The sequence below is a fragment of the Panthera leo genome, chromosome D1, assembly GCF_018350215.1.
Source record: "Panthera leo isolate Ple1 chromosome D1, P.leo_Ple1_pat1.1, whole genome shotgun sequence".
Lineage (NCBI taxonomy): Eukaryota > Metazoa > Chordata > Mammalia > Carnivora > Felidae > Panthera > Panthera leo.
The window spans coordinates 113960434-114031220 of NC_056688.1; the positions used below are offsets into that span (position 1 = coordinate 113960434).

The 70787-nt window shown below is 54.3% G+C and overlaps 1 protein-coding gene and 1 long non-coding RNA gene across 3 annotated transcripts in view; one reads left to right on the forward strand and one right to left on the reverse strand.

Annotated features, from left to right (window-relative positions):
* The first annotated feature begins 38624 nt into the window (after positions 1 to 38624).
* LOC122201374 (keratin, ultra high-sulfur matrix protein-like) lies at positions 38625 to 39613 on the forward strand. Its single transcript, XM_042907234.1, has one exon. It carries the CDS (start codon positions 38777 to 38779, stop codon positions 39611 to 39613), a length of 837 nt encoding a protein of 278 aa, XP_042763168.1. The 5' UTR covers positions 38625 to 38776.
* Positions 39614 to 58275: 18662 nt separating this feature from the next.
* LOC122199560 overlaps positions 58276 to 70787 on the reverse strand; it is a 118280-nt gene continuing 105768 nt past the window's right edge. The window contains exons 3-5 of one of the 2 annotated variants that reach the window (XR_006193562.1): positions 61387 to 61556; positions 59154 to 59232; positions 58276 to 59055 (exon numbers count right to left, since the gene is read on the reverse strand). This is a non-coding gene — a long non-coding RNA (uncharacterized LOC122199560). Of the gene's footprint in view, positions 59233 to 61386; positions 61557 to 70787 lie in introns of both variants that reach the window. The other variant, XR_006193561.1, reaches the window with a different exon arrangement.

Genomic DNA, 70787 nt, shown 5'->3' on the forward strand with positions numbered 1-70787 from the left:
CTGGACGTGGCGAGCCTGGCGCGATGGCGCAGACGGTCCCGGGGGACCCGAGAGACCTGCAGAACGTTACCGCCGCTGAAAGGGGGGCAGAGGGAGACACAGACGCGGCGTGCTGTAAACAGTCTGATTCCTCGATGTAAACCAGATTCTGCCCCGGGACGTCAGGTAAACATCTGTGCCGGAGCCCGGGCCCCCCACCTCCGGGGAGGCCCAGGGGTCTGCATCGCCTACTCTGGGACGCGTCAGAGGGACCGCCCAGACGTTCCGTAATTAGGCAAAATTGGCCTCGCGTTCCTTCGCTAAGTCCCCGAGATCTCTGCAATTTTAGGTCTTCTCAAAAACGAAAACACTTGGTAATTCAATGACACAGGCGAAAAAAGCCCGGGATGTTCTCTCAACTGGAAAATACCAATTAAGGCAGCGATTCTGGGTTTCCAGCCCGCTCGGGCTGAGCCGGGGGCTTATCTCCGGGGAGAGGAATCCGCCGGGACCGGGGCCCCGCGAGGGCCGAGGCCCGGGCTGCTTCCCGCAGCCTCGCCCGACGGCGCTGCCCCGGGGCCCGGCTCCGAGGGCCGGGGGCTGCCGCGGGGGTCCCGGGGCTGGGCGACCCTTGGGGACGGAGCCCCGGTCCTGCATCCAGCTGTGTGCCAGCACCAAGGACAGTGCCTGGACAGCTGGTGTCCCTGATGGGTTTCCCTGCAGGCGGCTGAGTCCCCCCACCTGGTGGTCGCTCCCGCCTGAACCTCGGGCCACGTTGTGTGTGTATGGGTGGGGTCGGGGGGGGGGGGGGTACGTGCAGGCTGCGGTCACAAGTATTCCAGGAAAATGACTGCAGACCTCTCACCTTGTTCCATCTCAGTTGCCTCCTTCCTGAGCATTTCTACGGATTTCATTTTTGGACGATAGAGAACGTGGGAAAAACCTCCCGGAGTTGACATCCTGTCATCACCTCCTCCCCTTGTTTGCTGTTCACCTTTCCTGAAGTTTTCTTGCAGGAAGAAGCACTCAATGCCTGTGTCCCTACTTCCCCTCTTTCTCACACAAAAGGAAGGCACTATAGGCTCTTTTTCACACTCATCATTAAAAAAAACTTACAAAATTTTTTTTTAACGTTTATTTTTTCGAGAGAAAGAGAGCATGAGCAGGGGAAGGGCAGAGAGAGAGGAGACACAGAATCCGAAGCAGGTTCTAGGCTCTGAGCTGTCAGCACAGAGCCCGACAGGGGGCTTGAACCCACGAGCTGTGAGATCATGACCTGAGCCGAAGTCGGACGCTTAACCCATTGAGCCCCCCAGGCGCCCCTAAGAAAATACTTTTAATTTTGAAATAGTTATAGATTCGCAGGGCATTTCAAAAATTGTCCAGGGAGGGGTGCTTGGGTGGCTCAGTCGGTTAAGCGTCCAACTGTGGCTCAGGTCACGATCTCACGGTTCATGAGTTCAAACCCTGAGTCAGGCTCTGTGCTAACAGCTCAGAGCATGGAGCCTGCTTCTGATTCTGTGACTCTCTCTCTGCCCCTCCCCTGCTCTCACTCTGTCTCTCAAAAAATAAATAAATGTTAAAAAATATTGTCCAGGGAGATCTCATGCACCCTTCAACCTGTGCACTCCAGTGGTTACATCCCCATGAGCTGCCAGCCATATGAGTAGGAGCTGACCTTGCCACAGCATCTGGCACATGCTACTTTGGTGAGAGAACTGTCCATCCCGTCACCACGTCCCCACTGCGCCTTCTCAGTCACAGGTGGTCACCTTGCCTTCCCTGTGTTGACCTGCCTCGTACGTCTGAAAAATGAGGGGTAAAAGGAATCACACACTACGTGACCATTCAAGATCGGGGTGACGTCACTCAGCAGAACGCCCTGGGCATCCTCGCCCGTCGTGGTGTGTGTCCTACTCTGTTCCCTTTATGGACTTTATGGACTCAGTGTTCCCTGAGTGTGTAGCCATCTGTTCCGAAGGACAGTCAGGTTGGTTCCCGCTTGCGGCTGTAACAAATAGAACCCCGACCAACAATCCGTGTAGTTTTTTGTGTGCGTACATGAGTGCTCACTTCTCTGGATTGACGCCCAGCAGTGGGAGCGCTGGGCCGTGTGGTAAGAGGGAGCTTCGTCTTTTAAGAACCTGTCAAACTGCTTCACGGAGTGGCTGTCACATCGCGCTTTCCGCAGCTGTGTCCGAGATCGCGCCTTTCCAAACATTGCGGGCGTTGGGCACTGTCGTTATTTCCTTTCAGCGGCTAATGGGCGCCCGGTGGCATCTCCACTGGAGAGCCACGTCAGGCATCTTGGGTGCGTATTCTGCACTCACACCCCTTTCGGTGTCCCTCGTGCCTTTCCCGGTTTTGTCCGCCTCGTGACCACTGAGGCCCCACAGTCCTCCCTACGTTCTGGGTTCCAGTCCGTTGTCACCTGTGTGGTTGGCACACCTTTCCTCCCAGCCCGGAGCTTCTTTTTTTCCGGTTCCCAGCAGCGGCTTGTGTGGGACAAGTTCGCTATTTATTTTCATTCCAGGATGGTGAAAAACAGCGTTATTTTTGTAGGGCAAAAGTTTTTAATTCTGACGAAGTCTAATTCATTGATTAAAAAAATGTGAATGGATCATGCTTTCGATACTGTGTTTAAAAGCTCTGCCGAGCGCCAAGTGCTGAAGATTGTATATGTGTATTACACACACACACACACACACACACACACAACCCGTTACAACAGTAAGACAAAGACCCAATTAGAAATGGGCAAAAGATTTGAGCAGACAGTTCACCGATCTCATGATTTGTGACACATTTATTTCTTTCCTACCGTACATTTCTCAGCAAGGACAGCCTCTGTATTCTGTGTTCCAGTCACTCCAACAAGTGCTGTTTTTATTAACATTACCATTAAGTATTTCATATTTTCTCTTGTGATTACTTCTTTAGTCCCCAATTTACAAACATACAGTATTTCAACTACTGCCTTTGTGACTTAATTTCTAATATTTTTGCCTTGGGATAGGAGAACACGTGCTCCACGTGCTGGCCCTTTCAGCATCAGAAGGCTGCACTATGGCTCACCATCGCCATTGCTGTCCCTGTCCTCAGGTGCACACGTCCCAGTGCGGACATTCCCGTCTTTCTATCGTCAGCTACGCTGAGTCCTGTAGGTCACAGACTGTTGGGTCTTTTATTTTTAATTTAATCCCTAGCCTCTGTTGGGAGATGGAATCCACCCCTCTCGCGATGTCCTTGCCAGACCAGGACCTGTTTCTGCCATCGAAGTCATGTCTGTCACCGGGCTGTCTTCTCTTGTTCTGTGGTTACCACACGCCATCGTATACATCAGGTTTCTTCTCCTGGTTTAAAAATTATCCATTATATATTTATTATTTGTCTGTTTTGAGAGAGAAAGAGCGAGCTCCAGGGGGGAGGGGCAGAGAGAGGGAGAGAGAATCCCAAGCAGGCTCCGTGCTGTCAGTGCAGAATCTGATGTGAGGCTCAAACCCACAAACCGTGAGATCGTGACCTGAGCCCAAACCGAGAGTCAGACGCTTAACCGACTGAGCCACCTAGGCTCCCCTAAACATTCTGCTTTTATTCTTCTGGTGATTACACTTAATTTTTAATTGAAACTGAACAATGTCTATATTTCCTTGTTAACGAAACATGTGCCTTTGCAAACTCTCATGTTTATCCCCACACATGACTATTGTACAGAAAATGCAGTAATACAATTTTTCTTATTTGGCTCTTGCCTTTTTTTAACAGATAATGAATTTATCAAAAAATATCTTATCATTCTGTTTTATTATACCTTTTCCGGTGCCTACTGGATATTTTTCCTTTATCATTTGGTGTTTTTTGCTGCAGGTTTTGTGGGACAATTCTCTCAACTCCTTGTTTATCTGAGAACCTTTCTTGACAACCTCACACCATCCTTTCCAATTTCCAACTACTTTTGTCTGGATATGCCCTTTTCTGTTGAGTGTGCCTTTTTTAAAATAATTTTTTTAAGTTTCACTATTTATTTTGAGCGAGAGAGCAAGTGCATGGGCAGGAGAGGGGTAGAGAGAGAGAATCCCAAGAAGGCTCCAAGGTGTCAGCATGGAGCCCGATGTGGGGCTCGAAGTCACGGGCCCATGCGCGACCACGACCTGAGAGAAAATCAAGAGCGGGACGCTAGACTGACTGAGGCCCCCAGGTGCCCCTTGAAGTATATTCTTAAGTATTTGTTCTTTTTGAGGACATTGTTTTCTGAATTTCAATGATGATTCTTCATTGCTCGTGTCTAGAAATACAGCTGATTGTTGTATATTGCGGATGGATCCTGCAACCTGCTGAGTTGATTTATTATTGTGGTGTGTGTGTGTGTGTGTGTGTGCGTGCATGTCTTTGGTTCTTTTGTTTGTGCAAGATTATGTGTTCTGTGAAGAGACATACTTTTCCTTCTTCGTTTCCCACATGGATGCCTTTTACTTCCTTGTCTTGCCTCATTGCCCTGGGTAGACCTTGCGTGCGATGTTGAGTAGATGTGGTGAATGTGGACATCCTTTCCTGTCCCTGACCTTCAAAGGAAATCCCAGGCTTTCAGTGGGACGTGTGGTGGCAGCTGTGGCTGTTTGGTAGATCCTTTGATCGGGTCGAGGACATCGCCTTCTGTTCCTTCCTGTGTGGAACCAACGGTGTGATGTCTGTGAGCCCAGAGATGGAAAGAGTGCTCGTCAGTCTGTGCCGAGACACACTGCCTCTGGCCTCTGAAAACGACACCATTTCTCCTTTTGTCATCCGGAACACCTGAGGAACACAGCCCATTTTGAAGTCACTGCCCTCTCTCTAGGCTTGGCTCCTGCTCTGCGGCCTGGATGGGCGCAGACACCACTCATGGGATGCCTTGCGAAGCAGATCATGGCATGGGGAAGGAGCAGCCTCCACGATTCCAACAAAGTCTGAATCCCATGGAGGCTCAGCCGTCTGGGCTCCCTTCAGCCTGATAAGAACGACTCTTTTAGATTCAGTCGTCTCTTCCTTACTTATGGACTCATTCCTCCATGCGTGTCGTGAGTCGTTCCTGATTGAATTCCACAAACGTATGTGCAGTGAGCAGTGAGCCCACAGTGGAGTGACAGCAGTGAAGATCTGGGGAGCAGTGGTCCCTTAAGAAGTGAGATGAGGGACACACGGTGTGTTTTGCAAGTGAGACCGCGGATGGAAGGAAACCGCCACAGGAAGACCAAGACTTATGGGGGGAGAGTTTATTTACCACTTATGGGGGTGGTGCACCAAGACCCATTGGATCTTCACACACCTGTGTTAGTGAGGCAGCTTCCGGGAGACATTGCGATGCCAATGCAATGCCATCAAGCTCCTAGCAAGCAGAGGAGAGCAAGGATGTGGTGCTTTGACACAGAGAATGATGAGAGAGGGGGATCTGGGCCACGTCCTGGCGCTGTGGGCCTTTTCCAGGTAGTGTGGCTCAGGCATGAAGGCATGGCAGTAGGAGAGGCCAAAGGGCCTGCAGGATGGGATCGCCTTTGTAGGGAATGTGTATGGGAGTAGTCCATTGCTTTGCCACAAGGGCTGGGGGCAAAGTCTAAGCCAAGACACTGGAGGGATCCGGCAAGCGGAGAGGAAGTGTTTGGGGGGCGGGCTTTGTGTGTTTTTTTTGGGGGGGTGTAACCAGGATGTACCTATAGTCACTTGAGGGGAAGCACAGGTCTTTCGGAGTTCCCTGAGGCCATAAGCCAGAGCCTCAGACCTTGCACTGGCAGCAAACGGGGACACAGCAGCTGGATTGGCTGCAGGAGGACCCACAGCCGGAAGAGCAGCAGCAGGGCTTGCAGCAGCAGGACTGGCAGCAGCAGGGCTTGCAGCAGCAGGACTGGCAGCAGCAGGGCTTGCAGCAGCTGGACTGGCAGCAGCAGGGCTTGCAGCAGCTGGACTGGCAGCAGCTGGACTGGCAGCAGCAGGGCTTGCAGCAGCTGGACTGGCAGCAGCCACAGGAGCCACAGGAGCCACAGCCCCCCTTGGAGCCCCCGCAGGAGCCACAGCCCCCCTTGGAGCCCCCACAGGAGCCACAGCCCCCCTTGGAGCCCCCACAGGAGCCACAGCCCCCCTTGGAGCCCCCACAGGAGCCACAGCCTCCCTTGGAGCCCCCACACGAGCCGCCGCTGGAACAGGCACAGGCTGGCACACAGCAGCACACGGGCTTGCAGCAGCACACGGGCTTGCAGCAGCACACGGGCACACAGCAGCCGGAGCCGCAGCCCCCACAGCCGGAGCCACAGCCTCCAGAACAGCCACAGCAGCCCATGGTTCTGGTGGGTTTTGGGCGGAGTCGGTCAGAGATGCAGGTGCAGAGGGGAGGTGTTCAGGTGTGGAGCCTCCTGGGCCGGGGGCTTTACGTACCGGCCAGGGTGTCCCTAGCCCCTGTCACTTTCTTTGTCTATTTATACCATTACCCAGAGAAATTTGTTTTGTTTATTTTAGTCTTAAAATAATGACATAGTCACTACAATTAGGTCACACTGTATCTGTTTACTGTTTTGTATTTTAGTCAAGTAAACCTAGGAAGTAATGGAGCTCAAGTCACACACGCTTCACAGCAGAGGGCACAGGTCCAGGGACCTCCTCGCTTTCCCTCCACCTGTGTCCCTCCTGGGCCTCAGCTCTCCCTGGGAGATCTGCAGAGAAGGGGGATCCTGACTCCAGACACGGTCGTGTGGAGGTGAATTGCACCACACGGTTCTGTCCTTGGGTGAATGTGGCCTGAGAAGCCCCGTGGGGCCGTGTCGTCAGATCAAGACTCGGGTCAACAGCGGCATCCATCAGAGGCCACAGCCCGGGCCGGACAGCTGGCCACGCAGACGCCTTGTGAGAGCAGCTGCTGTCACTGTGGAGGTGGGAGCCTAACAACAGGATGCCCTTCCCTGGACGGCATCCACCCTCCGTCGCTGCCGGTTCCGAGCCCCGTCTCGTTCAGCGTCCAGAGCCGGAGAGGCGGAGATGCGTTGGTCCCTCCTGTTGTAAGGCGTAATGTGAGGAAGCCTCTGACACTGAGGCATCTCTACCCAGTTTGATCGATAAAGGCAAGAGAGACAGAGTGAATCAGGACCGAGTGATGACAGCACAGACCCTACAGACACTGGAGGGGATGAGAAAGGGGATCTTAGGAACAACTTTGTGTCGGTAAATTTGATAACTTGGATGTAATGGACACATTTCTCAAAAGACACAAACCACCAGAGAAATAGATACACCTGTTAAGGAAATTAAGTTTGTAGCAACAAGCTTCTGACCAAGAAAACTACCGGCCACCAGGCTTCTTGGGTGGATCCAGGAAGCATTTAGCAGAGAACCAGTGTGGCCTCTCTACAATGTAGCCCAGGAAAATCCAGAGCAGGGATGTTTCCCCACTCGTTCTTGGAGCCAGAGCCACCCTCATCCCAAGACCACTGAAGACACCACGGGAAAACCACGGGCCGGCCTTCCTCATAAACACAGACACCAAAGTTTCAGCAGATGGGAGTCCAGTAAGTGCCTCCAGGTATGTGGCAAACCTGGACTCCTCGGATGTTGTTGGCGGGAACGTAGTGTTACGGGCCCTTTGGAAATCATCCTGGCAGTTACGCCAGATGCTACACATGGCCCGTCAGGCACAGCCCAGAGACACGGACACACACACATAGCATTCACCGCGGCATTGTTCGTAACAGCCCCCAAACCGAAACACCCCAGATGTCCACCCGTGGAATGTCCCTCAGCCATCAAGGGAGCAAAGCACTGATCCTGGTGTGGCAACGTGAGGGACCCTGAAGTCCTCACGCTCAGGGACAGATGCCGGGCACAGAAGTCCACACGGTGCAAGGTTCCCATCACGCTCAGTGTCCGCAGTGGGCGGGGATGGGAGGTTTGTGGTCGCGTGAGCCCGAGGCGTCGTGGGGTGGGAGGAATGAGTAGTGATGACTGAGGGGTATGGGGCTTGTTTCTGGGGTGATGGGAATGTTCTAGAATCGCATCGCGTGTGGTTAGATGGTGGGGATAGTTGCACCACCTGTGAACACACGAGAAACAATTGGATTGCACGCGGCCAGTGGCCGAATTGTGTGGTGTGTGAATCGTATGTCACAGAGCTGTTTCTATATCCCAGCCATTAACAACTGAGATAGTGGAGAAAACATTTAAAGTTAGGAGTAAATCAGACAAAAGTGTGCAAGACCCATAGAGTTAGAAGTACAATGTGCTGCTGATAGAAAGCAAAGTCGAATCAAATAAACTGAGGTGCGTATCTTTTTTTAAATTTTGTTTTACATTTATTTGTTTTTGAGAGACCGAGGGAGACAGAGCACTAGTCAGGGACGGGCAGAGAGAGGGAGACAGAGAATCCGAAGCAGGCTCCAGGCTCTGAGCCATCAGCACAGAGCCCGACGCGGGGCTCGAACTCACAGACTGCAAGATTGTGACCTGAGCCGAAGTCGGATGCTCAACTGACTGAGCCACCCAGGTGCCCCTTTTTAATTTTTTTTAATATTTATTTTTAAGAGAGAGACAGAGAGACAGAGAGAGAGAGACAGAGCATAAGTGGGGGAGGGGCAGAGAGAGAGGGAGACACAGAATCTGAAGCAGGCTCCAGGCTCCGAGCTGTCAGCACAGAGCCTGACACGGGGCTCGAACTCACGAACCATGAGATCATGACCTGAGCTGAAGTCGGATGCTCAACTGACTGAGCCACCCAGGCACCCCTGAGGTGTGTATCTTGTTTTTTTTTTTAATTTTGTTTTACATTTATTTATTTTTGACAGACCGAGAGAGACAGAGCACTAGTCAGGGAGGGGCAGAGAGAGGGAGACAGAGAATCCAAATCAGGCTCCAGGTTCTGAGCTGTCAGCACAGAGACCGACGCGGGGCTTGAACTCACGAACCTTGAGATCATGACCTGAGCCGAAGTCAGACGCTCAACCGACTGAGCCACTCAGGCGCCCTGAGGTGCATATCTTGTCAAGGGGTCGAGATCCCGACGCCGGTCAGCGGACGGCTCTTCCTAAGTTGGCCTCTGGACGCAGTGCCCAGCAGATCTAAACCTCAGGAACTCCTTCTCTTAATAGAACTCACTGCGGTGATTACAAAATTCATGCTGATTGTGGCAACGAGAGGATGTGGGAAAAACCAAAAGAACTCTGAGGAGAAGGAGAAAGAAGACGGAGGGGCCAGTCCACGTGAGCTCTAGACTCGTTACCGACTGCGGGAACCCGGACCGTGCGGTGCTGACAACGGGAGAGGAAAGCAGATCGGAAGGCCGAGTGCGGGGCGCAGAAGAGACCCCACTATGGACAACTGGGCTCAGCAAAGCTGCACGTCAGCCCGGTGGGGGGAGGACAGCGCGTTCGATGCCGGCTGGCACCCAGCGGCCGAACAACTCGATATTCATTTGCCACAGAGACGAACGCGTGTCACGGATCGAGAGTGGGGTGAGAGCATAAAGCCTCCAGAAGCTCCTGCAGGGGCCTCCGTGCACGTGCTGGTCAAAGACCGCTAGGTGCAGCACCAGAGGCACGGTCTGTAAGAGAACAAGCTGCTCCATCAGACTTCGCCAAGATTAAAACTGCTGCTTCAGCTCTTTGAGGGACGAGTCGGGGGAAGGACACGGCACGCACAGATGGGGGGCTGTGTGCAAACCACCTGAGAGGGGGCGCGCGTCCCCAATACAAAAATAACTCCCACATCTCCAGTGAGGGGAAAACAAGCATCCCAATTTACAAACGGGCAGAAATGGAACGGTCCCTTCCCCGAAATACACAGACGGGAAGCGAACGCGTGGAGAGATGGTGACTCACTGGGAGTCAGAGCCGCGGTGCCCTCATCACTCGGCTACAGAAGGCTGCAATTACACCGCGGGCTCCAGCGAGGGGCGAGCAGGTGGGGCCCCGCTTTGGAGGACGGGTTGGCGGTTTCGTCACCAGGCGAGCAGCCTCCTTCCGTGGGACGGAGACTTCCGGCCCTCGGTGCCCACGGGGGACAACGGAGGGTACGACCACACAGAGGCTCACGTGCGTGCTCTGTGCCCGGAGGCCCAAACCCGACACAGCGCCGGGGCCCCCGACAGGTGCAGGGACACACGCCCGGTGCCGTTTCCCCGAGACGGTCCGCGGGGCAACCGAGGAGTGGTCCGGGGGTACAGCAACGACCTGGACGAGTCTCGAGGTGACCGTGCTGAGTGCAAAGGCCAGACATTCTCTGGAACATTCAGAAAACATATGACGACAGCAGGTCCCCGGCGGCGCGGGGCGGGCGGGCGCAGCGGTGCAGGGAGGGGGCCCCGAGCGTGTGGCAGACCTTCGGGGTGAAGGCGCTTCCTTTCCTGGTTGTGCTGACGGTGTCATGGGCGGGTACGTGTCAGCATTTATAAAATTACACACTTGCGATGTGTGCAGTTTATCACACCCGTGCAGACTCAGGAAAGCTTCCCCTGATACGCTTTCTTATTGTGTTGAAATACACGTAGCAGCGCGTACTCTCCCAGCCTCTTCCGAGTGTGTGCGCAGCGCAGCGGCTGGAAGCTCGGCCTCCTGCCGCCGCACCCCTGTCCCGCTCCAGTCGAATCGCGGGAGAGGCCTCGTCTGCCTCCCGCACCCTGATGCGCCCGGTCCTACCGCCAGGCACACGGGGAGGCTCTTCCCTTCCGTCTTCGGACCTGTATTCTCCTCCTTCCCAAACATGCTCAGGGCCCGTCTGTGCCAGAACCGATGAATGTGATCCAAGCCTCCCAGGCCTGGTTCTCGATAGGCTGATACTCGTTCTCTCTCTCACGCAGCCTGACTTTCAAGCCGAGGGTCTTGTTGAAAAATCTTTACTCTGAACATCACGAGATACATGTTAACTGCTCTGCAACGGCTAATTGTGTGTGTCGGCTTGGAGGGCGGGTGGGGGTGAGATTAACACTCGAGGGGGTGGACGGGGGTGGGCCTCATCCAATCAGTCGAAGGCGTGGATAGAACCAGAGGCTGACCTCCCCAAGCAAGAGGAAACCCCAGCAGGCGGCCTTCTGACTCCTGCCGCGCCCTCAGTGGTCCCGGGTCTTCAGCCTGCACCGCAGATTCTGGACTCACAGCCCTCGTATAAGGCAACTCCTTATAACCCGTAACTTCAGGTATATATTTGCGTAGGTGTTTCTCGACTCTGTGTCTCTGGAGAAGCGTGCCTAACCCAAGTCCCGGGGAAAGCAGGACTCGGAGGACCACGTTCCCAGGGAAAAGGGAGCCCACACACGTGACATTCCTCGAGGGATTTCTGACAATGAACCGTGTATGCGTGGCGTGAGAAACCAGGCAGGAAACAGATTTCCAAGGAGAGATTTCAGCAAGTGACGGCCGGGAAGGCCAGCCAACGTGAGGGGCCCCGGCTGTCAGCTGAGACCTGGGAAGGGGCTACACGGGGAGTGAGCGAGCAGCACACTGGCCTTGACCGAACCGCCGTGACCCGTTGTTCTCTTCCTGCTGCCAGAAGAAAATGTACTTGGCTCTGAGGGGATATGACATCATTCCGCTCTGTTACTGATGTTCGGACACAGTCTGATGCTATCAGAGCTGTGCTGTTGGAGGTGCTGGGCCTCGGCCCCTCAATGTGTGTGACCCAGGGCTGGTGAACCGATTTCTGGGAGCTCCGATGCGAAACGGGGAAGGGGGTGCGGACGCGGGCCTCAGGCTCGTCGCGAAGGCTGCCGGGCACACGGAGGTCGCGGGCAGCGATGACGCCTGTGTCGGGAGGCCGCTCGGGCAGCCAGGGTTACATGGGACAGTACAGATGAGCACACAGGCTGCGGCCCTCTGCCCGTGCAAGGGACCCCGCCCCAAATTAGATCCCCCGCCGGCTCCCTTCCCAGAGCCGCCCTGCCCTCCCCAGAAGCCCCGTGACACAAGTGCCAGTCCTCTCCTACCTTCTTGTGACGTCTGGGGCGTCAGCAGTGTAGACCTGGGGGTTCCCGAGAGCGACCACAGCACACCCCCACTTCTGGCCCAGCCATATGGTCACACAAAAGCACGCCATTGCTCACCACGCAGCGGTGTTTCCCTGCCCAGACCCGTGTGTGTGTGTGTGTGTGTGTGTGTGTGTGTGTGTGGTTGTCACACGGTGCTAGCCACTACACTGAACCCAGCAATTACCTCTTAAAAAAAAAAAAAAGCAGCAGATCCGTCGCATCTGCCCATTGGTTTGTAATCAGATCATTTGAAAGATGGGACCCGGCGCTCAGAGAGGTTAGAAAACGTGTTCGCGGTCATTCCTCTGAGGGGCCTGGAGCTCTAGACCCTTCCGGGCATCCCAGCCTAGTGTCCAGCTCAGACCAGCCTCCGTGTGACCTGACTTCCGTATCTCTCTGGGTTGATCAGGATGCCCTTGAACACCAGGACCACATGACAGTCACCTGGGCTGCCCACCTGATAACCCGTCGTGAGTGGGTGTTCTGGAAACATGTGACGGAGGCTTTCGGGAGGTGGACACAAGGGCTGTTCAGAACCAGGGAAGCTTCTGCGTGTGGACCTAGCTCAGCCCTCTGCAGTGCCGGGAAGGAGATATTTTAGGCTCTGCAGGCCACATGGTCTCTGGAGCGAGGAAGGGAATTTTCAGCTTCGAATGTGAGTGGGCCCTGCTCCCAGGCCCCCAGGGATGCCATACGTTAACTTGGACCAAGGTCACAGTGACCTCACCAGACCCCAGAGCAGGGGCTCTATTTCTGCCCCGATCACACAACGTGACATCTGCTTCATCAGCAAATAGCCTGAAAGAAACATTTCAAACTAAAGATAAGAGTAAAAATATCCCTGAGTTCCGTTCCCACCCCTCCGGAGCCGGGGGCCTTGCACACGAGAAGCATAAGGTAAAGTCTGTGATTTTCCGGGCTGCCCTCGCCACGACTCCTAAGTGCTCCCGTAACAAAGAACACACAGACCCCGAGTGACGCTCTCCTTCCCCAGTCCTCTCGCTTCTTGGTGCAGATTGTGTAAACCGGCCGGTGGTCCTCACTGGGGCTCGAATAAAACTCTCTCCCTTTTTAAAAAAAAGAAATTCTGAAAGGTTTTTTCGTCTCGCATGAACAGGGACAATTCAGCTCGGACTTCATAGCAGGAAAGTGGCCGCGAACAGTCTGGACGCGGTGGGGGCTCTGCTCCAGTAAAGCGTTATTTATGGGCACAGAAATCGCAACTTCTACCATTTTCACGTGTCACAAAGTACTATTCTTCTTTTGGTTTTCACTCAGTGATTTCAAATATAAAAATGATCCTGAGCTTGTGGGCTGTTCAGGGGCAAGGGGAAACAGGATGTGGCCTCAAACCCAGTCCTGGAGGTCAGAGGCACATGGGACACAGAGGGACGCCTTCCCTGCAGACGAGTCCCTGTACAGTGGGGGGAGGTTCTCCAGCAGACAGAATGACAAGGACCACTGGCTTCTCAGCAGTGTGAGATTCGGAAACCCTGAGTTAGCAGTGCTGACCCAGACAGGCTCCATGCAAACCTGAGACATGGGAGGAGACTGGACAGGACCCACCGTGAGCTGAGCTGGGTGACCAGAGGGAGGAAGATCCTGAGGCCAGAAGGTGGGGGCGTCACTGATGGCACAAACCCCACCACCCCACAATGTGGCCTGAGGTTCAGGCGGGAGCGACCACCAGGTGGGGGGACTCAGCCGCCTGCAGGGAAACCCATCAGGGACACCAGCTGTCCAGGCACTGTCCTTGGTGCTGGCACACAGCTGGATGCAGGACCGGGGCTCCGTCCCCAAGGGTCGCCCAGCCCCGGGACCCCGCGGCAGCCCCCGGCCCTCGGAGCCGGGCCCCGGGGCAGCGCCGTCGGGCGAGGCTGCGGGAAGCAGCCCGGGCCTCGGCCCTCGCGGGGCCCCGGTCCCGGCGGATTCCTCTCCCCGGAGATAAGCCCCCGGCTCAGCCCGAGCGGGCTGGAAACCCAGAATCGCTGCCTTAATTGGTATTTTCCAGTTGAGAGAACATCCCGGGCTTTTTCGCCTGTGTCATTGAATTACCAAGTGTTTTCGTTTTTGAGAAGACCTAAAATTGCAGAGATCTCGGGGACTTAGCGAAGGAACGCGAGGCCAATTTTGCCTAATTACGGAACGTCTGGGCGGTCCCTCTGACGCGTCCCAGAGTAGGCGATGCAGACCCCTGGGCCTCCCCGGAGGTGGGGGGCCCGGGCTCCGGCACAGATGTTTACCTGACGTCCCGGGGCAGAATCTGGTTTACATCGAGGAATCAGACTGTTTACAGCACGCCGCGTCTGTGTCTCCCTCTGCCCCCCTTTCAGCGGCGGTAACGTTCTGCAGGTCTCTCGGGTCCCCCGGGACCGTCTGCGCCATCGCGCCAGGCTCGCCACGTCCAGGCGGCCCCACCCGGGGGACGCGTCGGCCCGTGGCCCGGCCACCCGCGTGGTCAGCCGGAGCCCGGGCAGGCAGCGCAGGCGGGGAGCGGGCCGAGCCACGTCAGCCTGGGCAGCGGCGCCCCACGTGCAGGACGGGGGGCCTCCGCCACACCCCCGGTCGCCGCAGGCCAGTGCACGGGATGGCCGGCGCCCCCCCGAGGCTGTGAGTGGGCAGCGGGACCTGGGGCGCTCCACAGCCCAAGAGACGCCCCGCTGCCCGGGGGACCCGGCGTCCGCACCCGTTCGAGGGGCCGCAGGGGTGTGGGGGGGTCAGGACGGCACGGGAGGAGCTGCCGGGGGTCCCACACGGGGCCCTGGAACAGCCCAACCACAGCAGGGACGAGGGGCCCCTGGACCCGTCTCCGGCCTCAAGCCGCAGGAGCCACGGTTACGGGGCTGCTCTGGGGCCACGGCCCCGCCCGTGCGGTGACAGAACCCCTGCCGGCGTCCCCAGGGCCCCGTTGCCCACTGCGGGCCGGCCATCGCCTGGCTGCACCCCCTTCCCAGAGGCCGGCCTCGGTCCTCCTTCTCCACAGGGCTTGACTGAGCCTCTGGCTCCAGTCCCGCGTCCTGCCACTGTCCCTTCCCCTTGTGGCAATTGCCCATGTCCTCCCATCATTCCAGAGAGCTGCCCCTCCCGGGTTTGCTGGTCCTGTTGTCCTCAGGACCTTCTCGCCCTTCCTGACCAGGGACCCTCGGCTGTGCCGTGTCCCCCGGGCCTCCTTCTCCCCCTTCCTGGCTGGGGACCCTCGGCTGTGCCGTGTCCCCCGGGCCTCCTTCTCCCCCTTCCTGGCCAGGGACCCTCGGCTGTGTCATGTCCCCTGGGCCTCCTTCTCCCCCCTCCTGTCCAGGGACCCTCGGCTGTGCCGTGTCCCCTGGGCCTCCGGTCCCTCCCGCCCTCGGACCCCAGGAAGCACGAGTGCGCGGGCCTGGACCCCGGGGCTCATGGAGGCCGGCACCCTCCTCAAACTCCCGGGAGCCCGTGCAGCCCCCGCCAACACCCACTCCGGGGCGAGTGAGCCCTCCAACCCCACACGCTGCCCAGCATGACATCCCGGGGTCTCCATCCTGGACCGCTGGCCACCCGACGGTCCCATGCACCCAGGAGTGACCCCCAACTTGGCTGCAGACCCACGGTCCTCCTGAGCGCCGGCTGTGGCACCCAGATGTGGCCGGACCGAGTCAGCACCCCCCCCGCCCCCGAGCCTGTCTGAGCTGCAGCCCCCTGCCGTGTGATCATCCTTGAAGGACCCCTTGCCCCGCAGGGACGTCCTCTGTCGGGCGCCCCCACGAGCCATGTCGGGCAGCACGTCGGGCCGGCCGCACGGTCCACACTGACACCCCCACCCGCAGTGGGGTCACTGCTCACTGCGGGTCACTGTCACCGTGGGGTCACTGCTCACCCCAGGGTCCCTGCTCACTGCAGGGTCACTGCTGACTCCTGGGTCACTGCTCACTGTGGGGTCACTCTCACTGTGGGGTCCCTGCTCACCTCAGGGTCACTCTCACTGAGGGGTCACTGCTCACCCCAGGGTCACTTTCCCTGCAGGGTCCCTACTCAAACCAGGATCCCTGCTCACCGCACCCTGGCGTCCCCCTGCAGGTCTGGACACATGGCACGACGTGGGCTCAGCCCCAGTTTTGGCTACCTGCTACCCTACTGCTGGCTGTGCACTCATCATCCGGGCCATTGTCGTCGTGTCCCCATCCCCGCTGGGCACCCGGGGGCAGGGGTGCCAGTGTGCCAGGCCCTTCGACCTGGCAGTGCCCGGAGCCCCACCCGGAGCGGAGCCCTTCGGGGGGACGCCGCAGGACACAGTTTCACTGGCAGCGGGAGGTTGTGGGCGCTGGCAGGTGTGGTTACTTGTCAGCCTCTGAGTGTGTGTGTCAGGGGCGGGAGGGGTATCCGGGCGCAGGTGTGAGCCGTCAGCATCCCCAAACCACTGAAGATCCTTTTCAGCCCCTCTCCGTCAGCATCCACAGCCGACGCTCCCCCCCACCCCCAGCTCTGCTGGTCGTCTCTCAGCACCTTCTGGTCTGTTAGGTGCTGAGTTCCTCATGGCCTCTCCTCTGCCCTCTTCCTCCTCGTTGTCTTCCTCCCCCCATGGCCTCTCCTCTGCCCTCTTCCTCCTCATCGTCTTCCTCCCCCCATGGCCTCTCCTCTGCCCTCTTCCTCCTCCTCGTCTTCCTCCCCCCATGGCCTCTCCTCTCCCCTCTTCCTCCTCCTTGTCTTCTTCCCCCCATCCCTCTTCTCCCCCCCCCCCGCCCCCACCGCAGCCCTCGCCCTGTTCCTCTGTCTTTGTCCATTGGATGCAGGAGACCCCAGCCCCCTGCCCAGCCCCCAGCCTGCTCACAGCGTACTCTGTGCCTGGCACTCAGGGCACGCTCAGACACCTGCATCCCCACACGCACTCCAGCCACCCCCCCATGTGGGAGCTGGTGCCACCAGCCCCTGGTGAGAAGCCTGCCCGCTGTCCCGCTGGGGACTGGCTCTGCCTGCTCCTAACTCATTCGTCATCAGGCCCTGTCATTCCCCCTCCGAACTGCGCATCTCAGAGCCGTGGCTGGCAGGCCCTCCGGCCGTCACAGCCACCATCACCTGTAGGATGCCCGGGGACTCGGCCCGTGGCCCCCATTCTTCCTCCTCTGACAGCCCGTCTATGCAGGGCAGCCACAGGGGCCTCTACAAACACAAGCCAGCGCCCAGCCCTCCCCTCTTCAAAGCCTCAGTGGCTTCCCGCTACCTAGAGTAAAAGCTAGAAGCATCTGCAGAGTCAGAACCACTGCTGTGACGTGGGTCTTCTCCGGGGCCTGGGATTACGTGCAGGGGGCGGGGGTGACGGCCTCAAGATGTCACGTCTCCCAGGACGATTCGTAGCGGGCTGTGTGTTCCTCCCGATATTATGGTAGCAAGTAAAGTTAGTTAATTCAGTGATCAGCTTACAGCCTGAGGATCGACATGTTTTTTGGGTAGCACATTTCTGATCCGTCCATCCTCTGCCCACCTGTGTCATTGGCGATGTCAGGTGCAACCATGGGGTCTGTGTATTTTCCTTGTCCCGGCTGCCACGGCGCGTGTCAACCACACGCTGGTCCAGGTGGAAAAGGGCCGTGTCCAGGCAGGGGCCGCGACCTTGAGGAGCAAACACCAGCTTTCAGTTCGGTCAGGTCTGCTGGGCTTTTCTCTTTCTTTTCTTTTCCTTTCATGTACGCCTCACTCCGTCTCCCTTCTTTTTCCTTTTTCATTTTATGAAGTCAGAAACTTTGTCTCTAGTTCCTCCGTGGATGGCGTGTAACTAAACGAGACGGAGCCTGACAAGATGCCCTTACAGTGTTCACTGTGCTCCTTAGAGAGGGACTCCCCAGTCGCGGTCCAAGGCCACCAATATGGTGGTGAATGGATTTGAAGTGAGGTCTTCTCCCAGCTTCCCCGAAGCCCAACCTTGCACAGCGCTATTAGTGCATCTTTGGTACGAACCCTCACCCAGCTCTGTGCACAAACGTGGACATTATGCATGTACCTTGTTTTTCTCCCAAATGGGAGTATTTTGGGGTCACGGGTGTAGACGTGGTTCATTCTGCCCCCCAGATGCACATCATGTAGGTGTATTACCGTGCGTTAAACAGTTACCCCGTCGGTGGAAAATCACATTATTTCCAGATCATCTGTTTTGTATTGTTTTGCTGTTTCCATGACACATAATGCAGCGAGAGACACCCTTGTTTGTGAATATCTTCATGCTGACACGCTTCAGTTACGACTGAGATCCAGAATGAGCCGGAGAGCCCCAGGATATCTGCAATTCAAATTAAAAAGATGAAAACAAAAAGACTAGTAGAAATATGGACAAATAATGTAAATGGGAAATTCACGTGTAAGGAGAAATATTGATGGCCGGTGCGCATAGGACGAAATCGCGAGGGTCGTACAGATGCAAAGGGAGACCGCGAATGAGCTCATTCATCCCGGGTTGACAGGGACGCAGGCAGGGACCCATCAGTCACGGCCAGGAGGGCGACCAGTGCGTCCCAGGTGGCCGGGTGCTCCTCTGGCGTTTGCACACAGAGTCCTGCATCCAGAAACCCGCCAGACTGTAGCAGACCAGGCAACCCAAATGGCTGGAGTGAGTTCCAACCTCCATCCGGTGATTTGTCATCGACAGACAAGAAGTTAGCACCATATGCACTCTACGTCGTCATACCAACGTGGGCAGACTGCATTCTCCTTTCACACCATCACCACCACCAGCATCCGCACCATGATGAATAGAGGTGGTGACAGGGGAATCTCTAACTTAATCCTCAACTTAGTGACAATGGCTTGGAGTTTCATATTTTTAAGTTATGTCCCCATTGGCTTTTGAAAAATATTTTCCACATGTAAGCAGTTTCTTTCCACCCTTGTTTGACACTGGGGTTTGTTGTAGGTGGCTGCTGAGTTTTATCAAGTGCCTCTGGGGTGTGTGTAGAGAGTATTTGTTACTTCATTTGACTTTCCAGCAACGAGCCGTCTTTCCCTCGTTCCTCTGGGGGGAAGTCCCCCGGGCGTGTACTGTTTGTGAAGGGCAATAGTTTCTGCCCACCACTAAAGGCAAAGGAGCCAGATCCTTCCTGTGGGCAGCTGGGGACACGGGGACAAAGCACACCAGGGCCACGCACTGGTCAGAGCCAACCCATACCCGGCTCAGGGCAGGCCCAGCTTGGGTCCCACAGTCCCTTCCTCAGTTGCAGGGCCACCAGCAAGAGGAGGGGCCGGTGTAGCCCTCTGTCCTACTGAGAAGCGTGTGGGCACGATGCCCCCTTTCCAGGCAATTGCAGGAGCCAGCTCATCCCCAGGGACTGAGGCCATTCCATTCAGCCCTCTGGCCCTGACAGCAGTGTCCCAGCTCTGGTGCCAAGAGTGACAGTGCAGTCAGGTCGGCCTCTGCCACCAGCCACTGTCCCAGGGCCATGTCCCTCCTGGAGCCGGTCACTGTGGCTCTGGCACCCGCGGCAGAGCTGAGGGCTGGCCGGTGCTTGTGTCTATCACACAGACCAGTCGTCAGAAGCAGGCTGTCTTTCCATGACACCGGGGATCCTGGCTGTGCCACCGGTCTGCACCTTGGGACGGGGCACGGGCTGGGTCGGCTGTGTGGGCAGGGGCTGCGAGCACATGCTCACGTCTTGGCTGGGAGGGTCTCCTCCAGGCAGGGACTCAAGGAGCTCAGCGCCTGCCTCCACGTGCCCTGGCCATCAGGAGTCCATCACTTCCATTCGTATACGAGAGACAGAGAGACAGAGACGGAGGGAGACAGAGCACGGACCAAAGGGCGGGAGGGGTTCACAACGGGCAACAGCTGCGAGGGGAGGTTTCCCAGAGCGCGTAAAGCTATGCAAAGCAGGCTGGCTCTAAAAGAGCGAAGAATCTGCTTGTTTGGGCTGTTTCGCAAAATCACAAAGGTATAAAAATTTGAGTTTGGCGCTGGTGGGCTTTGAGCTAAGGGATCTCAGCCTGGAGTGAAGAAGTAAACAGCCAAGGGCCGTGACCGGAGGCCGGCCGTGGGTGCTTGTCCCGACACGGCTCACTCCCTCCCCTGGGGTTTGGTCCACGTGGGGCTCAAGGTTCGGTGCCAAGGAAAGGTCCACCAGAGACCGGCTGGACGTGCCGGATCCGAAGCTAGAGCCCCACCTGGCCGCCCGGGCTCGTAGGTCACTGGACACACAGCAGGACAGGAGTCCCGGAGCTGTCCTGGGGCGGGGGGGGGGGGGGGGGGGGGGGGAGGGCCTGGCTGTCAGAGTCCTGTTGTGTGACAGAGACACAGAAGAAGAGCCCCTGCATTTGATTTTCACGCATTTGCCTCCTTTTCGGCGTCACAAGAGCCAACGGAAGACCGAATCTGGTTCCACCCTCTTGCCAGAGCTGGGGACCAGATTCGAGCTGTGTCACGCGGGGTCCCAGGCCACCTGACTCAAGACAGGCAAGCGGATGAGCAGATAAGGGCTATCACAGCCCCTAGGGACCTCTGGCCCAGATGCCTGCACATCGGCCCTCCGGACGGGGCAGGTGGGGGTGTGCGGGCCCAGGCGTCCACACTTAGGCTTATCTTGCCAAAGTGCTCAGTGGTCACGTGCTCAGAGGTCAGCGTTCAGGACAATGGCTCCCTGCTGACAGCTGAGGGCAGACAGAGCAGGTGGAAAGGAACAGTGCAGGGGGAGCAGGGGAAGGGAGCGGGGACACCCTGGCACAGCCCACAGCTCGGCATTCGGGGGCAGGGAGGGTCTGGGCGGTCGGGCTAGAGACAGAATGCAAATGATGAACCTCCAGGAGACCCCTGGCCCCTTTGGTTGTTTATGTTTTATTTATTTTTAATTTTAAAACCTGTATAAACCCCAGTTAGTTAACATATAGTGTAATAATGGTTTCAGCAGTGGAATCCTGTGATTCACCCCCGACATATAACACCCAGGGCTCGTCCCAGCAAGCGCCCTCCTTGGTGCCCCTCCCCCATCCAGCCCACCCCCCCCCCAACCCACCTCCTCCATCAGCCCTCAGTTTGTTCTTTGTAAGAGTCTCCTATGGTTTGCTCCCTCTCTGTTATCTTACTTTTCCTTCCCTCCCCCCCCCCCCCGCCCCGTGTTTATCTGTTGTGTTTCTCAAATTCCACGGATCACTGAAAGCCCAAGCATTCCTCTGGTCTGCTGGCTTCAAAAGGGACATCTGGGACCTGGGGTCTTACAGGAAAACCAAAGAGTTCACGATGCCCGGTCTCCCGCAACCCTGACCCCCACCCCCACCCCTGACTGCCCTCCCCCTCCCCGGACTCTGACCAGACCCTCCCCACTACACGGGGGCTGGGCGGGCCTCTCCAGGCGGTCACTCCCCTGCGGCCACCGCCGGCCCTGCGCCTGTTTCTTTTGCTGGACAACAGTGCCATCTGGTGGCCGGCTCTGCACCGACGCCATTCGTTTCCCCGTCTGAAAAGAGAATTTCGGAACGCAGGACCCTGTACAAAGTGGTTTTGTTTTTTTCCGTCTCCGAGCCAAATTCAGGTGCCCACGTCGAGTCCAACAGTAAGAGGTCAAAGCCCCTCAGAGGACTCCGCAAACGTGGCTGGGGTGCACCTGTGCTCATACGAAGTTTCTTACGTGTGCACAAGTGTCTCAACAGCCAACAGAGTCTGTGCTTCAAGCCACCACCCTCCGAGGTTCTGCTAAAAGGCCAGTCATGGTGACGCTGTTGACCCACGGCGTCCCACTCTCCAGGTCAAGGGAACCACGTCCCAGGCAAGCAGGGAATTCAGAAACACCCCGATGGCTTCTCAGGAGGCAGTTCTGTCCTCGGCCGCCGGAGAGGGTGTCTGGCGAGGAGAGAGGGGGTCCTGGGTGCCTTGTGTCCACTGTTGCCCGGACGGTGCCAGAGTCTCTTCCTCCAGCTGCCGGTGCGGCTTGGGTCCGGGATCAAGAAATCCAATGTCCCCTTTGGGTTTCGGGTTTACTCCCTCAATCCCACACGACCGTGGGAGCTAAAGCCTTGAAGTAGACAGAAGGAGAGAGAGAGAGTGCACGGGCCAGTGGGACACCCACACCCTGTTGGCCCCGTGTCTCTGCAGAACCCGGATCAACACTCACACACACTCAGAAACAACAATGAAAAAGTCCACCTGGGACGAGAGCAGAGAGTGACAGGGGCCTGGAGCTCCTGAGGGTAAGGAAGCAGGACGTGTTTGGTCGGGAGAAGTGTAGGTGCCACAGCAGCCTGGGACTTGAAAACACTCCCGAATGCACACACTCCTTCAGTGGGTTACCTGTCAGTGAGCCTGGCAACACACATTTATTGAGTGCCACTGGATGCCTCCCCCTGACCCCGCAGCAGGCAAGCCCAGCGGGCGGCAGGACACATGCCCGTCTGTGAACCCACGCGTCTGACTCTACAAGGGTCTCCCGCGGATTCTATTTCCTCTTTCCATCACCTCCCAGGGTCCCGCTGAGTATTTACATGTCAGAACCGGCTTGAGGTCTTGTACTTGTTACTAACAAAATGTACCACCGGGCATGCTGTCTCCTCGGCTCTCTGGCTTGATAATCCTGAAGGCAGAAGGAGTATGAGGCCCACGCCTTGCCCAGAGCAGCCGGTAGCTTCTGTCCCCAGAGAGACGCGTCTCCAGTCTTTCCTCCCTCCTGGGCTTGCAGGTCCTGGCAGGTTGGCAAGGGGAGGACAGAGCTCAGGATGCGGGTCCCTCCCTAGAGTGAGGAGAGCAGCCAGGGAGGCCCCACAGCCGGCCACACCGTCCCTGGGGACAGGAAACAGGCATCAATGGGTTTGGCCACGACAGTAAATAAACCTCGGGCATCGGCTGATGGGCAGAAAATCGCACCCCTTTCTCCCCACCCACTCCTGTCCAGGTCCTTCGCTACAGCTGTAAACCAAGGCAGCTGCTGTTTTCCCCCAAAAGGAACTTTCTCCAAGCCAGGGCCGGTGCTCCATGAGATTCAGAGGCTGGGCGGCCACACTGGGCTTCTCGTCCACCAGAGGGCGCAGCGCCCCAGTCCCAGCCCGCAAGGTGGGCTCCCAGGGGACTTAGGGCAGGCGGGCACCCAAACCAGCGCAGCTCGTCTGCAACCGGTCGGAGTTGTTGGCCCAGCGTGGGTTTCCCTCCACCTCCCTGTCTGTGTCTGCCCTCATCGCCCATGTCTGTGCGTTAAATGGGACTGGAAAATTCAAACGATTGTTTATGTCACTTCCAAAACCAGGGAAACCTCGAGCTAAAACATGATCATTTGTGGTGCTTTTAATGTTCAAAAATCAGGAATCTGAAACAGTTACCACTCCTCGCGAGAAAGGACACGTCCTTCCGCTGCCGTGACTGTCCTCTGTGCACCCGGGACAGCCTGTCCACGTGCACCAGGCCCGGGACAGCAGGTCCGGTCCGCAAGAAGGCAGCAGGGCTGTGACTGGGGGGTTTGGGGCATGAGCTGGATTTGACAGATTTCCAAGCAGGACAGACATGTCTGAAGACACGGAGTGTCAAAGATAAAGTCCTGTAAAACTCCCAAGGCCACTTTGGCCAGAGGGCTTTTGGCCTTTGTGGCTCCGTGCAGATGGCACTTGAAAAGTTAGGCCGACGCTCCCCGGAAGCAGCTGTCAGATCCTAGGCACAGGGGCCACTGCGGGGGGCTCGAAGAAGGATCCCACAGCAGAACATGGCGGGGAGGAACGCATTAAAGCAACGTATCGTGAAGTGTGTTGAGAATGCACCAGGGAGACGTTGCCACTGACATGGCATCGAAGGGCACTCCATGCACAGACATGACACCTCCACTCTGGGTTTTCGTTTGCCGATACTGGAATATGGCCTCAAAGTCAACGATCAGTTAGTCAAGCGTGACTAAGGACAAACATCTACCGTCTGACACTATGGCTGGACTAATTGTCCACTTTCCTGAACATCAAACCAGCCAAGGCTAACAAGACTCTTTGATGTGATGAGTGGATCTGTAGCATTTGAAACTCCCTGAGCAAAGTCTGAAATGCACGGTTCCAAGTGGAGAGAGCCTGGCAACAGCCGTCAGTGAGAGCGAGGACTGCATAGATGTCCCCAGACCCCACTTCTGGCCGTGCTGCGGCAGCAGGGAGGGGACCACGCCTGTGGAGACAGCCCGGGCAGGGCCAACGGACAGAGCAGGGCCCGGGGCTGCTGGCGGGCAGCCCTGTGTTGTCCCAGCTTCCTTCTGGAGCCAGAGCCATCGAGCAGGAGGGGGCCCAGGAGAGCCCCCCGAACAGCCTCCCCGAGGGAGGGGCTCAGAGATGGGGACTCGTGGCCTCCGTGCCTGAGTCTCAGCTCTGCCAGCCGAGGCGCCCACTTCAAAGACATTCATCCCCAGTAATCGCCACATGGCCACATGGCCAGATAAGGAGCCAGGCCACCCCACCCATGAAGCTCTGCTCAAGAAAGCCCTGGAGACAGATAGTGGCTGATCTGCTGATCTTGCTTTCCTTCCCCTGCCCTAATCCTGCTCTTAGGCTCCAAGTTCATCAACAAAGAGTAGCTCCATGAGACCCCGGTGCCCACCCCCAAAATGTTAGAGACAGAGGTCCACACTGCCTCCCTCTCTCCCCGTGACCTTGCTGTGTGGCCCCAGGTGTGCATGCACCCTCCAGGACCTGTGAGCGGTAAGCGTTCCTCCAAGTGCCCCGATGGCTGCTGCTGTGTGTCCTGTGGTCATCGTAGGGACCACAGGGCCGGTGCGGCCACAACCCTGGCCCCATGGGGGAAAGGTCTGTGGGGGCCACCAAGTAGCGCGGGCCAGGTGAGGGCCCCGGGCACCCCCGGCCGAGAGCATCATGACCCACGGGCACACAGGCAGCTGGCCACGGTGAGGCAGAGCCCCCAGCCCCACACCGAGGGAAGCCCCCAGCAGGAAAAGAGCTGCAGAAACTTGCAGAGTGGGCTCAGTCTTCCGTGAGTCGTAGACCACACCTGACAGCAGCTGGCTCGACCGACTGACTGACGGACAACCCTGGGCAGGACTGAGGGGCCGCAGGCAGAAGCCCGGGGCCGCCTGGGACACGCCAGCAGGAGTGCAGAGTCCCATGCCGTCCTGGGCGCCCCAGGAGCCCCCCACCCCAACCCCGGGCTAAAACTAAACCATGCTGCCTATTTCCAGCGGGCCACAGTTGTCCCCGGGGTCTCCCCACTATCCTTGTAATATCTGTGGGGCCAGTATCAATGCCCCCTTTTTCATTCCGACACTTGGGATTTGTGTCTTCTGTCGTTTTCCCTCGGTCGGCCTGGCTAGATGTTTCCACCTGTGCTGGACTGCCACAGAGCCAGCTTCGGGTTTCACTGACATTCTCTATTTTCTCCTTTCTATTTTACTGGTTTCCAATCTTCATGATTTTCTTCCTCGTGCTTGTGTTTGCTTTCATCGAGCGCGGTCTGGTTCTCTGCTTGCCTGGGGTATAAGCATACCTGTTCATTAGGGGCCTTTCTTTCCTGACCTATGTCCCCAGGGCCATAAATTCCCCACTGAGCTCTGCTCTTGCCGCATTCCACAGATTTTGCAATGTTGCATATTCTTTACATTTAGTTCAAAATATTTTCAAGTTTCCACTGAGACTGTCTCTGGCACTTGGGCCATTTAGAGATGGGTGGTTTGATTTCCAAATAGCTGGGGAGATCTTCATGTCACTGACTCTAAGGTTAATTCTGCTTTGGTTTGCAACATACATTTGGCGGAGGCATTCTTCAGACCCCCCCCTCGGCCACATGAAGAGGGGTGGTGGCCCAGAGCACTCCCTCGCCGGGAGATAAGGAGCCGCTGGCCTTGTCATCTTGGGTGGGGATGTCTTTCCCTGTTCCAGACTCGTTGCGTGCGCCTTTGATCTGCTTCAGATGGTGCCTGGCCAAAGCCTCTGCTCTTATCTGTCCCCTGAGGGAGGGGACGGGGTCCTTCTGCTGTGGCGCAAGGGGGGTGAGGCAGGCCAACCGGCTGGCCGTGGGGGAACAACACCCACTGCTGAAACTGACCTCCTCTTGTCTCTTCTTCGCGTGACTCGGGCACTGTGCCATCCGACACGACCGCCTGTGTTTCTCCCGGTGACTCCAGTGCAGACAGGGAGAGGACAGAAGCGCTCAGATTTCTACTCCCGGTGACAGGGAGCAGGTGCCCCTGGCTCGACACATACTTCATATGACTTCTACTCTTTTAAATTTGTTAAGGTTCGGTTCAGGGCCCAGAATATGATCTCTCTTGGCAAATGGTCTGTATGTGCTTGAAAAGAATGAGTTTTCCAAACAAACAAACAAACAAACAAAAGCAGACCCACAAATATAGAGACAAACCGGCGGGTGCCAGAGGGAAGGGGGGGAGGTTGGGAAAAAAAGGGTGAAGGGGAGTAGGAGGTACAGGCTCCCAGAGACGAGATGAATGAGTCACTGGGCAGAGTGACAGGCAGAGCACAGGGAACGCAGCTGTGGATTGTCATGGAGGTGAGTACAGGCAGGTGCAGCCACAGCGGTAAGCCCAGCACAGGGACCCCGGGAATCACCACGCTGTATACCGGAAGCCGTATCGACACTGTGTCAACCATGCTTCCATTTTAAAAAACCATCAGAAAAAGAATGAGGTTTCTCTATTGTGGGGGGGGGGGGGGGAATGTTCTATAAATGCCACTAGGGTCAAGTTGCCCGAGAGCGCTGTCAGGCCCTCCGTGTTGCCACCGACCTCTGCCCACCTGCTCTGCCGAGGACGGACAGGGGCATGGAACACTCCGGCCGTAACTGAGGGTGTGTCCCTCAGATCAGCCTTTGCTGCTTGTGTTTGGGAGCTCTGTTATTATGTGCTTGGTGTTTATGATCGTTTTGTCTTCTTGATGAATTGAAACATTGTGTAACATCCCCCTTAGTGTTTTTATGGCATATCTTTCTCCATTGACCTAGCTAAGTTTTGATATTAAACTGGGTTTCTTACAGAGAACGTACACTTGGGTATTTTTTCTTTATCTAATCTGACAATCTCTGCCTTTAACTATTGTGTTTACAACATTCCCATTTACAGTGATTATAGACACAGTCAGATCAAACTCTGTTATCTTGGTAGCTGGTTTATACTTGCCATGTTTGTTCTTTGTTTCCTTTTTCTGCTTCTTCTGTCTTCTTGGGTATGATTCAGCCTTTTTTATTATTCCGTGTTATCTCCTCTATTTTCTTATTCATAGATCTCTTTTTAAAAAACACTGTTTAGTGGTTGCCCTAAGGTTTACAACATGCACTTTAAAATAACTTAGTCCACCGACAGATAATATTCTACTGCTTCATGTACACAGCAGGGACCCTATGTTCCCAAACCCTCCCTCCTATACCTGCTGTGGTGGTTAGCATACTCCCACTTCTGCGTAAGATGTAGTCATCCAGGGGCGCCCGAGTGGCTCTGTCGGTTAAGCGCCCGACTTCGGCTCAGGTCATGATCTCATGGTTCGTGAGCTGGGGCCCCGCGTCGGGCTCTGGACTGACAGCTCCGGGCCTGGAGCCCGCTTCGGATTCTGTGTCTCCCTCTGTCTGCCCCTCCGCTGCTTGTACTCTGTCTCTCGCATTGTCTCAGAAATAAATAAACATTAAGAAAAAATTAAAAATAAAAAAAAGGATGGAGTCCTCCAGTTCACTGTTACTATTGTTTTAAACAGTTATCTTGTAGAGCAATTAAAAACACAGACAATATGTTTTACCTTCATTTTGTCTATTTCTAAGATTCTTTTCTTTGTAGATCCAAGTCTCTGATCTACCGCATTTCCTCTGTCTGAAAAAATCCCTTAGATGTTTCTTAGAGGTCGGAGCTGCTGGAAATAAAGTCCCTCTGTTTCTATCTGCTTAGAAAAGTCTTTACTCCTCCTTTACCTTCGAAGGATTTATTTATTGGATATAGATTCTGGGTTGACTGTTATTTTCTGTTAACAGTTTAAAGATGTCACCCCGTTTTCCTGCTCGCGTGGTTTCTGGTGAGAAGCCTGCTGTCATTTTCATTCTTATTGTTCTGCAGGTGACGTGGTTCTTATACTGTGGCAGCCTTTAAGATTGTCCCATTGTCTCTGGCTTTCAGCGATTTAAATATGATTTGCCCTAGTGTGTGTTTGTGTCTGGATGTGTGCGTTTTGGGGGATTGACCCTGATCAGTGTTCCCTGATTTTCTTAGACCGGTGGTTTGGTATTTATCACTCGTTTTGGAAAATTCTCGGCCATTATTTCTTCAGCTACTGCCTTCTCTTTTTCTTTTCCTTTTTCTACACCTGGGATTCTAATTCCACATCTGTTGTGCTATTTGGTATTGTCACGCAGCTCCCGGATGTGCTGGTTTTCTTTCTTACTCCTCTTTCTTTTTTTTCTCTCTCTTTCTTTGTATTTCAGTTTGAGCCCTCTGGAGGCATTTTTGTTTCTGTGTTTTCAATTTCCAGCATTTTGATTTTATTCTTTCGTATAGTTTGCACACCTCGGCTGAAATTACCTGTGTGTGTCGAAGGCCCCCACCTGTCTCCTCCCACACGAGCCCCTCAGACCTAACTGCCCTTCTCACCTGCGTCACCATAGATTAACGTTGTCCTTTTTTGGCAATCATAAGGGTCGCCATACAGGCAACTGTCACCCCAGGATATACTCTTTTGTGGTTGGCTGATTGGCTCGACGCTTGGGCAATTGCCACGGCTCTTCTCTGTCCTTCGAGTCCCCGTAGAAATTTTATTTTTTCTCAACCTCCCACACCTCCATATGAATTTTGGAATCAGCTTATCAGCATAAGCAAAGTTAACTTTCCGGGATTTTGATACAAATGACGTGAATCCCACATAGAAGTCTTGGAAGAATTGACCTCGTTCGAAATGTGACTCATGCATAAATACAGCATTTGACCTTATTTGCTTAGATCTTTAATTTCCTTGAAAAATACATCGCAACTCTCATTAGTTCCTACTTGGGTTTTATACCCAGGTAATTGGGTTTTTATATATATTTTTAATTTTTTTTATTTTTTTTTAACGTTTATTCATTTTTTGAGACAGAGAGAGACAGAGCATGAATGGGGGAAGGTCAGAGAGAGAGGGAGACACAGAATCTGAAACAGGCTCCAGGCTCTGAGCTGTCAGCACAGAGCCCGACGCGGGGCTCGAACTCACAGACCGCGAGATGGCGACCTGAGCCGAAGTTGGACGCCCAACCACTGAGCCACCCAGGCGCCCCTATATATTTTTTAAACTCCCAAATTTCACCTTTGAGGGATTATTGCCTGCCCTCAAAACACTGTTTTCATGTGGATCCTGTATCCGTCTATCTCGCTATACTAGCTTTTTAGTTACAACAGATTTATTTGAGCTTTATACATTAAAAATTATGTTATTTTTGGATTACGGCAATTTTATTTCCCCTTTCCCAGTATTGATAGTGGTATTTCTTTCCCTTGCCTAGTGAATGGACTGGGTTCCGTGGCACGCGCACTCCGATTACAACTTTGCAGAGAAGAGGAAGCAAAGGTACGTTTACTTGCAGCCTCTTCTTAAGGTTTCTTCGGTCTATAAGAAAATGTGGACACCGAGGGGCGCCTGGTGGCTCAGTCGGTTGAGCGTCCAGCTTCGGCTCAGGTCATGATCTCACGGTTGGTGCATCTGAGCCCTGTGTCAGGCTCTGTGCTGATGGCTCAGAGCCTGGAGCCTGCTTCGGATTCTGTGTCTCCCTCTCTCTCTGCTCCTCCCCCGCTCATGCTCTGTCTCTCTCTCTGTCCTTCAAAAATAAATAAAAACATTAAAAAAACTTTTAAAGAAAATGTGGACACCCAGAGAATCTGTACCAGGTGCCCTTCAAATAAAGGAACCAGAAATCGTGGGCTAAGGGAGCCACACCCTGGTCAGACAAGACAATTGCTGGCATTTCTGTTTCCTGACCAGAATTTACCGATATCTATCTCTCTTCTCAGCGCCGGAAGGAGCAGATTGGGTAAGTTTGGCCCAAGCAGAGCTCCTGGGGCCCAGGTTGGGGGAGGCTCGGCGAGAGGAGGCAAGGGCTTCGGCGGGGCAGGGAGAGGAGCCGGTGAGCGCTGGTCGCAGAGCCCCGACGTCCCTCCGCATCACAAGCCCCGCTCTCCAGGGACAGACCTCTCTCCCTCCGAGCCACCGGGCGGGAAGAGGCAAGATGCTGCAGACTCGGGCGTGCATTCCCACGGGAAGCATGAGGACGTGTGCGCGTGTTTCGTGAACTCCAGTTCTCGAAGCGACCAGTGTTGTAGGTCACACCTGTCCGCGTGGTCACGTGGCCACTCGCGCTCCCCCGGCGGGCTCTCTCCGTGGCTTCTTCGTCCGAGTGCTCTATGGTCGACCCTGTCGTGCGCGCCTGTTAGGGAAACTCCAGAGCTAATCCCACTTCATGCAGACACTGAGTTCTTTTCTCTTCCTCCGTGAGACCCGTCGCGGCTGCAGCTAGCCTCCTTGCGGCTGCCGGTCGCTGCCCATCCGCCGTCTGGGGCCTGAGACACGTGGACAGACCACGCCCGGTGCCGCCGCCACCCGTGGGCGTCGCAAGGTGGCTGTGGCCGGTAGGTCAGCCTCCCCGGTGGCTCCGGCGCCTGGGCCACGGTCACGGCAGGCACTCCGGACTCTGACACCCCACAGGGAGAGGACCCCGGGGCCAGCGCCGGGGACTCCGGGGAGTGCTTCCCGGCGGGCGTGTGGCCTCTGGAGCTGCCATCCCCAGTGAGCACGTCCCCACGGCAAACCCCTCCCGGCTCACAGTGCCGCCGGGAGCCCACGATGGGGCGCTGCGGGGCTGATCCTCTGTGGCTGCCAGGGACCCGGCCGTCCCCCCCAGTTGCTGACGGGTTGCAGGTGAGACCTCTGCCTCAGTTTCCCCTTTCCCTAGTACTGGATCGGGGCCCACCCCACCCTGCTTTGCAATGACCTGACTTCCAAATCGGGTCACATTCTGAGGTCGTGGGGGTCAGGACCCCAACATGTGAATGGGGGGCACAATTCACCCCGTAGCCCTGCTTCGGTCGCTTACATCAGGGTTTAGACAAGCTTGCTAACGTCCTGTCCTTCCAGGCGGGTCTTCCACAGGCGCCCCGCGGCGGTGCGGTCCGTCTCCGACTCCTCAGCACCTCCGGATTTGAATCGAGCTCCCCCCGACGCCCGGCTCCGAACGCGCCAGACTCTTCTCCCTCCGCCCAGGGACCTCGGCCTCCAGGACTCCCCCCTTCCACGGGCAGCCGACACCTCGCAGGTCCCTCTGGTGCCTCTGCCCACGTCCGCCTTGCTAGCCTGTGAGGCCTTGATCTGCTCTTTACCCTCAGAGCCCAACACAGCGGGGACAGAGGGCAGAGACGCAGGGTGTCGGTTGTGGTGTGTGAAACAGGTGCGGGCCGGAGAGGCGGGAGCGGGTCGCGGGTGGGGCAGGGAAAGGTCGCTTCGGGGACTGCAGAGAGGAGGGAAGGGACCCAGGGCACGGGCTTCGCGATTGCCAACCCTTTATTTGGAAGGCCCGGGATGAGGTTTTGATGCACGGGGAGCCAGAGAAATCTGAGGGTTGCCCAAAGTCCCGAGATGAGGGGCCGCTCTCAGGGTCCCAGGGTGTGAGCTGCCTCTGGGGGCCGGCTCCGGTCTTCGGTTGGGTGAGGGGCAGAGAGGCCAGGCCCAGCAGAGGGGGTGGGTGAAGAGCTAGAAGGAAGGACGGCGCACTTGGTGACAAGACGGTCCCAGACACGTCGTGTCCACCCCGGTAACGCGCTGCACAAGCTGGGGTGTGCAGATGGGGCGGAAAGTGAAGGCATGGAGCCCCAGGGCAGTGGGCTCGGCCGCCAAGGCCCCTGCATCCACACAGGCCACCTGAGCTTGGTGGCAGGAGCCTCGGATCTTGCACTGGCAGCAGATGGGGACACAGCAGCTGGAGCCACAGCAGCCCATGGTTCTGGTGGCTTTGGGGCGGAGTCGGTCGGAGAGGCGGGTGCGGAGGGGAGGCGTTCAGGTGTGGACTCCTGGGCCGGGGAATCTACACACCCGCTTCCTCGTGGCTGTTTTCATCACTTCCTGGGATGTGCCTGCTGGTTTGCTGGATGTCAGGTTCTCATTGGCCACTTCCCCTCCTGACCACCTGCCTTCTCTGCTTTCCCAGCTGACGTGCCGGTTTTTAGACGATCACCGTCCCCCCAACAAAAACACCTTCCACTGACCTGGCCACCGTCTCTCAAACATGAATAATAACACTTATATTTTTACATCACCTCCAACTCTGAAAGTGCAAGATGGCTGTGCAAAAAAAAAAAAAAGGAACTCAGAAGTATGAGGATAGATGTAGAAATAACCAATAATCCCAGCACACAACGGTAACATTTTGATTAATTTCTCCCCATTTTACCTCTCCCCTTAGATAGCTACCCTTCCTTTTATATTATAATCTCTATGTAAACATAGTGTTGGGGTATTTTTGCTGAACTTTTCTCCATGTCGTGAAGGAAGCTTAATTGAAGAGAAGATTTTATAGCCTTTCCCCGTCATAACGCACAGGCGAGCACGGCTAATTCGGCCTTCTGGCTTCTTCGGGGCATCGAGTTGCTCACAACTCTTGGCTAATAACTATGCAGACACAGCGGTGAGTATGATCGTGTATTTCTCTAGTCTTTCTGAATTTCACAACTGGTAAGTGGCATTTCAATTATTGCTTTAATTTCTTTTTAGTGAGGGTGATTTTTTTTTTACTTTACTATAAATTATATTTTCTTTGCTCTTTACTGCTTTGAGAAATTACTTATAAATGGAGGAAATAAATTTCTAGTCCTCAAACAATATAGTTTGTTTTCCACAGGTGTTTATGCGGGAGTTTAGGTTAAGGTATTTTTTTTTTCTTAGAGACAGAGAGAGCACAAGCAGGGGAGGGGCAGAGGGAGAGAGAATCTCAGGCAGGCTCCACACTCAGCGAGGAGCCCAGCACAGGGTTCGATCCCACCACCCTGGGATCATGACCTGAGCCAAAATCAAGAGTTGGATGTTCAACCAGCTGAGCCATCGAGGCGCCCCAAGGTTAGGATATTTTTAAACAGCGGCTCCGTCTGTGAGGTCAGGACACTCGTCCCCAACACACCCCTCCATGGCGGCTGGGTCTGAAGCTGGGCGCCTGTGTGAATACAGCTTATACCTCCCGCCAGGTGCCGTGAGCCCCAGGTGTGGACATCCAGGGACCACGCAGAGAAAGGAGAGCCTGTGTGTTCTAACAAAGCTCTCCCCTCACCAACGCCACCCGGGGCCACACCGGGGGCCCGGAAACCACTGTGCAGCCCTACCCTCAGACACTGGCCAAAGGAAATCAGAAACTTCCCATTTGTTTCCATGTAAGTACAGGGTCTACACAGCACTGCCCAAACCCAAGAAAGGCAGAGAAATGTCCTGATAGCCATGCAAACAAAGCGTAGAGAAAAGAAGAGGGAGGGAGGAAAGAAAAGACAAATAAATCAGTCTCAACCTAACCTAGGAAAGAAAAGTGCATTTCCCACAAATGGTTGAGCTCTGTAGCAAGTTAAAATATGCATAATCACTTTCTTAGGGCTCATAGATGACACAGTGAAACTACAACATGTTTTAAAAGGAAGAGTGGAGAACTAAGGATGTAACTGAGCACCAGAGGACGTCACAGGTCCAGTGGCCAAAGCACAGGGAGCCCGGAGACCGAGGAGTCGACACAACGGGAAGGCTTGACATGTTCCCAGCGCAGGTAGACACACAGAGAGGGGACACCAGCCACAGAGGGGTTGACGGCCATGGAGGCATGATGTCCAGCCTTAGGGAAAGTGGTGAGGACCTCACTCAGCCACAGGAAAATACGGGAAACCCTCCATGGCCTGAAGGAAGGTCTGCAGGTTTAATCGGGAAGAGGGACGTGTTCCGGGAAAAGTGAACACAGAATGCCCCAGACTAAGACATGTGATTAAGTTCCAGAATTCCAGAGATGAGCCCCCCAAAAATGCTGCCCAAACAGCAAATTCCCAGCAGCATGGGGCGGGGAGGGTGCCGATATCTGACTGGTTCCAGACGTCCTGCCATAACATCCCAAGCTCAAAGATACTGGAGCAAATCTCTCCAAAAGCCTGATGAAAGTAGGACCCAAGAATGTGTGCCTCTCCAAAACACCATCTAAGCCACAGAGAAGCGGCAGGCAGTCCCAAACACGTCTGAGCTGACAATACCTCTGGGCGCCTAGATCAAACGGTCCTGGAAGCCATCCCCTTGGGACTGACTCCAGGGGAGGAAGGCAGCACAGATAGGCACTGACAAAAACAGCAGTGAGTGCTGAGTCCCACAAAATGAGGATTAATGCAGAGCAATTGTACAAATTGTGACTGCCACAGAGAATTTAAGTGTAATCCTTGAGGATGAAATTATGGACTGCAGGACCCTCCTTCCCCAGCTCTGGCTCTTTTTCTTTCTTCCAAGTGAGCAAGGGGATTAGAATCCGCCGGCAGCATGAGTCCCTTTGAAAATTGTTTCTTGTTCTGCCACCCTGCCTCTCTGATAAGGTGGGGCTGAAGCCCCCGTGATTTTCCCTTGTCCCTTCGTCCTCCTGAAAAAAGAACCCACTCGTGCGCTTCCAATGTATCCATGCCTGTAGGTACATCCTGGAAAAAATATAGCATAGCCTTTTTGTTTTTATTTTAAACGGACATGGACGTCGGCCACAGATCTTGTGTCAGTCCCTTCTCTCGCGGAGTCTTGCGTTTGTGAAAATGAAGCCACATTTCTTTATATACAGTTCATCTCTTCTCTGGTACGTGGTTTACCAACAAAAGCATGTGCCTCATTTTATGTATTCTCTTAGTTTTGGACACCATCAGTGCTCCCAACTTGCCTGTCCACAAACTGGCCCCTGAGAGCACCATCCTGTGAGGCCATGGCTCTGGAGTGTGGCAGGCTTCAGTCCCCTGGAAAGGGGCTCCGTGCTGGGATGAACATCAGAGTTTCTCTGGGACGGTTAAATGCGACACCACGTAGCTGCCCTGACACGCAGGAAGTATGCGCGTGACGTCCTACTCTCGTTGTCCCTGATTGGGACGCCCTCTGTCTCGAGCCAAGTGCCTGCCATCCCCGGTCTCCTTGCCTGTCCCGCCCTGACCTTGTCGCCAAGGCGGTGGGCAGACTCTCCCTTCCTCATGATCCGTAAAACCGGATTCTTCCGTGTTATTTCAGAATTGTTGGTGATGCTTCTCCCATAACCTTCTGGGGTTGTTAGAACAGTGTTCTCTTTCTAGGTTAGTTTGGGGAGAATGACTCTCTTCATTGCTACATGCTACGTTGTTGTCACGGAAGGTGCACAAGGCTGAGGGCACCTCGGTGGGGAGGTGGCCCTCCTGTCCCCTCACTTCCCACCTCCTGATGAAGAATGCTCTTGCTTTGGGATGAGCAGGAATTCTGCAGCCTGGCCCAGCTCTCTTATTCCAATTTTCTCTCTGTCAAATTCCGGTGGCTTTTCTTTCAAGGTGGATATGATACATCATCTGCCAGTCACTGATTTGTCTTTTCCCACAGTCGTGATGGTCAGTATCTTCATCTTATATATAAATTTGAAGAGAATGCGTCTGAACTTTCTTCTCTAAACGTCACGTCTGCTGTAGGGATGGGACAGGCAGATTTTATCAAGTTCTTAAAGAAGATAGTTCTGTCTCTCCATTCTGGGCAGCAAAGTCCTAAGTTATTCATAGAACCTTTTTGTTACACCTGCTTAGATGATCATGCAACTTCTTTTCTCCCTGGTAACGAGTTACAGTGATGTATTTCTTCTGGTGGTGAACTTCCTTAATCCTCTTAGAATAAACCCTGCTTGGCTGTGACTGGCTATTTTCAATTACCTACTTGATTGCTAAAATGTTTGATTTAGAAATCGTGTGTTTTCATTCCTAATGAAGCAGACCTATCGTTCTCCTTCTGTTTTACGGTGTTTGCCTGATTTTGAAGTGAGAGTTACCACAGCTTCATGAGAGAGCTCTCCTCACTTCCCCTCCCATTTTACACCCAGCATTTGAGGAGAGGGTAGAGCCTCTGTTAGAACTCATTGGGAAAGCCGTCTGGTTCTGGGGCTTTCAATTTCTGGTGATAATCCCGTTGTCTTTGATGGTTATTGATCCTCAGGTTTTAAATACCTTTTCATGTGAGTTTTACCACTTCGTGTTCTCCCCCTAGAAATGTATCCATTTCTTCTGGATTTCAAGTTACCAGGAAATTTGTTCCCCAAATTCATTTTGGTAAAATCCATTATATGTGGACTATTTAACCTTGCTCAGTTTGTATTTTATTTATCTGGATCTTGCCTCCTCTTCTGTGGCTCAGCTTTTCAGACACTTGTCTCTCTTATTGATTTTTTCAAAGACACAGCTTTCCTTGTTACTCATTTGTTATTTTTATTCTGCTTCTTCCTTATTATTTTGGTTTCAGCCTGTGCTTTTTCTAGCATCTTTATTTGCATGGTTGCCTTGTTTCAAAATATCTTCTGTCAAGCTCTAAATGTTCCTGGGTGGTCCTGGCTCGGGGTCCGTCCTGAGGTTCTCTGCACGGTGTTGGCTCAGGCTGCATCATCTGAAGGCTTGCGTGGGGTTGGAGGAACCATTTCCAAGATGGCGCCCTCCACCCTCCCCTCTGCCCTCCCACCCCGTGGCTGTTGGCTGGAGGCCTCAGGTTTTCACCACCTGGGCCTCTCTGTGCTCCACCCCGCAGGGGTAGTGACAAGAGAGAGACTACACTGCCTCTTATGACCTCCCCTACAGATCACATAGCACCAGTTCATTCCAAGTGAATCACTATGCTAGCATTCTCACCTGCAGTCCTGTCCCCAGGTCTTCAGACTACCTTTCCTTGCTCAGCTGAATCAGCACTTTACCACCCAAAACAATATGGCCCTGGCACCTTTGCTTGCCTTTTATTGTGGGTTCAGGTGATAGAAGTGCGAAAACCCATGCAATCAATCCTGCAATCTTCATGGGAAGCCCACGGTAACTATTCGGGGGAAATGCCTCCTCTCACGTGAAGCCATTTCTAGTGGGTTTTTAGTCTGGAGCTACAGACCACGGATGGACACCAGGTCCTATGGGGATTCTTGCAAATTTTGTGCAAAATTCCATGTTTATGTGCATATGTATAGACATGTCTAAGGAGAACCTCATTTGAATTTCAAAGAAGGGTGTAGGAACCTAAAGTACTTAAGAATGGGTCCACAAGAGTGGTCCCCAGTGTGGAGCATAGAAAAGCATATTAAAACATATTTATGTTTCAGTTTCAAAAACGTGAAAAAATTGGATAGTATGCAATATATGACTGGATAGGTCATATGTATCATAGAAATACACCTATTTTAGGGATGCATGATGTTTAATAAAAGCTGTTTACTGATGAGTTCTCTACCAGAAAGGTCAGAGTCCACTACTGTGTTGATAGTTGAGCTGGAACATTTTAGGAGACTTTCCTAACATGTATGCCCGAGTACAGACACCTAGGATCCTAGAAGTCCAGAAGGGGAACCCTAGCTCATTACCTGAGTCCTGTCCTGATCCTGAATCCTGTTCTGATCCTTAATTCTGTCCTGGTCCTGGGTCCTGTCCTGATCCCGGGTCCTGTCCTGAGCCTGAACCCTATTCTGATCCTGAGTCCAGTTCTGATCCTGGGTCTTATCCTGATCCTGAATCCTGTCCTTGTCCCGTGTCCTGTCCTTATCCGAAGTCTTGTCTGGATCCTGAGTCTCATTCTGATCTTGAGTCTTGTTCTAATCCTGAGTCCTGTCCTGGTCCTGGGTCCTATCTTGATCCTGACTCTTATCCTCATTCTGAATCCTGTCCTGGTCCTGGGTCTTGTCCCGGTCCTGAGTCCTGTCCCGGTCCTGAGTCCTGTTCTGATCCTGAGTCCTGTTATGACCCAATCCAAAGTCCAATTCTGATCCTGGATCCTATCCTGATCCTGAATCTTGTCCTGGTCCTGAGTCCTGTCCTGACCCTGAGTCCTATTCTTCCCAGAGATGACGGGCAGGAGGAGACTCACTGTTCCAGATGTCTCCATGGACTTTGTCTCCCTGTGCCTTCTATGGACGCTCACTGGGCTTTCACAGCCAGGGCAGCATCAGGAACATGACGGGGCAGTGCAGTGGGTTGAACAGTGTCCTCCTAGAATCTCAGAATACGACTGTATTTGGAAATCAGGTGTTTGCAGATGGAATCAAGTCAAGATGAGGTGGTCCTGGATGAGGGTGGGCCCTAACCCAATGGCTGGTGTCCTTGTAAGAGAGAAGAGAGGAGAAGTGAGGTGCAGACACACAGGGAGAAAGGCCATGTGAAGACAGACTTGGGCTCCAGTTTGGGCCAGGGAGTGGCAGGGACACCGGCAGCCCCAGGAGCTGAAAGGGGAAGGAAGGGTCCTCCCGCAGAGCCTTGGGAGAGCACAGGGCCCTGGCTACACCGTCTTGGAGATCCAGCCTCCAGAAGTGCAGGAGCAGAACCGTCTGCTGTCTTAAGCCATCCAGTCCGGGTCACCTGTTCTGGCAGCCACAGAAAACTAACACAGAGAGCAGAGATGAACACGGCCTCAAACCGAGGACGCCGTTCCCATCATCTTCACCCGACAGCAACGTGGAGGGCTTCGTTCAGGGAGGACGTGAGGGGAAGTCATGAACTAAAGAAAGAGTCAAAACTGTGACGGCACCGAGGTTATTTTAAGATTAGACAAACAAACAGATACGATTTCCCTGGGGAAGTGGCACAAACAGGAACCAGGAAGTGACAGTGTGTCAGCCTCTCACCTGACCCTGGCAGCTATATACAGGGCCCCTGGCCCAGGAGGCTCCACACCTGAACACCTCCCCTCTGCACCTGCATCTCTGACCGACTCCGCCCAAAACCCACCAGAAACATGGGCTGCTGTGGCTGTTCTGGAGGCTGTGGCTCCGGCTGTGGGGGCTGCGGCTCCAGCTGCTGTGTGCCCGTGTGCTGCTGCAAGCCTGTGTGCTGCTGCAAGCCCGTGTGCTGCTGCAAGCCCGTGTGCTGCTGTGTGCCAGCCTGTGCCTGTTCCAGCGGCAGCTCGTGTGGGGGCTCCAAGGGAGGCTGTGGCTCCTGTGGGGGCTCCAAGGGGGGCTGTGGCTCCTGTGGGGGCTCCAAGGGGGGCTGTGGCTCCTGTGGGGGCTCCCAGTCCAACTGCTGCAAGCCCGTGTGCTGCTGTGTGCCAGCCTGTCCCTGCTCTAGCTGTGGCTCGTGTGGGGGCTCCAAGGGGGGCTGTGGCTCCTGTGGGGGCTCCAAGGGGGGCTGTGGCTCCTGTGGGGGCTCCCAGTCCAGCTGCTGCAAGCCCGTGTGCTGCTGTGTGCCAGCCTGTCCCTGTTCCAGCTGTGGCTCGTGTGGGGGCTCCAAGGGGGGCTGTGGCTCGTGTGGGGGCTCCAAGGGGGGCTGTGGTTCCTGTGGGGGCTCCCAGTCCAGCTGCTGCAAGCCCGTGTGCTGCTGTGTGCCAGCCTGTCCCTGTTCCAGCTGTGGCTCGTGTGGGGGCTCCAAGGGGGGCTGTGGCTCCTGTGGGGGCTCCAAGGGGAGTTGTGGCTCCTGTGGGGGCTCCAAGGGGGGCTGTGGCTCGTGTGGGGGCTCCAAGGGGGGCTGTGGCTCCTGTGGCTCCTGTGGCTCCTGTGGCTGCTGCCAGTCCAGCTGTGGGTCATCCTGCACCCAGTGCAGCTGCTGTGTCCCCATCTGCTGCCAGTGCAAGGTCTGAGGCTCTGATCTCAGGTCTCAGGTACCTCCTGCTGATCCAGGTTTCCCAAGTATGACCCATGTTTTGATGCTAAGTACCAAACCACACCTCAGGGTCCATCACCCTTGTAGAAAGAAGCTACATTTGGCTGCCAGTTCCTTGGGAGAAGGCACTCTAGTATCCAATGTCTCCTGACAAATCCCTTCCCACGTCATTCCCTGGCTACACGTCCCTTCCCCCCTCCCCGACCTCCTGCTGGACAGTCCACTGAGAAGCATGTACTCCAATGAAGTCCTGTTTTCCTCCAGTCACTGTTCCACTTGGAACAGGCTGTGGGTCAAGGACTTCCATGCAGCTGCCTCGCATGTCAAACCCTCTGCTTTCTCTCAAACCCTCTGTTGCAAATCAGTAAAAACATCACCTTGACAAATTGTAACCCATGGCTTGTGCATTTCTGTCATTGGCCATTCCTATTCTATGGTCACTGCTGTTGTTCTCATTCTATTCCAGACTTGAGGGGGTTGGTGGGTCTGTTGGGGGTACTAATACCCACCATCGGGTTGCAGCTGGCAGTCACCGTGGCCTCACACCTCCTCCGTGGTCTGTCTCTTCTTTCCTCAGGAGGCTTGCTTCCTCACATCTCCCCGGCCACTGATGTGATGGCGACAGGAGAGTCTCCAAGGCCAGGCCAACAGGGACCCAGCAGCTGTGGCCAAGTCCTGGAGTTCTAGCCTCTGCCTTCCCCTGGTCCAGGCCTCTGCCACCCCCCTCCTTCTCTTCCAACTGCAGGCAAAGCTGAATTCCTCGGTCTTGATCAAATGGCCAGGGGCTGTAGGGCTATGGTGCAACCAGCCTCTTGCCACAGGAAACTTGGACACTGGCCTGAAGAAGAGAGTTCATCTTCCATATCTGTGTCCTTGCCCTGCACCTGTCTGTCCCAATCTGCATAATACATAAGGGATTGTCAAGAAAAAGAAAAACAGTGGCTGTGTCCCAGACCGAGGACCCTGGGAAATCACACTCTGAGGCCTCCCTTGTTACTTTGAGACCTCCAACCACATTCTTTCAAAATTCTTAAAAGGCGTATTAATAAAGATGGGTTATTCCAAGTTATTTGGAAACACAGTAATCTCCTGGTGGGCTGTGCCCCAAGCATACAAAAACACAAAAACAGAAATCTTAAGCTGTTTTCACTAACCATTTTGTTGGTGGTAGCATTGGTATGGTTACTCTGAGACAGTTGTGAAGGCCTCATGGGGGAGCAAATGCACAAGTAGGTTGGGACTAGAAACTGAGGTTGTGTGTGTGGGACTGAAAAATTGAATAAAAACCCCACAGTGCTGAATTTGAATTAAAGATGTCAATATGAAATTATAGTGTATATCATCTTAAAAAAATAGTTTCCTATCTCTTTGAAAGACCTGGAAACATGGCCAACCCAGCAGCAAGAAGCATTCCCTGTGCCGAGCCTGATGTTGCCACAGGCCATGTCTTGTATCTACACAGAACCTGGGTTCTCTGCAGAACTTGGGTTGGAAATGAACAAGATGTACCTGGAATATCTCATCATCCCAGAAAGCAAAGTAACAAAGACTACTCGGGTCATGTCAAAAGAAGCATGGCATCAAACTCAAAGAGATCTCCAGTAGACAAATTCGGGATAATGTGAACACCAACTTTTAATGGACTGATTCACATCAATTATGCTCAAATCTATGAGCACATGGTAGTGTGCAGATAGTAATACAGATAGTATGCAAGATGCATAGTGTCATAACTATAAGCTGTTTTATGTAAGCGTCATGGTAAACACACACACACACACACACACACACACACACACACCTTACAGCAGATACGCAAAAGATAGAGACAGGTTCAAAGTATTTCATTACAGAAAATTATCAAATCCCAAAGGAAGAGACCAAGAAAGGAACCAAGGAGCTATAAAACAGTCAGAAAGTAATTAACCCAATGACACCAGTTCCTACCTATCGATAATGCTTTAAATGTAAATGGATTAAATTCTTCAAAAGAGGGTAGAGTGGCTGAAAGGATTAAAAAAAAAAAAAAAAAAAAGACCCAACTCTCTGCTCCTATAAGCAACTCACTTCAGCTTGAAAATCATACATAGGCTTAAAGTGAAGGGAGGGAGAAAGGTATTTCCTGCAAATACAAAGGAAAAGAGAGCAGGGGCAACTGTACTTCCATTAGAGAAAGTAGATTCAAGTGAAAACAGTGAGAAGAGACAAGGAAAGCCGTTATATGACCGCAAAGAGTCAATTCCTCAGAGGATAGAACATTGTGAATATTTATCCACCCAACATCAGAACACCTGCGTATAGTGAACAAATGCTAGTGAATCTGGAAGTGGTGGTAGTGACACAATAACAGTAGGGCCCTTCAATACCCCCTTTCATCAATCAGGAGATCACTCAACACAGAACAACAACGAGGAAACATTGGACTTGAACTCTGTGTTAGACCAAATGGACCTAACAGACTGGGACAGAACAGCAGAATACACATTCTTCTTAAGTGGCATGGAACATTTTTCAGGGTAGATCATATTAGTCTACAAAACAAGTCTTTTTTTAAAAAAAAAGTTCATTTATTTATTTTGAGAGAGAGAGAGAGAGCATGAGTGGGCAGGCCCAGGGAAGGAGAGGGAGAATCCCAAGCAGGCTCCACACTGTCAGTGCAGAGCACGACACGGGGCTCAATCTAATGAACAAGGAGATCAGACCTGAGCCGAAATCAAGAGTCAGAGGCTTAACCAACTGAGCCACACAGGCTCTTTGGAACAAATCTTGAATTTAAGATGATAGAAATCATATCAAGTGTTTTCTCTAACAGCAGTGGCATGAAACTAGAAATGAGTAACAGGAAGAAAATGGAAACATTCACACGTAGGTGGAAATCAGCACACTCCTGAACCACCAATGAGTCAAAGGAGAGCTCAAAAGGGAAAGCAAAAATGAAAATTCAAACTAAAAAGTTTCTGCACAGCAAAAACAAACACACACGCACAATCAACAGAGTGAAAAGACAACCTACAGAATGGGAGAAAATATTTGTAAACCATATCTGTGATAAGGGGTTACTATCCAAAACATGTAAGGAGTTCACACAGCTCAAGAGCAAAAACCCAAGTAACTATTCAAAAATGGGCAAAGGGCCTGAACAGACATTTTTCCAAAGAACACACACGATGGCCAACAGGTACATGCAAAAGTTACTCTGCATCAGTCACCATTGGGGAAATGCAAGTCAAAGCCACAGTGAAATCTCGCCTCACACCTGTCAGAAAGGCTAGGATCAAAAAGACAAGAAGTCGAAAGTGTTGGCGAGGATGTGGAGAAAAGGGAACTCTTGTGCACTGCTGGTGGGAATGCAAACTGGTGCGGCCACTGTGGGAAACAGTGTGGAGTGTCCTCAAAAAGTGAAAAATAGGGGCGCCTGGGTGGCTCAGTCGGTTAAGTGGCTGACATCGGCTCAGGTCACGATCTCGCAGTCTGTGAGTTCAAGCCCCACGTCGGGCTCTGGGCTGATGGCTCAGAGTCTGAAGCCTGCTTCCGGTTCTGTGTCTCCCTCTCTGTCTGCCCCTCCCCTGTTCATGCTCTGTCTCTCTCTGTCTCAAAAATAAACGTAAAAAAAAAAATTTAAAAAAAAAAGTGAAAAATAGATCTACCCTACGACCCAGCAATTCCACTACAGGGTATTTGTCAAAGGAAATGAAGTCACTAGCTTGAAGAGATACAGGCCCCCCCCCACCACGTTCAAGCAGCACTTCATCAAGATACAAAAGCATCCTCAGTGTCTGCCAACAGATGAATGCATAAAGAAGGTATAGTTTACAAGCACAGTGAACTATTATACAATATTTAAAAAAAGGGAAACCCTGACATTTGCGACCACATGGACGGGCCTGGAGGACATTGCTCAGTGAAACGAGCCAGACGCAGAAGGACAGATACTGCATCAATTCCCCCATATGTGGCATCTAACAACATTGAAGTCACAGTAACCCCTCCTTAAAGTTGGAAAAGATAGGCATGGTCCTCAGGTGTCCTTGGAGGATGTTGGGAATCAATCTGTTATTCTGAACAAGAGGAAATAAGGAAAATATGTGCTTTGTCGGATACACAAAGTCTACCTTCTGGCGACCACACTGTACGTATCGAATCTATTGACCACGACCCAATCAGGTATAGAAACAACTTCTAGCTTTAAATGCATCCATGATGGGGGCCTGGGTGGCTCAGTCGGTTAAGCAGCCGACTTCAGCTCAGGTCATGATCTCGCGGTCCGTGAGTTCGAGCCCCACGTCGGGCTCTGTGCTGACAGTTCAGAGCCTGGAACCTGTTTCAGATTCTGTGTGTCCCTCTCTCTGACCCTCCCCCGTTCATGCTCTGTCTCTCTCTGTCTCAAAAATAAATAAACGTTAAAAAAATAAATAAAAATAAATAAATGCATCCGTGAGTCAAAAAGGTAGGCGCTTAAGGCCATTAGCTCAAACCACGTACACTGCTGACAGGGCTACTGTGCAGAACGCTCAATTCAGGCTATTTACAGACCCCTTGGATCTCCTTTCCTGGGGACAGGGTCAGAGGGCAAGGGGCAGGTGGCCCCCGAGGTCTTCCTGCAGCTGGGCACAGCCATGTGATTTGTGTGAGCTCGTGAGCAGAAACTTAAGTGCAATTTCCCACGTGCACTGTTCCTTCCTCCAGGGCAACCGCTGGCGTTCCCAGAGCGGCTGCTCCCCCAGCCCGAGCCCCGAGGGAGGAAGTGCAGTGACCCGGCCGCCGGCGGGCGGTGGCGTGGAGCGCGAGCAAGAAATAAGCACTGAACTGTGGGGGCGGCTAGTTGGCAGCATGACTGACCGTCCCGGCTGACCCAGGAACGTAGTATAAGGAGAGCACAGCGTTGTGGCCTTGGTTCAGTGGCCAGGTGGGGACGGAGAGGAAATTGTTTGCAGGGGCTGGAAGCATGGTTAGTGTGGACTTGGCATCACTGTTCCAGATCACGTGTGTCCGGGCAAAGACCTTGCAAGCTCAGTGCTGCTCTGCGTGGGTCATCGTGGCCGCACTTCGCAGAGCACTCTAAGCAAGAGGTTAGCTCAAGGATACTCGAACAAAGCCAGGAGGCCAGGGCTGGAGTGAGCCCAGACACGTGAGAGCCTCAGACTTCTCAGCCCCAGCTGCTGAGTTAAAACTCAAATTGAAACCTAACCCGTGTCAGGGCACCTGGGGGCTCAGTCGGTTAAGTGCCCAACTCTTGGTTTCGGCTCAGGTCATGGTCTCATGGTTTCGTGGGTTCGAGCCCCGGGTCTGGCTCTGCACTGGCAGCATGGAGCCTGCTTGGGTCTCTCTCTCTCTCTCTCTCTCTCTCCTTTTCTCTCTGCCCCTACCCCCCTACCCCACTCACACTGTCTTGTGTTTCTCAACATAAATAAACTTAAAAAAAAATACCCACCTCGAACGTATCCCTCAGTGAGGTCTCACAGGGTGGGCCACACGTGCAGGCTGGGGCTTTGCAGTGACCCCCAAGGGAGAAGCTAACACTCGGAGTCTGTGACTGCGGGAGCACGGCAGAGGGCCCGGCACGTGGAAAGTGCCGTGGATGTTCCGCGGTGGCGGTGACCCTGGTACCGCTTAGATCCACGTGGGTTTCAAAGGCACAACCGGTGGCAGCTGGTGGCACGGAAAGAAAAGTGGGGCCCCGGTGGCCCTGGCTCCACCCCTACGTCGTCCCCTTGTTTCGGGAGCGGCTCCTCGACCGCTCGGAAATGCAGGACCAAGACCCTCCCTCAGTGCCCAAACCAGCGCCCGGCCCAGACTCCAGGTCCAGTCAAGGCTGGTGCCTGGTGACCCTGGCACCCCACACCCGTGTCCCCAGGGCCCAGGCAGGGCTGTCATGTCCTGAAAATAGTCACAGAGGCGCCGACACATCTAACATCACGTCCCCCTGGATGAGCTCGCCCGCCTGACAGCCCAGCTCTACCACTACACCGGCCGCACCCCAACATATCACTGTACATAATAATTACATGTATCTATAGCTCCTGTGGGGGCTCCAAGGGGGGTGGCTCCTGTGGCTCCTGTGGCTGTGAACAGTCCAGTTGCTGTGTCCCCATCTGCTGCCAGTGCAAGGTCTGAGGTGTGGCCACTGGTCCAGGCGGTCCCTGCACCCGCAGGCTCTGTAGCAATGGCCAGTGTCCTGAACTCCTGTAGCACACCCGTGGGTCGTTGTCCTCTGGACTGTGGCACCTGGTGGCCAGCCCTCAGCACTCAGGTCTGCAGCCCTCCAGCCACAAGGGCCCCCAGCACCCTGTCCCCTCCCGCACCATTCCTGATCTCACCTCCACACCTCTCGGGGCCGCTGGGTGCCTCCAGTGAGCCGTCCGGGAGCATCGCGAGTCAGATGCCCTCTGGCTGGGGCCCCTGCTGGCCCTCTCCCCAGCCCTCCTGCCCCCGGCGCCTGCGTCCCTCCCTCTCCACCCCACTTGGGCTGCCCGAGCCGGGGTCACCCTTGAGTTCTAGCTGCAGGACACAGAGGCATTGGTGCCGGGCTCCTCCCTGAGGGAAGGGGTCTCCAAGCCCTTCGCTTCCTTCTTGGCCAGGGTTCAGGTCCTGTGCTCATTGCTGGGATTGTCTGGTAAGCGTTCAGTCCAGATCTTCTAAATAAATACATCCAGTGCCTCCTGAAAGTTTGCCCTTGAGTCTGTGTTTCAGCTTCCATGTGATTACAAACATGCATAACATTTATACAATCCCACTCCTGTGCTTTGGGTCCAACACCCCAGCCCCGCCATGATCCCTCTGATATTAGTTTGCTGGAGCCACCTTAACAAAGCACCACGGACCGTGGCTTCAACCACAGACGGTCACCGTCCCCCGGTCCTGGAGGCCGGAGCCCGAGGTCCAGGCATGGGCAGGGCCGGGTCCTCCCGAGTCCTCTCTCCTTGTGTGTGGACGGCCGTCCTCTCCCAGTGTCCTGTGTCCTCACGGTGTCATCCCCCCATGCGTGTCTCATCTCTGTGTCCACATGTCCCTTTTATGGAAGGAGACCAGTCTTGTTGGATCTGGGGTCTCCCAGTGCAGCATGACTTCCTCTTAACTCATTGTGTCTGCAACGGCCCCATTCCCACGGGAGGCCCCGCTCTGAGGCCCTGGGCTCAGGACTTGGCCGTGAGAGAACAGTGGAGCTCACACACACTGGGGCTCGTGGGCAAGGCAGGCAGCAGGGAGGGGGCTACGCGGGCCTGGAAGCTCTCGGGGCAGCTCCTCACAGACCCCCGGGCAGTGGGCGCCTGACCGAACCACAATGAGAGCGTGTCAGCTCAACAACGTGGAAATTTCTAGACGTTCTTCTGAGCTTCAGTTTTAGTAAGTTTGTTTAGTAAGGTTGACCAGACGCCAACCACAGCCCTCCCATGAAAACTCCTGAAGGTGCCGGATTACAAAATGACTTTTTAAAGGTCACCGAGCTGTTCAAAAAGTAAAGAATCCTCAGAGCCAACAACTGAGGGAGTTCTGAATCCACGAAGGCCAGAAACAGGCACGAGTGACACCAGGAAGGTCATCGGGACACCGTTGGCCCAGGGTAGAGGCGAGAAAACGTCCTCCCCGACACTTGTCGGAAGCCCATCCTCCCAAGCACCTGCAGCCCGACCTGGTCTGCCCTCGCCCTTAAGCAAGTGTCGGAGATGCCCCAGACGAAGTTCCAAGGAGCCAGAACCCGAAAATCACAGCACACACACACAGGGCCACACGAGACAGAGCCAGCTGCAGCTACAAACAGAAGAATCAGTCAAGCGAGAGCTCTGGTTACTGAAGTTATCAGACACAGTACAAAATAAGAACTTTAGAAAGAACTAAAAAAGTAAATAAAAGACCCGACTGAAAACAGGAGCGAGAGGTAGGTGAGCCTAAACCCAACCAAGCTATTGGAACAGTAAGCACAGAAATTCTGTAAATGAAAACCATAATAACTGAATTATGTGTGGTTTATTATGTGTCAATTACACCTTCACAAAGCTCTTAATTTTTTTTACTTGTATGGCTATTAAAAGACCTAACTTTCAATTTAATAAGCTAATTTTTGGTGACATCAAAAACAAAACAAAACTCATTGGGTCTGGCGAGGCCAGATGAAAAGAAAATTAATGGGCAGATAAGCATGGAGACGTTATCTGTAACGCAGCGTGGACACAAACACACGGGGAATCTGCGAGTAGGCACGGAAGATTGAGCAAGAAAGTCCAGCACGCAAACAGCCAGACTCCCAGAGGAGGTAACAGATGTGATGAGGGGGGAGACAACACTCAGAGACAATGTGGGAGAATTTTCGAGAATTTATGAAAAATGCTAATAGATTCCTGAGTTCCAAATGAGATAAACAGAAGCACATACATTCTCACTCAGGACAGTGAGCCTCAGGAAAAGTCAGCCTTCCAACAAACGCTCATCAGGCATCTTCTTTGTGCCTGGAGCTATCCAGACGCTAGGGACGCAATGGAGCGTAAAAGCAACAAAATCTCGGTCTCGACAAAAAGCAAAAATGGGCCATTAAACTACAGAGTGTTCCAAAGGAAGAAGGTGAAACAGGGAAGGTGGTCCATGTAAAGGATGGTTAGGGCGGGCCTCCTCAGGAACTCGTCCTTAAACACTCAGCAAAGCAGCGAGCCATGTGCCTCCCAGGGAAGCACCCTCTCGGCCAGCCGGTGCAAAGGCCCCAAGGCAAGGGTATGCCGAGAGTGTTTGGGAGAATTCAGCAAATCCACTCCCAAGGTGGGAAATTTTAGCACGTCTCTCAGTTACTGTGGGATCCAATGGTCAGTAAGGTCAGCGAGTTCATAGCAAGTTTGAAGTGCACGGTGAGTAGGTTAAATCCACTGGGTACGTATAGCCTCTGACACCCAGTGATCGAAGAGTGGGCATTTGTGAGCCCATATCAGACCTCAGTATGGCCGTCCACGTACGCACTATACGGCTGGTCTCGGCCCAGTTGAATGGAATGTTCTCCAAGCACTCAATGACTTTTGAAAATCATTATCGCAAAGATAACTGTAAAAGCCCCACATTTCTGGAACTTTAAAAACATGCCGCCCCATAAGGCATTTAGAAGAGATTTTACATCAAAACCAGCTTGACAGGCTTGAAATGGTACAGACATAGAGAGGATTTATGGCCCTACGTGTTTACATGAAACTCAAGGCAAGGGGCCTTCTCACAGGGTGTGGAGGGTGCAGGCGGAGGTCACCCGGAAAGCAGCGATGGGAACTGCCGACCCCTCCTGGCCCCGCGGAGACCCTGCCGTCACCAGCGCCCCCCGTCGGTCCCGCCTGACGTCAGCCCCCCTGCCTCTCGTGCAGCCTGACCCCCACCCCCTCCCCACGCCGCCCGACCTTCGTCACAGGAAGGCAGAGGCCGGCCCCGCGGTCCAGGAGGTCACCGGGCCACAGGACCTCCACGGGGAACTGCCCGGCCTCTCCCACGGGCGACCCACGGCACTTGGCCTGATTCTGTTAGGGCCCCAGGGGATGCCACGACCCCTGTAAATGAATACACTGTCCACCCTAACCCCCACCTCTCACTTGGGTGCTTCTCCCGCAGCTACGGACAGGGGATCCTGCCCCCCCTGGCTCTGGTCACTGGCCCCGGGGCCTGCCCTCTGGCACCACTTCCTGCGTCCTGATGCCCAGGCGGGCCACCTGGGGGCCGTGCAGGTGCACGCCTGCTCCCCCCGTGTCCGGGAGTGTGCCAGGCCCCGGGCTCGCCGAGGAGTAACTCGGCCCGTCTTAGGGGATCCTGGCCCATCCCTGGGACTCTTTGCAGAGACCCTCCCGGGAGGCGGCAAGAAGCAGGGCAGGGTTTACACGGAAGCAGGGCCTGGAGGCCTTCACAGCTGTTGCCTGCGAGGCTCTCCGCTGGCAGGGGGCTCCCCAGTCGGCAAGGAAGAAAAGACATCCCAAGAGAGGGATGTTCAAAGCACCGCTGCGGGCTGAACTGTGTCCCCCAAACTCACGTTGAAGCCCCAATACCCAGCATCCCAGGACGTGACCGTGTCTGGAGACGGGTCTTCACAGAGGTGACCGAGGTAACATTCGGTCAACAGGGTGGGTCCTGATCCCGTGTGACCGGGGTCCTTGTAAGAAGAGGGGATCGGGACACAGACACGCACGGAGGGACGACCCCCGTGAGAACACAGGGAGAGGACGGCCGTCCACACACAAGGACAGGGGCCTTGGGAGGCCTGGACCTGCCCATGCCTAGACCTCGGGCTCCGACCTCCAGGACGGGGGTACGGTGACCTTCTGCAGTGGGAGCCCCGTGTGTGATGTGTGTACCACAGCCCAAGCAGACTCAGGTGAACCAGGTGCCACACGCAGAGAACCACAAAGGGCTCAGCATCTCTGGAAGGTGACGGGAGGGTCTCGGGTGGCAAGTGGATGTCCACGGGAACCATCACAAGACGCGAGACTGCTTCACCAGTAGAGGGCACAGGACGAGAGAGGGCAGTCCAGATGGAGGACAGGTAAGACAGAGACAGAGACAGAGAGAAAGAGATGGAGATAAAGAGAGCCAAAGAGAGACAGAGAAAGCCAGAGACAGAGAGACAGAGATAGATAGACAGTGGGAGAGAGACAGAAGCAGAGAAAGAGATAGAGACAGAGACAGAGCCAGGGCCAGAGACAGAGAGACAGACAGACATAGAGACGGAGCTAGGGCCAGAGATAGAGATACAGAGATAAACAGAGAGACAGAGACAGAGCCAGGGCCAGAGAGAGAAAGACAGAGAGAGACAGAGGCAGAGGGACAGAGAGACAGAGAGACAGAGACAGACAGAGGGAGAGAGACAAAGACAGAGAAAGAGACAGAGAGATATCCCCGGGTGGGGCCTGGGGCTGAGGGAGAGGGAGGCCTTTGCCCACTTTCACTGTAACCTTTGGCCCTGGTTGGTTGGCGTTTTACACACACGCGCACAGATATTTCTCCTTATTTACCTCATAACTGGAAACGTGTGCCTTCTGACCACCTCCATTCACAGCGCCCCCCGAGCCCCCAGCCCGCCTCTGGCAACCACCAATCTGTTCTCTGTTTCTGCGTGTTTATTTCTTATTTAAGATTCCACACATAAGTGCAATCATGTGGTGTTTGTCCTTCCGCTTCTGGCTTATGTCACCGGCAGAGCAGCCTCAAGGGCCATCCACGTCGCCGTGGATGGCAAGATTTTGATAACACGTGAAAGCGATACGGTGCTGGGGACGGAACATCCACAGAGACGATGTCCAGGCAAGGAGCAGCTCCAGGGCTCAGGCACACCCTGCCGGACACCCGGGAAGCCGCCCACGCCCACGGTCACTATCAGGAACCAGCCGGCCGCCTAAGCCAGACGTGCGGGAAGTCAGACCCTGATCTCCGGCAAGAAGTCCAGAAAGCCAAACTATAATCCTGGCCCCAAAGAGCCAGGGCCTCACGACTGACGCCCGCCTTAACTGTGGTCCTGCGCCCAAGCCAGCCACATGGGGCACCCTGGCTTCCCGGCAGCCGCCGCAGCCCCTCAGGGCACAGCCGAGCCTCCCTTCCCGCCCCAGCCCCCACGGTGGGGGTCTCCGCCCGAGGCCAGTGCCAGAGGCCGACCCTCTGGTCACAGCAAGTTCTGAGAGACAGAGGCACGGTTTGGCTATTTCCAGGGTGCGGCCGGTCCCAGACGAGGACCACGCAGTCACCCGGACAGAGTCAAGCTCATGGGCAAGTAACCATGTATGCAGGCTAACAGCCAAGCAGGACCCTGGCCCACGTCCTCGCCAGCCTGAGACCACCTTTGGCAGAGGGCTCCCCATCGAGCCTTGTCCTCACCGCGGCTCAGACCTGTGCCCCCAGGGCTGCCCCGTGAGGACCTCGGGGCCCACATCCGACGCTTTCACACGTGCCATGAAATGCATCTTGGTCCTGGTCCCCACCCTCCCGCAGCCCTCCCAGCCCGCCTCTTGCAAGGGTCCCCGGACCCTGCCCTCGGGTCGCCTCATCGGGCTGGACCCCCACACAGCCCCACACTGGCTCGTCTGAGGACAGGCCGGGATTGAAAACCAGAGCTGAATGGTTTCAGACTCACTGTTTTCCCCACAACAACATCCCGAACTTCCTGGCTATCAGGGAGAAGACAGAAACACCCTGGCTACACGCTGTTCATTGTCCCAGAGAAAGAGAGACCGGGCCAGACCCGCGGCTGATGGAAAGAGAATCCTCACTGAGGCTCAGGACCCTGGGAGAATTGGTCGGGGGTGGGGGGTGCATAAGGGCCGCTGGTCTGGTGCCTGGCTCACCCTGACCACCTGGACACACAAGAGCAATTCTTGCTTTGACCACAAGGTGGCCCCAGGCGCCGGTCACAGCCTGCAGACCAGACCAGCCGCCCCCCGAAATGGGGCTCCTCTGCTTGCTGGCTGTGTGTCCCGGGCTCCGTGCCTCAGTGTCCTTATCTGTAAAATGGGGGTCATGATGACATCTACCCCTGGGGGCTGTGGGATGAGCTCCGTGAACATGGCAAAGGACCGGGTCTGCTCACCCCCTGGTCTGCACTGCTCCCACAGGGACCGCCCGCTGGGTGTCAACATGGTCTTGGCAGGAAGGCGGCCACCCCGGCTGAGCATGAGACCCCAGCAAAGTGCCACGCGGCAGATCTCCTTACAGGTGGCCAGCCTTGGTGGTGCTGGGGTGCCAGCTCTGGGCAAACCAAACCTGCAACAGTGATCCCCGAGCCATCTGGGTTGGGGCTGGAAACCCCCTGTCTGCAAGGTCTCCAGCAAAGGAAAGCAGCCCGAGTTCCTCTGGGCCCAGGGCTGGCGCCTCCCGGGGGTGGGGGGCAGGGGCAGCGGGCAGGGGGTGCAGGTTGCTGGGGGCGGTGCACTGCGTCCTTGAATGATGGGGTCCTGCCAGTGCACTAATTGATGCTTTGGAGCAACTAAGTGCCAACTCATGTCTGTGCAAATAGGACCCTCGAAGGCCTGGGGGTGGGGGTGGGCAGAGTGGGGGGGATGCTCAGGCTTCGTCGCCCCGACCCCTCCTGCCGCTGCAGCTCTAGCTACACAGAGTTTAGTGCTTCGGCACGTCTGCCTGGGGCCCAGCCGAGCCGCCCTCCCCGCCCTCCCCACCCATCCAGCCCTCCTGTTCCCCAGGGTCCATCTCGCTCTTGATCCCCTGAGATGGTCCCCATCTGACCATCCAAGGTCCAGCCTTGGAGGCAGGTGAGGACTACGACCCTGGTCTGGATCAGGCAGGAGCCATGCAGGCCTCTGGCTGAGTCCCGAGGGCCCTGGTGCTTCTCGCCCGTGACACGTGGACCCGGCCCGAGCAAGTCAGGTCAAGCCAGAGTACTCTGGAAAAAAGTGCAAAACAACGCAGAAGAAGAATGGGCGTTTTTAAAGTTTAAGAAAACAAATAAAACAAACAAAATTTCCCTGGGGGAGTGGCACAAACAGGAACCAGGAAGTGTCTGTCCAGCGTCTCACCTGACCCCGGAGGGTACGTAAAGCCCCCGGCCCAGGAGGCTCCACACCTGAACACCTCCCCTCTGCACCTGCGTCTCTGACCCACTCCGCCCAAAACCCACCAGAACCATGGGCTGCTGTGGCTGTTTCAGAGGCTATGGCTCCAGCTGTGGGGGTTGCAACTCCAGCTGCTGTGTCCCTCTCTGCTACCAGTGAAAGATCTGAATAGTGGCCATGGACCTCAAGTGGCCAGGAAATCTACTGCACTCCCCAGGCAATGACCATGCCCAGCCCTAGACCCCCTGCAGCACGGCTCTTAGCCCGCTGTCTTCTGGAATAGGACAGTCTGTATCTCTTGACCCAGAAACAGAGCCCCCCCACCCATGCTGTTGGCTTCATGTGGACTTCCTGACACCCCGAAGGGGTGTCGGGGACCCCAGTTTGAGAACCACTGGCCCCGGGGTGAAGACAGTGGGTTCTGGACCCGAGGCCTGGAGTCAAGCGTCAGGTCCACTACCTGGTCACCGTGGGCCCCCGGGAAACAGCCCGACCTCTCTGCACTTCAGTTTCTTCACAGCAGACCAGGAGCCATCACGGCCTCACCACCACCCCACCCCCCCTCCCCCAGGGTTACGGGGTCAAGGAGAAGACGACCCAGAGCCTGTAGCCGTGACAAGCCGCTTGCTCGGGATCACGGAACAACAGGAAAAGCAGCAGTGGGACCGGCCGGGCGAACAAAACAACACTCTGAGATGGTTAACCCATTAGCTAGGAGGAAGCTTTAAAATCGCATTCCGGACATAGTTTAGAGAGTCACGTCCATAAAGAGGGGCCGGCGGCTACGGAATTAGGGTGGACACGTCCTGTGGGTCGCACGCACCCAAACCAGGATCCCGGAGGGGCCTCGGCGGTGGGGGAGGGCAGAGGCCCAGGTTCCCACCGGGTCCCCCCACTGACGTGCTGCCCAGGACAGAGCCCGGGGCACTGAGCCCTCTGTGTCCTCCTCCTCACCTCCCTCTGCAGGGAGCCCATCTGTCACCTCCCTCTTTGTGCTGGTCCTACAGGCCCTGGGAAATGGTTTTCTTCCGGACTCCTCCTTGCCTTCCATCCACCATCACAATGTAGAGAGAAAGCAATCTGTCCCCACGTCCCCATGGCTGCCACGGCACTGGGCTGCACATCGTGCCCACGTCCCCGCAGCTGCCACAGAACCAGGCCACACACTGTGCCCACGTCCCCACGGCTGCCACGACACTGGGCCGCATGCCGTGCCCACGTCCCATGGCTGCCACGACACCAGGCTGCACGCTCTGGCAGCTCGAAGACAGTCACACATTCAGTGAACACGGCATGTCCCTTCCTGAGGCTGCTGTCACAGGTCACCACATGCTGCTGCCATAAGGCAGAAATGTTATATCTCCCGGTCAGGAGGCCAAAGCCCGACATCAAGGTGTGGGCAGGGCCACTCTCTGAAAGCTCTGGGAGAGGACGCTTCCAGTCTCTTCCAGCTCCTGGGGCTGCAGGTGTCCCTGCGCTGGTGGCTGCATCAGTCCTGTGCCCATGTCACCTGTGCCCTGCGGTCTCCTACCCCCCATGTGTCTGCCTCTCTTCTTCCTGTGAGGACACGGGTCCTGTTGGATTAGGTCCTAGCAACCTCATCTTCATTAGATTGTATCTGCAAAGACCCTATCTGCAACTAAGGTCACGTTCCCAGGCACCAGGGTTAGGTCATAAGCATCCATTCCAAGGGACACGATTTAACCCGGGGCTCGATCCCATGACAGCTTATTGGGTTACACTGTAACCACTTATTAAGAACTCTAACCAGCCGTGTTATTTACTTTCCCAGATCACAGAGACCTGAAACCAGGCCGGGGGTGGGGGCCCCGAGTGCCCAGAGATGCACCCCCCTCCACGGGCTGCCCTCCCTCCCGCACCCCTGCCCCAGGACCAGCCCGTGTGGGTTTTACATCCCAGTTGAAGAGACAAACAGGAAACAACAGATAACTTCATAACGCTGGTTGCTCTGTGAGAAACCGGAGAGTGGGTGGGGAGCAGGGGTCGGGTGGACCTATTAGCCTTTGGGCAGCCTGAGCTCATGGCTGCTCTGGGGCGGGGGTGGGGGGCAGCCTGTAAACTGTGCATGCTCTGGGGTCTGGAACAGTCGATTATAGTTCAAAGGCACAAAACAGTAGCTCCTCGGGGGATGTCAGAGCCCAGATCGGGAAGCAACGTGAAGGGAACCAGACAGACAAGGGTCTGGGGGAAGGTCAGGTGCACAACAGGACTTAGCCTGACATCCCTTGTATGCGAGAACACCTGCAAACCCGTCACCATGAATGAATAAAACACGGGCAGCAACACAGTAGAGTCCACATTGAGAGGGTCAGAGATGGAGAAACGGAGAGCAAGACAGAGAGATGGACAGAGACAAAGAGAGAGGGATAGACGGACACCGAGGGAGAGAGGGGCCGAGCGTGCACGTGTGGGGTGCATGGGGTGTGTGTGCCCCGAGGGGAGCTCTGGTGGAGGTGGCTGCTGACCAGGACCCGCTGTCTGGGGTGTGGAAGGTGTGCCGTGGGGATGGCGGGCCGACAGAAGCCCGGGCTGGGTGGCTCCCGCCGTCGACGGCTGCACTGTTGGTCCGTACGTGTGCAAGCGATCGTGTATGTGCAGATGTCTGTCACCAGCAAACTCCGAGTGAATGAAGTTTCACCGTTGTCGGAACCGCCTTGCATGTGGGCCGCAGGGGGCGCCAGCCTCCCTACCCCGTTTCTGTCGCTGCCACACCCACGACGACGATGGTGGGTCCCCAGGACGTTTGACAAGGAGATGTCTGGAGTGGAAATGTTCTCTATTTCAGCAGGAGGAGGGGAGCCGGCAGGCACCTCTCCCACAGAATAGCAGTGAGACTGACACCTTGGACCACCGCTGCCACTACGTCACCCAGGGAAACCCTAGTAGGGGCCACGTGGGGGTAAACAGTGCTTTAGAGACAAAACACACATGCACACCAGAGCCAAGACCCAGGCTGCCCCTGGAGGTGCTTGGGCACCTCCTGGGACCGCTGACCCGTGTGGCTGAACTCCCACAACCAGGAGAGGAGCAAGCGGACGGGGCACCGGGCAGCTGGAGGGGCCTCTCCGGGGAGGGGCTGTGTCAGGGGCTTCAGAGGCGGGGGAGGCTCCTTCTCAACACCACCTGCGTCCTCCTCTCTGCACACTGGCTTCCTGGAATGCCAGCCTAACCCACCCGGAAGCTTCTGTACCCCCACAGTTCCTGGTCTCTGCACCCTGCGGACAGAGTGTCCCCCTATTCAGGTCTAGGAGGGGAAAGGCGGGTCTAGGGAGCAGGTAGCTCAGGCAGGACAAGAAGCCAGAGAAGAACAGGGGCCACGCCCACAGCCCCGGGGATCACGCCCACAGCTCGGGGACACGCCCACATCCCAGGGACCACGCCCACAGCCCAGGGACACGCCCACAGCTCGGGGACACGCCCGCAGCGCAATGGCCACGCCCACAGCTCAGTGCCAGGGCGGCAGGGACAGGGCGTGCATCCCGTGCTGGACCCGAGGGAACCTTCACTGGGCCACGGGAGGCGCCGCCTGGACGCAAGCCTGGCGCACGCCTCCTGCTTCTGAGCCCTCGGAACTGGAAACACCAGCTCTAGATGTTGCCAGGGTCAGGTGACAGGGATGAAGGGGGTAAATAAAAAGTGCTTGTAAACAAATGTTTGTGTGGTTGTTTCAACATAAAAGAAAAAAGCAGACTTTGCCTAGAGAAAGTACATTCAGAGGAACAGGGAAGCGGCCATAAGACACGCAGGCGGGTACGTAAGGCCCCCCGCCCACGAGGCTCCACACCTGAACACCTCCCCTCTGCACCTGCGTCTCTGACCGACTCCGCCCAAAACCCACCAGAACCATGGTCTGCTGTGGCTGTTCCGGAGGCTGCGGCTCCAGCTGTGGGGGTTGCAACTCCAGCTGCTGTGTGCCCATGTGCTGCTGTGTGCCAGCCTGTGCCTGTTCCAGCTGTGGCTCGTGTGGGGGCTCCAAGGGGGGCTGTGGCTCGTGTGGGGGCTCCAAGGGGGGCTGTGGCTCGTGTGGGGGCTCCAAGGAGGGCTGTGACTCATGTGGGGGCTCCAAGGGGGGCTCTGTCTTCTGTGGAGGCTCCAAGGGGGGCTGTGGCTCCTGTGGGGGCTCCAAGGGGATCTGTGGCTCCTGTGGGGGCTCCAAGGGAGGCTCTGTCTTCTGTGGAGGCTCCAAGGGGGGCTGTGGCTCCTGTGGCTTCTGCCAGTCCAGCTGCTGTGTCCCCGTCCACTGCCAGTGCAAGGTCTAAGGTGTTGGCCACAGGCTCAGGTAATTCCCTCAATTTCAGATTTCTCAGGATGCCTCCTGGGCTGCATGCCACAGCCCTAAAGCTATAATGTCATCATACCCTCCAGAGCATTCTTTGCTCAGTCACCACAGTCGGGCATTCAGCAGTCCGGCTACCTACAGAAGCAGGGAGGGAGGGCATTAACCTTGTGCCCATCACCTCCTAATGGAAAGTTGGCACCACGGGAAGGTGAGTTCCGTGTTCCTCCCTCCCTAACTTCACAGCGTCTTGTAGCCTGAGCCCCGAGCCCCCCGGGACTCTTCAAGCGAGGGGCCTCCCTGACCATCTGCTAGTCCTCTCTCACTTCTGCTGTTTTTCTTGCACATTTGGGTCCAAACTGGGCATTGTGAGGTCCTGCAATAAACACACTCCTGCACAAGACACCTCCTCACGGGAAAGTTCTCTCTGACTACTGTCTGCCCTGTCTTCGCCCCCAGTCTGATAACTCTCCCCCGAGTATCTTGCTCTGGCCTGCTCACTCCTGCAGAGCGGGGGGGGGGCAGGACCCCCTGCAGAGGACCCTGGGAGGGGACTCAGCAGAGAGTGGCCCTGGCCATCTGAGAGGAGAGGAGGCCCCAAGGAAAGGGCAGGGAGGTGGGACAGAGGGTTTCCTCAGATAAAGACTTTGGTAAAGTTATGCGGGGCTCCGGGAGATCACGTCCGAGGATGCGGGCTCATGCCCCATGCATGGCACGTGGGCCTGAGGGCAAGGGCACAGGCTCGGTAGTCAGCACCAGGTACTGTGTGGCCTTTGGTAAGTAACATGTCCTCCTGGTGCCTCAGTTTCCTGATCTATAAAATGGGAGTCACAGTGTTGTGAAGACTGAGTGTCCAATCCAGGCCAAGTGCACAGCGTCTGGCCCACCCACTCACAGAGGGACACGGACAGGAGAGGGGAGAGTGCTGAGGCCCGACACAGGAGCTCGATCCTTCCACTGGAAGTTAAAGAGCCAGCAGGTGATTGCAGGGGGAGTGTCTGGGATTTCTGTAAGCTCGTTGGGTAGGCGGGGGTCACTGAAAGCCTACACTCATGGGCAGAGCAGCGGAACAAATAGATAATGAGGAGACGTTACAGGACTGGCATTTGGTCAGATGAGGGCAGTGTGGGGGTGAGGACTGGGCTCCAGGGGATTGAGCAGAGGAGACTCAGTGCTAAGAGGAGGTGTATGTGTTTCCAACGGCTGTATAACAAACTCACAAACTCAGAGGCTTAAAACAACACACATTTATCATCTCCATCCCTAAGGTCTGAAGTCCAGGCACAGCAAAGCTGGGTCCTCTCCTCAGGCTGTCATGAGGCCAGTGTGGGCATCAGCCGCACTTGGTTCTCTTCTGGAACTCCCAAGCCTGCTCAGGGTGTTCGTTGCAATTGCAGGGTTGAGGTCCCCTCCTTGTGAGCCACAAGCCCATGGCCATTCTCAGCTGCCAGAGACCACCCGTGGCTCCTTGCCCTTGACCCCCATAGACTTCACAATGTCGCTGTTTGGTTCCCTCCAGGCCAGCAGGAGTGTGTCTCTCGACTTCTGTCTCCAGAAACTAGACTCCCTTTGTAAGAGCTCACTAATTAGGGCAGGCCCACCGAGCAGAGTCTCCTGTTTGATGAACTCAGCTGATTAGGAGCCTTGATCACATCTGCGGATGTCCCTTTTACCACACACAGCAGAGTAAAACCACAGCAGTGACATCTCACCTGAACTACAGGTTCCATCCATGCTCAAGATGACCGTATAGAAGGGTGAGGGTCATTAAGGGTCATTTTATTCTTCTGCCTGTCACAAGAGGAAAGATAAGTTTGGGGAGATGAGGACAGGTCACAGCCACAGTATCCACAAGATGTCAAAATGGAGGTGTTGCAAGTACAGTCAGATGGACCATCCTGGAGTTCAGGCTCTTGGTACAGATCCAGAAGCTATCAACGCTGATCATGGCAACAAAACCAGGAATGAACAAGGGCAGATAATGTCAGCCTTACGGTCAATTATAGCATGTAGAGAAGAGCAGTTGAGGACAGAGCCCTGGGGAGCATGAGCATCTGGGAACAATGAAGGAGTAGGAGAAAAGGAATTGTAATGGAGGCCACAGAGGTGAGAACAGTTCCAAGGAAACCCAGTGATCCAGGAACCTGCAGGGAGCTGAGTTTTCCTGGACTTTACACACAGGAAGGCATGATCGTGTATATAACCCTAAAGGACGCTACAAACAAAACCAAAAACTCTTGGAGTCAATCAATGAGTTTCAAGTTTAGTAAGGTCATAGGACACAAGGTCAACACACAAAAATAAAATGTCTATATGATAGAAACAAACAACTGGAAACCAAATTTAAAGCACAATATCATTTACAGTTGCTCTAAAAAATAAAATGCATAAGCATAAATGTAGCCAAAAATATCTAGACTCGGTGTGCTGAAAATGCAAAATGCTAATGAAGGAAACCAAAGAAGATCTATATAAATAGAGGGATACACTATATTCATGGATTGAAAAACTCAATAGAGCTAACATGTCAGTTCTCCCAAATTGATCTACAGTGAAAGAAATTCCCACAAAATCCAAGCAGGATTCTCTGTAGATATAGACAAACTGATTGTAAAATTTATATAGAAAGATAAAGAAACTAAAATAGTCACAGCCATTTTGAAAAATAATATAGTTAAATGAATAACATTACCTGATGTGGAGACTTACTATATAGCTACAAAAAACCAAGACAGTGTGTGGCATCCAAAAAGGAAAGGCACATAGTTAAATGTAACAAAATAGAGAGTAGGGTGTCACAAATAGAGGATAAGAGAATAGAATGTATCAGATAGAGAACAAATGTAACAGAGCAGAATATAACAGAGAACAGAATGTAACAGATAGAAAACAGAAGGTAACAGAACAGAATGTAACAGAGCAGAATGTAACAGATAGAGAACAGAAGGTAACAGATAGAGAACAGAAGGTAATGGAATCCAGAATCCAGAAACAGACCCATACACGTAAGACCAGCTGGTTTTTGACAAAATGCAAAAGGAATTCAATGGTAGAAGACTTCAAAAATAGCGTTGGGATAATTGGACATTTGTAGAGGAGAAAAGGAATTTTGACCTAAACCTCGTATTTTATTAAATATTAACTCAAAACATATCACAGCATGTAAACCATAAAGCTATAAAATGCCCAGAAGAAAACAGAAAAATCCTCATGACCTAGGGTTTGACCAACAAGGCATTCTTAGATATAGCACCAAGACACAGTCCACAAAAGAGAAACCAGATGAATCAGACTTCATCAAAGTTAGAAGTGCTGCTCGTGGAAGTCCTGCTACGAGAGGGGGAAAGACAAGCACAGAGAGAAAACATTTGGCAATCACAAGTGGAACCAACGGTTTGGCTACAAAATACGCAAGGAACTCTCCAAATGTAACAGCGGGAAAAATACTCTACTAGAAAATGGGCAAGAGGTGGGACAAGGTTTTCCCGATTCTCCCCCTAGAGACTCCCTTGTGGTCCTAACGCCTCAATTTGGGATCTGGCCTCCAGAAGTGAGAGAGAATGAGCTCTCTTGTTTCACACCACCCAGTGTAGTATGATTAGTAACAGCAGCCGTACCCACTTGCCTAACACCCACACGGAGACATCGTGGCTCAGGGCCCCAGCCTGGAGGTCTGGGTGGAGCACCAGGCGTGGAGCTGTCTCCTCTTCCCCCAGAGCTGTCCAAACAGCTCTCTGCTTTGGGCAGGAAACGTGCTGTGTGTGTGCTGTGCACCCACTGACCACAAGAGGCCGCTGCATACTTGCAATAGGAACCGAAGCCTTTCCTTCATAGGATTTTCTCTCAGCTTGAATTAAGCGGCCCCACATGGCAGGTGGCTACCAGAGGACAGCTCAGAACGGGCCTCAGCTGCTGACACGTCCCCTCCCCAGCAATGGGTCTTACCTCCTGCATAACTTGCTTCACAGAATCCAGGGAGGGGCTCCCACATTTGGAGTCTGCAGGGATGTCCTCAGGCCACACAGGCCGCAGAGCCAGGCAAACATACCCATCTGTGGGAGGAACAAGGTCAAGTATCCGGGGTCTCATGCACGTCCTTTGAATTCCTCTTGACTCTGTAATTTAAAGAAACAGACATTCTGGCTTCTGTCTGTTGCCTCAGATTGCAGATTTTCCAAAGGCCATGAGACCCTTGAAGCAGGTGCCGTGTGGTTCCTGACCCCCTGGCCCTGCCCTCAGCCTGCCCAAGACAGGTGGCGTGCATGCACAGGTTGGTCACAGGAGTGGGTGGGCACAATATGATGTTGACCTCGCAAAGGGAGCCCGAGGAGGGGAGGAGAGCAGGAAGGGAACGGGATGCATCTAATCAGACACCAGAATGAAGAACCACAGTGATGGAGTGTGGGGGTACTTATTTAGGGATTTCATGGTATAGTTCCTGCCTTGATACACAAATCAGAGGGATCCGGAACAGTTGCCAGCCAAACATAGATGCCATAGAGCAAGGCCCAACTCTTGGTGGTAAAGGGTCTCTAGGATTTAGGGGAACCCCTGTCTGCCACTCCCCTGCAGCTCACACTGGAGTCAGAGGTCAGACAGACAAGAGGATAAGTTTTGGGGGTGGAGTAAATTCAGGATACTGAAGCCAGGAGTTTGTCCTATCTGTAAGAGCCCGGGTCAGGCCAGAGCCCAGCACAGGGGTGCAGGGGTCAAGACCCTGCGGAGACTGCAGACCGACAAAGGCAAAGGAGAAATACAGTTCCCCGAGAAAAGGCAAGAGGGACCTCATCCCACCAACTGAATGATGTCTGTCTTCTATGGCCGTCGGACTGGGTCCTTGTCAGCCTGTAGCCCACAGGCCAAAAGATAAAGGCTCCAGAAGTGAGCTTCAGGAGAGGATGCGTGAAAAGGAGCTGATTCGGGTAAACCACAAGAAGACAGGTTTCACCAAACATTGAGAAACCCAAGGTCTGGGCTCAGAGCCTCAGGTCTTGCACTAGCAGCAGACAGGGACACAGCAGCTGGACTGACAGCAGCCACAGGAGCCACAGCCCCCCTTGGAGCCCCCACAGGAGCCACAGCCCCCCTTGGAGCCCCCACAGGAGCCATAGCCCCCCTTGGAGCCCCCACAGGAGCCACAACCCCCCTTGGAGCCCCCACACGAGCCACAGTTGGAGCAGGGACAGGCTGGCACACAGCAGCACACGGGCTTGCAGCAGCTGGACTGGGAGCCCCCACAGGAGCCACAGCCCCCCTTGGAGCCCCCACACGAGCCACAGCCCCCCTTGGAGCCCCCACACGAGCCACAGCCCCCCTTGGAGCCCCCACACGAGCCACAGCCCCCCTTGGAGCCCCCACACGAGCCACAGCCTCCCTTGGAGCCCCCACACGAGCCACAGCTGGAACAGGGACAGGCTGGCACACAGCAGCACACGGGCTTGCAGCAGCTGGACTGGGAGCCCCCACAGGAGCCACAGCCCCCCTTGGAGCCCCCACACGAGCCACAGCCTCCCTTGGAGCCCCCACAGGAGCCACAGCTGGAGCAGGGACAGGCTGGCACACAGCAGCACACGGGCTTGCAGCAGCTGGACTGGGAGCCCCCACAGGAGCCACAGCCCCCCTTGGAGCCCCCGCAGGAGCCACAGCCCCCCTTGGAGCCCCCACACGAGCCACAGCCTCCCTTGGAGCCCCCACACGAGCCACAGCTGGAACAGGGACAGGCTGGCACACAGCAGCACACAGGCTTGCAGCAGCTGGACTGGGAGCCTCCACAGGAGCCACAGCCCCCCTTGGAGCCCCCACAGGAGTCACAGCCCCCCTTGGAGCCCCCACACGAGCCACAGCTGGAACAGGCACAGGCTGGCACACAGCAGCTGGAGCCGCAGCCCCCACAGCCGGAGCCACAGCCTCCAGAACAGCCACAGCAGCCCATGTTTCTGGTGGGTTTTGGGCGGAGTCGGTCAGAGACGCAGGTGCAGAGGGGAGGTGTTCAGGTGTGGAGGCTCCTGAGCCGGGGGCTTTACGTACCCGCCGGGGTCAGCTGAGATGCTGGACAGTCACTTCCTTATTTCCATTCATGTTCTCTCCCTGGGGAAACTGTGTGTCATTTAAAAATAACACAAATATTGCTTTATGCCTGTGACACACTTCCTCCTGGTGCAATGTCCCCCCTCCAAACCTTCAAGTCAGAGTCAGCTTCACTCCTGAGATCCTTTGGGAATGAGGCCAGATTGGTCTCCTCCTGCCCACCTGCCTTGTCTTCTGTCTCTATTCCAGAAGGACTCGCTGTAGAGTTTTTTAGTGGTTTCTTTGTTTTATGGAGACCTTTGTAAAGCTTGGGCTCTCCCAGTTCCTGATCCTACTCAAGCACGATCAAAGGCTGTGTTCTCCAGTCTGTCTGGGAGCAGAAGCTACAGAGACATTTCTCTGTTCTGTCCCTTGTCCAGTGTTCAGGAATCCAAGGCTTTCTCAGGTTCCCGGTCACTGGGCCTCCCTGGAGCATCTCTCATGTCTGTGACCTTGTGACAGGTGCTGCTTCTTCTCTTCAGAGGGTTCACTGTCTTCCAGTGTCTCCCCCCACAGGGCCCTGTCCTCGGCCCCTCTTGGGGTTCACTGTCCTCCAGTGTGTCCCCCTGCCCAGAGCCCTGTCCTTGGCCCCTCTTGGGGTTCACCATCCTCCAGTGTTGCCCCCCACAGGGCCCTATCGTCAGCCCCTCTTGGGGCTCACTGTCCTCCAATGTCTCCCCCCCACAGGGCCCTGTCCTCGGCCCCTCTTGGGGTTCACTGTCCTCCAGTGTCTCCCACTCGCAGGGTCCTGTCCTCAGCCCCTCTTGGGGTTCACTGTCCTCCAGTGTCTCCCCCCCACCGGGTCCTGTCCTCAGCCCCTCTTGGGGTTCACTGTCCTCTAGATTCTCACCCCCAGAGCCCTGCCCTCATTCCCTCTTGGGGTTCACTGTCTTCCAGTGTCTCCTCCCCAGGGCCCTGTCCTTGTTCCTTCTTGGGGTTCATCATCCTCCAGTGTCTCCCCCAACCAGAGCCCTGTCCTTGGCCCCTCTTGGGGTTCAGTGTCCTCCAGTGTCTCCCCCCCACCGGGTCCTGTCCTCGGCCCCTCTTGGGGTTCACTGTCCTTCAGTGTCTCACCCCCAGAGCCCTGTCCTCATTCCCTCTTGGGGTTCACTGTCCTCCCGTATCTCCCCCCCAGAGCCCTGTCCTCAGCCCCTCTTGGGGCTCACTGTCCTCCAGTGTCCCCCCCCCACCCAGAGCCCTGTCCTCGGCTCCTCTTGGGGTTCACCATCCTCCAGTGTTGCCCCCCACAGGGCCCTATCGTCAGCCCCTCTTGGGGCTCACTGTCCTCCAATGTCTCCCCCCCACAGGGCCCTGTCCTCGGCCCCTCTTGGGGTCCACTGTCCTCCAGTGTCTCCCATATGCAGGGCCCTGTCCTCGGCCCCTCTTGGGGTTCACTGTCCTTCAGTGTCTCACCCCCCAGAGCCCTGTCCTCATTCCCTCTTGGGGTTCACTGTCCTCTCGTATCTCCCCCCCCCCCAGAGCCCTGTCCTCGGCCCCTCTTGGGGTTCACTGTCCTCCAGTGTCCCCCCCATCAGGACCCTGTCCTCAGCCCCTTTGCCAGCTCTTGGGGTCCTGGGGAACCTCCTTCCTCCTTGTGCTGCCCCTGTTCCCTGTGCCCAGGGACGGATCTCCCTCTCAGTCCTGAGCCCTAAAGACCCAGGGGCTTGCCTTAGTTCTTCTCCCATGTCCTAGAGTTTCCTTCCTTTTCTCCAAATTTTTACTGTGGAAAAACACACATAACAGGAAGTTAACCGTCTCCACCACTTTCAAGCGCACAGCTCAGTGGCACCATACCACGTACAACCATCACCACATCCATCTTCAGAATTCGTTTCACAAAACGAGACTCTGTCCCCATGAAACACTGACCCCCTCCCCTCCCCAGCCCCAGTGTCCACCATCTACTGTCTGTCTCTACGAATGTGACTCCTCCAGGGACCTCATATGAGGGGATCACACAATATTTGTCCTTTGGTGTCTGGCTTATTTCACTCAGCACCAGGTCCCCGAGATTCACCCATGTTGTAGCAGGGGTCAGGATTTCCTTCCTCTTCGTGGCTGAGTGACAGTCCCCTGCGTGGATGGGCCACGGTTTGCTCATCCATTCATCCATCCACGGACACTTGTGTCCACCCATTCATTAGCTGCTGTGAACATGGGTGCATGTTCACACGCACGTCTCTTTGAAACCCTGATCTCAGTTCCCCGGGGGGGGGGGGGGGGGATGTGGCCACACATGGCGCTGCTGAGGCATGTGGGGATTCTATTTGTAACTTTTTCAGAAACCGGCACACCGTCCTCAACGCGGTTGTGCCAGCACTCATTCCCAGCATTCACATCCACACCCATGTTCATCCCCAGCGTTCACACCCTCACCAGCATTCATTCCCAGAGTTCACACCCTCACCAGCAGGTGGCATTCTCTGTTTCTCTGATAGTCATCATCCTTCTGGGTGTGAGGGGCCACGTTTTCTTCCTTAAGGAATTATCGATAGGGGGCTCTCTCTCAGCACCCAGCCACTTTCTGGCCACCCCGTACATGGTGACCCCCCGCCCCGCGAGGATGTGTTTCCCAGGGTGTTCCCACCCTGGCATTTGGCATGCTGCTCCTGAGAACTCGAAGATCCGTGGGAAGGGTTGGCATGTGGTTGAGGGCCCTGAATCTGGGGGCCCTGCAGGAGTCTGGTCTGTTCAACAGCTTGCTTGCACCCCTTAACAACCTCTTAGCCAGTCAGCTGGCCTCTCCATTCTCTGTCCATCCAACGGGCATGAGCACGCCTGCGGGGGTGCTCTTCTCCCCTGGAGTTTGGTGAGTTTACCTTTCTTTATGATCCTGACTTTCCAGTGGGTTTTACAACAATGAGCTTCTGTAGTTTGACTCATTTCAATCGAGGAGAGCGATGTTCTCTTGGGCTGTTCTCCCTCAGAATGAGAGTGGAGCTGCCACCATCTGTCTCTCACACACAGCAGAAGTTAAATTACAAATGAGAAAAGGAATACACACATCGAAAAGAAAAGACTATGAAAAACATAATGCTTACTAAAAGAAAAAGCAAATTGCCAACACCCTGTAGACATGTAGCAAAGACAAGATGTAGCCTCTTGCTAACCGTTATCAGAGGTTGGACCACTCCTTCTGCAGCAGGGCGACTATTCATCCCGGTCCAGGACATATGCCTCTAAAGAGAACTTGATCCTGGGGCACCTGGGTGGTCCAGTAGGGTGAGCATCTGACTCTTGATTTCAGCTCAGGTCATGATCTCATGGTTTGTGGATTCAAGCCCTGCATCGGACTCTGTGCTGACAGCATGGAGCCTGCTTGGGATCCTCTCTCTCCCTCTCTCTCTGCCCCTCCCCTGCTCTCTCTAAATAAATAGATAAATAAATAAATAAATAAATAAACAAACAAAGTTTAAAAATAAAGAGAAACTGATTCTTAAAATATCAGTGTATACATTAAAGGGCTGTTTGGACTCAAATAAACTTAGGTTTTGTAAGCCCGGAAAGCAGCACACAGAGAGAAGACAGAACAAGTGAGAATAATGATGGGGTGAGATGGTCTGATACATGTGTAATCAGAGTTGCAAAAGGAGACAGAGAATGGAGAAGAGGAAGGGCCTGAAGAAACATCTAGAACAAACAAAGAAGTCCTCAACTCAATCATAAGACCACAAACAACCCAACTTAGAATGGACAATACATATACATGGATATTTTCCCAAAGAGGATGTAGAATGGATAATACCACAGAAGAGATGTTCACCACCGCTGGTCATTTCAGAAATGAAAATTAAGACCAGACAGCATCTCCACCCACGAGAGTGGCTGTAATCCAGAAGAAAGGCAGTAGGAAGTGTCAGCGAGGATGCCGAACAACACAAGCCTCACGCGTTGCTGGTGGGAATACGGTACGGCATAGCTGATTGGGAAAGTGATTTCTGTAAGTTCTGGAACAGGTAAGCATACCTTTACCATAAGACCCATCGATTCCAGTCCTAAGTATCTACTCGGAAGAGATGAAAACACACAGCCCTGCAAAGACCTGCACAGAAATGTTCAAGGCAGCTTTATCCACAATAGCCGAAAAGTGGAAACGACTCAAATGTTCACCAACCAGTGATGAATAAACAAAATATGGCAATCCACAAAGGAATACTCTTCATCAAGGAAAATAAGTGGGGTATTGATAACACAGCTACAGATGCAGCTCAATATTCCACTCAGTGAAAGAAGCCAGACACAGAGACCACATAGGATTCCACTGATGCAAAATGTCCAGAGAAGATGACTTAATAAATAAATAAATAAATAAATAAATAAATAAATAAATAAAATAATAAGGAGAGAGGAAACCCCTCCATGAGGAAATAAGGAAAGATTTGAACAAAAGTAAATACTTACCATCATCTCCTTGCATAGGAAGATTTTCCAGCAAAAAAGATATCAATTATTCCTAAATTAATCTTTACATTTACTTCAATCCAAATAAAAGCCCCAACAGGATTCCTTTTTGCAATGAACCCAACTGACTGTAAAGTTTATGTGTGTGTGTGGGGGGGGGGGGGGGAATCAGTGGTGGTTGATATTCAGTCACGGGGGACAGAATATACATCCACTTACGTTCTGTCCTGAATGCCTTCTGACATATAATAATGAGTAGGCAGAACTCCTCAGCTAAGAGAAGGAAAGACAACACAACAGTCAGCACGTATTGGAAACTGGAGAGCAGAGAGACTATTACAGACTCACTTCACCGTTAAGGGGGAGCTAGAGCTGAAGCCCCAGAGGATGCAAAGCTGAAAGGAAGAAACGTCACTGGGGCCAAAGGCATGTAGGGACTCAATCATGGGGACCTCTGAGGCTGGGAACAGGGGCAGGTGTGACTAAAACCAGGCAGATTGGTTGAAAATCTATACAGGAAGGAGTTAGATGTTTAGATCATCTTCCAACTCATAGGGAAACCGAGGTAGGGAAACCATGGGACAGGGCGCAGGCTGAGTCCAAGAGTGCCACACTGAGGTCGTGGGGATAGAGGGAAGTACGGACACAAATCTGAGACTCCAGCCTCTTCCCTAGTCACTTCTGAGGACCCCGGGGGCTGGTCACAGCTTCCAGGCAAGACAGTGAGTGAATCCTCTACAGAAAAACAGAGTTGCCCAAGGTAGGGAGACATGTTGGGGGAAATGTTCTCCCAAAGGTCAAGAGGCAAAGCCAAGGATCACCAGACTGGAGGAGCAAGGCACCCCAGGGCACATGGGGAACCTGGCACATCTCCATATGGCACAGCAGGATGACCCCTTGCTGATAGGTCACATGCAGTGTCCCTCCTGCCCCCTCCCTACCCTGCAGTAATTGGTGCCAGCCAGACATGGGCTGCCTCCTCCCCTGCCCAGAGCTTCTTGGGCACATCCTCCCTCTAGAGCTGACTCTTTGGGATGGAGCAGCCACATGTGGGCTCACCATCCGCTGGTAGGTCCCACAGAATCTGTGGACATGTGACAAGTATGGTCAGCCACTGCTTCGGGACTATGTAGCTTCTTCACACAGACTCTTGGAATTCTCAAATACACAAACTGGAAAAAGGGGTGGGGGGAGGAGAAAATTATTCAAGGAGTAAAAGAAGAATTCAAAATTGTATGAAGAGTATCTTCAAGTAGATAAGATGATATTTCGAATAGACCTGAGGCACTGAACAACAGTGAGCTACCCAAAAGGGAAACACAAAGACTGAAAGAGAATTCTCACAAATTTAAAGTCCAACAGCAAGAAAAATGACTCAGGAGAGACTGAGAGCTAGTCTTGAATAGAAATTCCAGAAAACAGAACCAAGAGTCAGAGATGAATCGTGGAAGAATAAGATATGGGGTTGGAGCCCCCACTGAGGAGGCCTCAGACAAGGAAACACAACCAGACAAAGCAAGGAGATGTGGAGACGCAGAACAGCATGTTAACAAAGATCTCATTTGGGAACATTCTGGTATTGAAAGGCCTCTGTTTCCACACCCAGGAGGAGCACCACACTATCAGCACAACAGGTGGGAGAAAAGAAAAAAAGGCCCAGAGCCTGGGCACACAAGGTGAGATTTCAGAATAAAGATCTAAAGCTTCCAGAGAGGAGAACACACAGATTACACACACATACATGAGAATGAGTATACAAATTCTCAACAGTCTCTCTAAGAGCCAGACAGAAATACAGCAATTTCATCCATATTTGGGGGGAAATTTTCTAATCCAGAATTGTATATCTAGCCAAACTACCAATCAGGTTTAAAGTGAGAATTATGATTCTCTTTAAGAAATGTAAATTTTCAAAAGATGTCAACAGATTGCTTTCTTCCTCAAGAAACTGCTGGGGGATGGGCACCACAGAGACAAGAATTTAAACGAAAATAAGTCCATGTGATCCAAGCAGCAGGAGATGGAGTGTCGTGAGCGCAGAGGGAATCTCCAGAAGTAGGAGGACCATCCCCAGGCATCATCTCCGGGAAACACAGCAGAAATCAGGGGATGCCCAGAGAGCCAGAAGAGGGTTGACAGATAAGAATATGTACACTGGGCCAGGAGACCACTGGCTAGGGGGGCACCAGGGGAGTTTAAGGAAAGCAAGACCCTCATGTCATTGTCCAGAACCCACAGACACCACTTAAAAAGGAATACCAATAGATGTAAAAACAGTCATGTTTTTCAAGAACAATGGTTGAGGTACTAACAGCTAAAACATTTGAGACTGTCAGAACCACAGAATGCTGTTTGTTAATGTCTGCGTTTGTTGGATTCCAACAGTATCCTCATACGACTTAGAAAAAAAGAAGATCAAAAGAAAAGAAGGAAGGAGGGCGGAAGCTGTGGGCACAGGAAGGCTGATGGACACGGAGACATGATGTAAGGCTGCAAGGTCAGTGGAGCCACATGGATAGACAGAACTCGATAGAACAGAACACAAAGTTCAGGAGTGTGAAATCTAAAAAAGCCAAGAGAATCCAATGGTGGATCAGAGCCCACGTTGAATGTACAACTTCAGTCAACACACATGACACAAAATTGTTGAAAACAATCAGTAAAATACTAAACAGGAAAAAGTGTGACACAATTATACACTTTCTAATATCTAGCATTAGAAAATGGCCAAAGATGTACCCTGCCAGAGAAAAGAAACAAAAAAAGGGAAGTGAATACATGCTCAGGTACAGAGAGGGATCCAGGCCCACGATACTCACACCTGAACACCTCCCATCTGCACCTACATTTCTGCAAAACACCAAAAAATTAACCAGAAA

Bases quoted from the DNA above. Each gene is read 5' to 3' on its own strand.
- LOC122201374 (XM_042907234.1), top strand. From the start codon at position 38,777: ATGGGCTGCTGTGGCTGTTCTGGAGGCTGTGGCTCCGGCTGTGGGGGC.